The sequence below is a fragment of the Acomys russatus genome, chromosome 16 (assembly GCF_903995435.1).
Source record: "Acomys russatus chromosome 16, mAcoRus1.1, whole genome shotgun sequence".
In the NCBI taxonomy this organism is placed as follows: domain Eukaryota; kingdom Metazoa; phylum Chordata; class Mammalia; order Rodentia; family Muridae; genus Acomys; species Acomys russatus.
In genome coordinates, this window is record NC_067152.1 from 25,371,446 (window position 1) to 25,441,589 (window position 70,144).

Below are 70,144 nucleotides of genomic sequence, written 5' to 3' on the forward strand. Positions count from 1 at the left end.
CTCCAGCCACCTAGTATTTATTTTTTAAAATCATTAAAAAAAAAAAAAAAGATTATTATGTATAGTGTTGCCTGCAATGTACACCTGCAGCCAGAAGAGGACATCAGAGGACATCAGATCTCATTATAGGTCGTTGTGAGCCACCATGTGGTTGCTGGGAATTGAATTCAGGCCCTTTGGAAGAGCAGGTGGTGCTCTTAACCTCTGAGCCATCTCTCCAGCCCATAAAAATCATTATTCTTATCATGATTAAAAATCTTTAAGACAAAAACAAAATGGTTTTTTTTTTTTTTTGGGAAATTTTTTGAGACAGGGTCTCTCTGTGTAGCCTTGGCCGTCTGGACTCACTTTGTAGACCAGGTTGGCCTCAAACTCACAGCGATCCGCCTGCCTCTGCCTCCCGAGTGCTGGGATTAAAGGCGTGCGCCACCACGCCTGGCTAATGAGATGTTTTGAATTTTACTCATATTGTAAAGGTAAAGGAACTTGCCATGCAAACCTGACAACCTGAGTTTGATCCCCAAAACCCAATTAAAGATGGAAGGAGAGAACTGACTCCACAAAATGGTCCTCTAACAACCACATGTTTGCCATGGCACATGTACCCCACCCCACAATAATTAAAAAAAAAAAAATTTTACTTATTTATTTTATATTTATGAGTGCTGTTTTCATGTACCCCAGAAGAAGGAACCAAACCAAACCAAAAAAGGAAACTTAGGGGTGATACAAAGGTTTCAAATGCTGGATGTGGTGGCACAGGCTGTCATGGTCAACCTGGGCTAGATAGCAGGAACCCATCTTAAAGAGAAAGCCGCTTGTTTTCAGTTCCTAAGACACCTCCAGCTTCAGGGTGCTGTTAAAAGAAGTGTTTCTAAGCCCACAATTCTGGGTTTTCTTTCTTTCTTTTTTTAAAGATTTATTTATTATGTATACATTGCTCTGCCTGCTTGTACCCCTGGAGGCCAGAAGAGGGCGCCAGATCACATTATAGATGGCTGTGAGCCACCATGTGGTTGCTGGGAATTGAACTCAGGACCTCTGGAAGAGCAGTCAGTGCTCTTAACTGCTGAGCCATCTCTCCAGCCCCCTGGGTTTTCTTTCTTAAAAACAAACAAAATAACCCAAACTTAACAGAGTGGCCTTGAATTCCTGACCCTGTTGCTTCCTTGTGCTGGGATTACAGGCAGATGCTACCATAGCATTTTAATGTACTGGAGACAGAATTCAGGGCCTCAAGTACTCTGCCAGTGGAGGTTCATTCCTAGCATAACTGCATTTTTTGAAAGAAACTTTATTTTTCTCCCATACACTTGTGTTTTGCCTGCATGTATGTCTGTGGGTGTTGGATTTTGGAGTTTCAGACAGTTGTGAGCTGCCATGTGGGTGATGGGAATTGAACTTGGGTCCTCTGGAAGAGCAGTCAGTATTCTTAGCCAGAGCCATCTCTCCAGCCTCTGATACCTGAGTGCAGAGGACAAAGACATCTCAGTAGCCATGTATAAGATTCTAAGTAAAACTAAACCCAACTAGGTCAGGTCACATTGCTTCTCGTTTGGATACTTCACCTGTCAAAGGCAGGGTGTGTCAGTATAAGCAGGATATGGCTCTAACAGTCCTGAAAAGGAAGCAAAGGACTATATTTTGAACTATGGGGGAGGGTGTAATATGGGTTAAAATAAGAAATGAATGGCTTACAATGTTTAAAACATTTATTAAAGTACAAAATTGTTGGAATTAAGCAGAATAGAAAGACATATTAAGTATTTACAGAAGACATTGATAATAGTACTTAAGTAACATACAACAGCACAGACAGGTCTCAACCTTCATTCACAAGTTAGAATCACGGAAACTTCGTGGCTCACTTCAGGGCCAAGCGTGGAGATGGGGAGTTGAGCAGTCCTGCCCCCTCCCTGTAATCTAGAACCATCCTAGTCCTTCCTGTGTGACCGAACTCTACCTATAAAGCTGAAAACACAACGCCACGCTACCTCATTTTAGTGGAAATAGGAAAGGAGGCAGAAGTGCGTTTGACAACATTGCCGAAGTGACCATATATTATGTGGAATCCAAAAGAACTTCTAGCCAGATTTTAGAGACCAGAGAAAACATATAAAACACAGACAAATCAGAGAAGAAAACAATGTTCATGAGATGGTCATTATGGACACAGTATGTTGAGTACAAAGTTGAAGGCCAGGTGGGCCCTATTCATTTGGATAGTCTTATTTAAAAGTCTCCCCTAAACTGAATTCACAGGGGGTTAAGGAAGAACTTTGAGAAACTTTAAAACTGACCTGGCTCAGTCAAACCATTCCTAAAACAGCCTCACTTAGAAAAGGTCGTCCTCATCTCTGTCTGACTCCTCCAGGTACTTAATAGGCTTCCTTGCCCGTCCAGACTTTGCTCGAGGTGCCACTGTGTCATCCACGTCCAGATGGAAATCCTGGCTCTCTGCCTTGGGTTTCTAAAGAGAAAATGCAAGTAATTTGCATATTGCTGATATGACAGGGTCATTCCACACTGCTTCAGAGTTCTCCTTCATCTTCTACTAAGTAGTAAGAAAAAAAGGCCCAAAGCAACCATCCCACTGACTGACAGATTTAACTTTTCTACAGCTAAATTACACGTGGTACAAAGTAATAAACTCAGAAGCTTAAATTTACTTCCTTAGAAATAAATATGGAGCTGAGTGTAGTGGCACATGCCTTTAATCCCAGCACTTGGAAGGCAGAGGCAGGTGGATCACTGTGAGTTTGAGGCCAGCCTGGTCTACAAAGTGAGTCTAGGACAGCCAAGGCTACACAGAGAGAGACCCTGTCTTGAAAAACCAAAATAAATAAATAAATATGGAAAATTATGGGCAAAACCAAAGTTGGATGTTTCAAAGTATCTAGAGTGGAAGGATTGAGCAGTGATAGGCACCTTGCTTGTGGCAGCTTTAGAAATTACTTTCTCAAAATCAGAGTCGGAATCATCAGAAGACAACTGCTGCTTCCTTTTGCGGCTGTTCTTGGCTTTGGCGGGAGCAGGCTTTTCAGGGACTTGAACACTCAAGGATGATTCTGACTTGGCTCCCTTTGGCGCGGCTCTCTTTTTGGTACCAGCAGAGGAGCTTGAAGATTGGCCTGTAGGTCAGCATGGGCATCAACCATAATCAATCTTTGGTCAGTTTCCCTATGAATTCTCTCTTTTTAAAAATATTTTAAAAATTATTTATTTATTATGTATACAGTACTCTGTTTGCATGACAGAAGAGGGCATTAGATCTCATTATAGATGGTTGTGAGCTACCATGTGGTTACTGGGAATTGAACTCAGGTCCTCTGGAAGAGCAGTCAGTGCTCTTAACCTCTGAGCCATCTCTCCAGTCTCCCCCACCCCCACCAATTCTCTTAAACATCACTTTTTGAGACAAGGTCTTTCAATGGCCTAGAGGTCACCAATTAAGCTGGACTGGCCAGCAAGAAAGCCCTAGGGACTGAGCGTTTCATGTCCCAGCACTGGGATTACAGCCATACACCACTCTGTTTATGCGTGCTGGGCATGGACTCCAAGGCGTCATGTATTCTAGGGCAGCAGTCTACCAAGTAGCCACATCCCCAGCCTTGATTTCTAAGTCATCCTACATGGATCACGCCAATTGCTTATAAATTCTTTCCTTATTCATAGAAATGAGCTGGATAATATCTGGAATCTGGGTAATACATTAAATTTAAACTACTTCTTAAATCCTCTAGAACTGGAACTAGACAGTTGTGAGCCACCATGTGGTAGCTGGGAATTGAATGTGGGGCAGCACTCCTAACCCTGAGCCATCTCTCCAGCCCTCACTATTTTTTATATTTTACTTGATAATAAAGATGTAAAAGACACAACTCTCAGTTGGATAATGTATAACCTCATCATCAATAGATATTTTCAGAATGTAAAATTAAGCTTGATTTGGAAAAATCAGTTAATCGTAATAATTAAGCTTCTAACAGGTCCAGGCTTACTTTTGGCTGCTGTCTTCTTCACTGCCAAAGCCTGTTTGGAGGTCGGCTTTATCTGTTTAGTTTCAGCTGGGAAGTCAGCAGCAGGAGCACTAGGAGACGCCGGCACACTGTCTTCAGCATCACTTTCAAGGTGAACTACTTCAACAGAAATGGAGAGAGTCACATCAGCAACTGAAAACATCCTCTCTGATGCTGTGTCCCTGATGTGTATTCCCATTTTAACTAACTTTCTTGGAATAATTTAAATATTCTTAGAACTTAGTTGAATTTTGAAATTTTAGTTTTGGGGGGGACAGAGCCTTGATATATATTACAGGTTGGCCTTGAACTTGCAGTCCTGTCTCTAAGTGCTGAGAGCTAAGAGTACTATGCTTGTTTATGTGGGTGCTCTGGACTGAGCTCATCTTCATACTTGCTTAGCACACGCGTGACTGATTGAGTCGTCTCCAACAAGCATGCAGTCGTTTCACTTATACATACCAGACACGGTACTTTTCTGTGGCTTCAGTGTTCTTTTAGTATTTCTAAAAAACAAAACAAAGCCACTCAGAAGGCATCCTGACAACCAATTCTACATGTGTAAAAACAACAAAGATCAATAAATATACCAATGACTATTAAAATAGCCGTGATTAAATTTGTAAGATAAAATACTTACTTTGAGGGAATTTTGGTCTTAGGTGGACTATCAGCTAATGGGGAAAAATCTTCATCTTCATCCTTTTCATCAAAACTTGAGAAATCTTCATCCGAGTCTAAATCCACAGCAAATGTGGCTTTTGCTGTTGAACACACACACAAGGAACCAAACAGGATACAGTCACTTAAACATAAAATGACTCAGCTTTGTGTGTGTGTGAACCATAGCAATCATTTTATCTGTGTGTATAAGTATTTTGCTTGAATATATGTCTCTGTACGATGTGCATGCCTGATTCCAGAGAAGGCCAAAAGAGAGAATTAAATCCCCTCGAACTGAAAGTTAGAGTCGGTAGTGTGCTATTATGTGTGTGCTGGGAATTGAAACCAGGTCCTTTGGAAGAGCTGCCAGTGCTAGTTTTTTTTCCCCCTTCCCTCCAAAACACAGTTTCTTTGTGCAGCTCTGGCTGTCCTGAAAATCACGTTGTAGAGCAGGCTGGCCTTGAACTCAGAGATTTGCCTGCTTCTGCCTTGGCCTCCTGAGCATTGGGATTAAAGAAGTGTACCATCACTGCCCACCACAGCCAGTGCTCTTAACCATTAAGCAAACCCTCCAGTCCCTGAGTGTGTACACACACACACAATTTATTTACTTACTATGTATACAACATTCTGCCTGCTTGTACACCTACTAGCCAGAACAAGGCACCAGATCTCATTATAGATGGTTGTGAGGCACCATGTGGTAGGAATTGAACTCAGAACCCCTAGAAGGGCAGACAGTGCTCTTAAACTCTGAGCCATCTCTCCAGCCACTTGACTTTTTATTTATGAGTATGTATAAGCTTCAGCTTTACTACATTTTTTTTCTTTTCATTTTTTTGAGACAGGGTTTCTCTGTGTAGCCTTAGCTGTCCTGGACTCACTCTCTAGACCAAGCTGGACTTGAACTCAGAGATCCCTGCCTTTGTCTCCCAAGTGCTGGGATTAAAGACATGATCCACCACCACTCAGCAGTCATTCAAATCTTATGCAGCATAGCTGGAATGCACCGTAGTTTTCCTTACTTGCAGCTCTTCGTGGATCTCTTTCTCGTGGAGGAACATCAAAATTACTTTCATTACTGCTCATATCTGATTCTGAATCAGACCAGGGGTTTTTCTTTTTCCCTTTTTTGATAGGCTTAAATGGCAATACAGTTTGCTTCTTTGCTATGGTGCCTAGAAGGGAAATAGAAATTTATACTTTAAAGAGTTTTATAATATTACATTTGTGTGTGTGTGTGTGTGCGCGCATGCACTTGAGTGGAGGTCAGACATCTTATTGGAGTTGGTTCTCTCCTTCTGCTCTGTGAGTTATGGAAATCAAACTCAGGTTCATAGTCTTGGTGGTAAACTTCTGTACATGTTAAGCATCTCAATGGCCCAGAAATTAACTATACTGATACGCCCTGGCACCTTCATCATCTATATACTGTAATGATGCCTGAGGAACAAGCACGAGTGGAAACAGATCCACTTCTGTTGCTCATTTAAACCACAAGTAAACGATGTGTTTATAGTGAACAATGAGATGCAGATGTCATGTTGTTGCTGTTGGTTTCTGAGACAGGGTCTCTCTGTGTAGCTGTGCCTGTCCTGGCCTCGCTTTGTAGACCAGGCTGGCCTTGAACTCACAGAGATCCACCTGCCTCTGCCTCCGAAGTGCTGGGATTAAAGGCATGCACCACCACGCCCAGCGAGATACAAATGTCAAAACATCAAAGCTCCCTGAGAAATAGATGTCCGAGTTGAGCTTTGGAGGTCACTAGGAGATAATTCTTGTTCTTTATGTCACCCATAGTTGCTCACACAGATTGGTCAGTCTCAGTATTTAAAATTTGCTCTTACATATTCCTTTCATAGGCTGTTGAAGCCAAGAAAAGACAAGACAAACAAACAGGAATTCCTGGAAAAAAGGTGGGGACCTATTTTAGATCCCAACTAATGAAGTCAAGTCACTAAACAACTATATTACAAGAATCTCTTCTAAAACAAACCAAACATCAAGGACAATATAAGGGTCAAATATAATTCATGCACCACCTTCCTTTACAATACTTAGTTCAACTCTACAAAAACACTGACTATCTATGTAGAATAATTAACAGTTTATCCCTGAGTTTATACCATCTTGTCCAACATTGCGATACCTGGCTCTTTCTTCTGCCTCTTCTCCAATCTTTGCTTTAGTCCTAGTTCCACACCATCCTCAGTGGGTACACCCTCAGCGTTTTCACTCTGAAAGGCAGCAACATGTAAGAAACAACAAAACCCAGCAACACAAAAACATTCTACGTCTCTCTTATTATTTAGAATAATAAAGTTAAATACTCAACACACATAGACAGACACAAATACAGTGAAGGAATATGCTTTCTTTGGGTTTTGGTTAAGAGATCTAAAATAACCCAGGCAGTGGAGGCGCATGCCTTCCCAGCACTTGGGAGGTAGATGCAGGTAAATTACTGTTTCAGGCCAGTCTGGTCTACATAGTAAGCTCCAGGACAGTCAGAGCTATATAGTGAGACCCTGTCTAGAAAAAACAAAACTAACAAAAACAAAGAAATCTAAAATAAAGGGCTGGAGAGATGGCTCGGTGGTTAAGAGCGCCAGGGTTCAATTCCAAGCTCCTATATGGAGACTCATACCATCTGTAACCCCAGTTCCAGGGAATCCAATGTACTCTTCTGGTTTCTGTGGACACTGAATGTATGTGGTACAGACACACATGAAGGCAAAATACCCATATATATAAAATATTAAAAGAGATCCAAATAAAGGTATAGTTATGATCTTTAATATTTAAATACTAAAAACAAAACAAACTGGGTGCTCGAGAAAGAAAAACTAGATAGATAAAGGATAGACTCCAAATAGGCTTAGAAATTTGGATATAATTTGCTACACTTAAGGGCTATTACAGAGAAACCCTGTGTTAAAAAAAAAGCAAAAATAAAAGAAGAAAAAGTATTTCGTTTGTTTGTTTATATATTTATTTATTATTAGAGGTCAGTTCTTTTCTTCCACCAGGGATTAAACTTAGGTTAGTCAGGCTTGGGGGCAAACCTTTACCTGAGCCATCTTACTGGTACTAATTTGTCAATTTCTAAAGAAAACTTGGCTTAAACTATTACCTTAATTTTCTTTTTAATTTTCTTCTCTGCTTCTGCTTTCATCTCCACAGTCACTTGAGGAATAACTCTTTTTCCCCGAGGAGAAGGCAAGACTTCAGACATTTGTGCTTTCTTCCCCTTTCCTTTCCCCGCCTTTCCAGGAAGTCCTACTTGTTCGTCTTGCCTTTCCTTGGCTTCAACAGCCTATGGAAGGGAATTGTGAGAACAAATGTGTAGGTGAAGAAAACATAACACCTAAAAAGCAACAGTTAAGCAAACAAGCAATTTAAGATATAGCCACGCCTAAAAGTGAATTAACTCCAGCCCTTTCTTCTGTAAAAATATTAGCTTTAGTATATTTCTTGCCATCATTTACTTTATGCTATTTAATAATTTATTCCTTTCCTTCTCTCTTTAAAAATATATTATCAGCTGGATGTGGTGGTGCATGCCTTTAATCCCAGCACTCGGGAGGCAGAGGCAGGTGGATCACTGTGAGTTTGAGGACAGCCTGGTCTACAAAGTGAGTCCAGGACAGCCAAGGCTACAGAAAAACCCTGTCTCGAAAAATATATATTATCATTACCATATGGTTGTGTGCGTTCATGTACACACCAGAGGACCACTTTGTGGAATAGCTTTGCTCCTTCCACAGCACCTGGGCTCTGGAGCTTTTCTGGCTGAGCTGTCTGCTTTTGTTTCCATGTTGTACAGGATGGCCTCCAAGTTCCTGTGTGTACCACACCCTGCCTAAAACTCAAAGTGATCCTCCTGCCTCTGCTTCTCCAGTGCTGGGATTAAAGGTGTGCCACCATTACCCAGCCAGTGTTCTTTTGTTATTTTTTTGAAGTGCTAAGTATAGAGAGCAACGTCTGCACACGTATAGAGAGTGCTCTACAGCTGTATTGTATCCACAGTCCTTGGCTTTTGACAGGCTCTTACTACATATATAGCTCAGGCTAGCCTTGAATACACTATGTAGCCCAGGCTGACCTCAAACTTGTGATGCTCCTGCCTTAGTCTGAGAGTATAGGGTTATTGTCTAGGTGGCTATCACATCCGACTTTGTCATTACTTTGGAATGGATTTTTTTCTTCCTATATTTCTTCTTTTATCAAATGTGACGTCTCTCTCTCTCTCTCTCTCTCTCTCTCTCTCTCTCTCTCTCTCTCTCTCTCTGTTTTTCGAGACAAAGTTTTCCTGTATAGCCTTGGCTGTCTTATACTCTGCAGACCCTACTGCCCTCAAACTCACAGTGATCCGCCTGCCTTAGAGGGCATCAGATCACATTACAGATGGTTGTGAGTCACCATGTGGTTGCTGGGAATTGAACTCAGGACCACTGGAAGAGCAGTCAGTGCTCTTAACCCCTGAGCCATCTCTCCAGCCTCGTCATGTTTCTTTTAAAAAGGCATGTTGCACGTGCTGGTCAGAGTGCTCAGTGGTTAGGAGACCTTATTGCTCTTGCTGAGAATGAGTTCTGCTCTCAGCACTGGGTGACTCACAACTGCCTGCAACTAAAGCTCTAGGAGAGTGGCACTTTTGGCTTCTGGGCACCTGCACTTACCACACACCACACATACATAACTAAAAGCAAAATAAATAATTAAGAAATGTCATGTTGCTAGATTATAAATATTAACATAGGCTTTATAAAGTACATACCTCCAGTTCTTCAATAAAAATAGCCAGATCTTCCTTCCACAAATCCGATGGGCTCTTTTTCTTTAATGTGTTGAGCTCTTGTTCCTTTATATGATTACCAAAAATTGAGTTAGTAAATATGTACAAATAGTATTATTATTATTACTTTTGGGGACAGGTTTTCTCTGTGTAGCCCTAGACCCACTTTGTAGACCAGGCCGGCCTTGAACTCAAGAAATCTGTGCCTCTGCCTCCTGAGTGCTGGGAGGTACGCCACCACGCCTGGCACAAATAGTTTTTTTTTCTTTTTCCGAGACAGGGTCTCTCTGTGTAGCCTTGGCTGTCCTGGACTCGCTCTGTAGACCAGGCTGGCCTCAAACTCACAGCAATCCACCTGCCTCTGCCTCCCAAGTGCTGGGATTAAAGGCGTATGCCACCACCGCCCAGCTCACAAATAGTATTTTAAAACAGAACATGACTTTTTTTTCCCATAAGGATATTAAACATCAACCATCCCGTCATATCTATAACTTACCTTTTCATTTCTTTGTTTGCACAGCTCATCTTTCTTTTCCTTGGTTAGATACCAAAGGGGCATATCAAGAAGGTAGTTGAAGGTTGGTCCAGAGTCTGTTACAGAATCACTGTTTTCATTCTCATCTTCTTCTTCATCTTCTTCTTCATCTGGAACCTAAAGGATGAATCAAAATATAGAATATGAGTACAAATATACAGGTGCTTTCATTTTTGTACTTGTGACCTCTAGAAATGTTTGAAAATAGCCAGGCATGGTGGGGCACGCCTTTAATCCCAGTACAGGGGAGTCAGAAGCCTTTTTTAAAAAAAATTATTTATTAGTATATGATTGCTCTATCTGCATGTACACACACATGCCAGAAGAAGGCATCTGTTCACATTATAGATGGTTGTGAGCCACCATGTGGTTGCTGGGAATTGAACTCAGGGCCTCTGGAAGAGCAGTCAGTGCTCTTAACCTCTGAGCCATCTCTCTGCCCCCCCCCCTTTTTTTTTTTGGTTTTTCAAGACAGGGTTTTCTCTGTAACTCTGGCTGTCCTAGACTCACTCTGTAGACCAGGCTGGCCTTGAACTCACAGAGATCCACCTGCCTCTGCCTCCAAGTGCCGGGATTAAAGGCATGAGGCACCATGCCTGGCTAGTTTAAAATTTTTTAATTAAAATATTTTTTTCCATTTTGTTACTATATGTATGGGATGCTCTGCCCTGAGTGTAAGAGCCAATAGACAAATAAATAGAATGATCCAGTTGGAGCTTAGCAAGTAGGTAAAAAAAAAAAAAAAATTTAAATTACCTTTTGTTGAGCTTCTTTCCAGGCTTTCACAGGATCAGAATCATATCCTCTCTGAATGAGAACTTTAATTAATTCTTTTTTAGGTTTATTTTCTGTTAAAAAAAAAAAAAAAAAAAAAAAAGATAAGTAAGACTTTAGAATGGTAAGGTGTTTCTACTTCATTAAGTCAAAAGATCAAAACTGGAACATTTGAACCAGAAGGTGGTGGTACACACCTTTAATCCCACCCTGCACTTGGGGGGGGAGGAGGAAGAGGAGGAGGAGGCGGCAGAGGTCTCTGTGAGTTTGAGGCCAGCCTGATCTATAGGGCAAGTTCTAGGACAGCAAAGGCTACATAGAGAAACCTTGTCTCGAAAAATAAACACCCACCCCCCTTCAAATTCAACTGTTAATGTTTGCCTATGTTTCTGTCTAGATCTGTAAACCAAGACAAAGGTAAATTACCAGGGAACGTTAGACCACAGATGAGGCTGAAACCTGTATAATTCTCAAAATAGAAAAGGTTTTTACAGACAGGTCTTCTCTGTGTAGCCTGTGTTGGGATTAAAGGCATGTGTGACCACGCCCAGCCCACTCAACACTACACTGGACTAGGTTTTAGCAGTTTGCTAAGTTTGATTCTCTTAATCAGAGTACCACACAACATTTGTCCCATTTCTCTAGGACATCTGTCTTTCAGTGTATCTGCTGCAGTCCACTATGCTTTTAGAGACAGTAGAAGTCACTACAATATAGTTTTGGAGTACCACCCTCTACCCTTTATGTAACATGGGTTACATGGTATGTTTTGTTTTGAGACAGGGTTTCTCTGTGTAGCCTGGCTGTCCTGAACTCTGTAGATCAAGCTGGTCTTAAATTGAGCCTGTTTCTGTCTCCTGAGTGCTGGGACTAGCTGCCTGGTTTAGGGTTTGGTTTTTTGTGGTTGTGTGTGTGTGTGTGTGTGTGTGTGTGTGTGTGTGTGTGTGTGTGTGTGTGTGTTGAGACAGGGTTTATCTGTGTTAGCTTTGTAGACCAGGCTGGCTCCAAACTCACTTGCCTCTGCCTCCTAAACTCTGGGACTACATGCTTGTGCCGTGTCTGGCTGGCTTCAGTTTTATATGTATTTTGCCTACATTTATGTATGGGCACCATCTTGGTGCCTGAGCAGGTCAGAAGAGGCATCAGATCCCCTGGGACTGGAGTTATGGATGGCCGTGAACCACCATGGATGTGGTGCTGGGAACGGAACTTGGGTTCTTTATAAAAGCAACAAGTGCCGTAACCACGGAGCTGTCTCTCTAACCCTTTGGGTTATATATTCAGACCCTTCACATTTATTCTGCAAGAAGACTGCACCATCCTAGTATTTCCTAATTCTAGTTCGCCAAGTACACCCCCTCCTTTTTTCCATTCAAGTCATGTCCAGTATCCATTTTAGCCTTGCCTGAAACAATAGCATTTGTGAAGTTAAGGTGGGGATGTGCTAGTGCTTTAAGTAGGTATGGAAACAAACATTAAGTATTAAGATTAGTTCTCTTCTTGTGAGCAATTAGTTATGCCAAGTCTTCTTCCCAGACAAGGTCTCATGTGTTTTATGCTGGCTTAAAGCCCACCATATAGCTGAGGATGGCCTTGATCCTCCTGCTTCCCCCTAGCACTGGGGTTACAGTGTGAGCCAGCACATGAATTGATGCAGTTGTTGAGTTTGGACCCAGGACCCAGGGGATGTCAGGAAAGCATTCTACCACTTTGACCTACACCCCATCCCCACACGAGGTCTTTTATTTTCTAGTTCCTTCTTATCTAATCATTAATTCAGTCTCGATTTTTTTAGATGCTCAATCTAGGGGAATAAAGCTAATGCAGAGTACGTGCTTAGCAACTACAAGGCCATGGATTTGAGTCCTAGTACCACTGATGCCCCACAACAACAACAATAAACAATCTATCTCAAACTTTTAAGTATTTACTAGACATTTACATACCAATGATTATTTTGCCATCTATTTTCTCTAATATAAAACGAGCTTGATTATTCAGTTTAGAAGATTCTGCACCAAGCATTCCTAGAAGCCATTCTTTTCTTAATCCGTAATATTTAAGCCTGAGCTCAAAGAAGTCTCTTAGAATATCCAACACCGTGTCATATTTCTTTAAGCAGCCTACATGGTCAAAAAGTACCTGGAAAAGAAAAGCAAGATTCAAGCTATAAATCAGTAAATTGGGTAACCTTTATAAAAGTTTCCTGATATACCCTTTAAAATTGATATTAATTAAACAAAGATCTTGCCACATGTGGTGGCGCACGCCTTTAATGCCAGCTTTCAGGAGGCAGAGGCAGGTGGGTCTCTGTGAGTTCAGAGCCAACCTAGTCAGTCTACAAAGGGAGTCCATGACAGCCAAAGCTACACAGAGAAACTCTGTTTCAAAAAACAAAAAAATTAACATTCATGGATGTATGCCTGCATGTATATATGTGCAACATGTATGCTTGTAATGCTATCCCATGGAGGCTAAAAGAGGACCTGGCAATCACTGAGAACTGAGCCAGACAGTTGTGAACTGTCATGTGGTGCTGAGAACTGAAACTAGATCCAGCGTACAAATGCTAAGTGCTCTTAACTGCTGAGCCATCTCTCCAGCAGCCTTCTTACTCTGCCCTCCCAACAAGACAGGGTCTCTCTGTGTAGCCTTGGCTGTCGTGACTCCCTTTGTAGACCAGGCCAGCCTCGAACTCACAGCTGGGATTAAAGGCACATGCCACCACACTCGGCTCTCCAGCCTTTCTTTTTGTTGTTGTTTTTTGAAACAGGGTTTCTCTGTGAGGCCTTGGCTGTCCTGGACTCCCTTTGTAGACTAGGCTAGCCTCGAACAGCCTTTCTTTTTTTTGAGACAGGGTTTCTCTGTGTAGCTCTAGCTTTCCTGAAACTCACTGCAGACCATGCAAGCCTCTGCCTCCGAAGTGCTGGATTACAGGCATGCACCATTGCCCAGCTAGCCAGCCTTTCTTTTTGAAACAAGGTCTGACTATATACCCCAAGATAGCCTTGGAATTCATAGTGATCCTCCTCTCTCTGTCTCCTGAGTGCTAGGATTATTGGGGGGGGGGGGGCAATATACCCAGTAATATTAGCTCTGATATATTATCTCTTATAAGCAACACATACCATAGAGTTGCAAGTGAGAGTAGTCTGGAGTTTGAAGACTTTGTGTAGTCCCACTCTCTCTGCTTCTGCCAATTTTTCTTCAGTCATCTTTACGATGAACTTCACAGTGGTGTCTGTATGATATTCCCTGTAGTCTGTTATGAGAGGAGGTGTCTTCTCTGTGCCATTCAACATGGGTTCTAGAACCTGCTCTTTGTATGTCTATAAAACAAAACACAACACAACACAACAATCCTTTGGGTAAGGAGTCTTTTGAATAGTCAACAGCAACAATAATATCTTTCTCTTGGAAAACCATGAAACCAATGGCTATTTACCTGAGTCCACGTTCTGATGGGAAGCTCTGAGATTTCAATGGTTGTGGAATTCAGAATAGCAACTTCTCCACTAATCACATAGTGATTTGAAGCCAGTTCTTCTATAGTACCTTTAAAATTCTTGTAACTTGGGAGCTAAATTAACAACAAAAGTTTTCTAAATGTTAAATCACAAATATGTTCAACAAACAGATCTAAAGTATGAAATAAATCTTGTAACTGTATATTCTGTACTGTACAATCTATTCAACTATGCCTGAGGAAAATCAAAGTTCCTAACTCAGAGCACTTACCATGGGCAGAGGCTCCTCTTCATCCAACAGTCGCCTGATATTATTTACGACTTCACGGACATCAAAGTTGGGGATTTTGCAGGACCACCCAGTACCTATCCCCTCAGCGCCATTTATCAGCACCATGGGTATAATAGGAATGTACCATTCAGGTTCAACACGCTGGTTGTCATCATATAAAAACCTCAATGTGTGATCATCTCGTGGTGGAAATAACAATCGAGTCAAAGGGCTAAAGAAAGCAAAGAATATCATTTAGCAAAATGGCCTTGACACTTCTCCCATTCAGTTGGGCATGGGGGCACATGACTGCTCTTGGGGAGCAGAGGCAGTAACAGGCAGCTTCTAAGTTCCAGGTCAGCCGGGGAACATGAGACCTTGTTCCAAAACCAAAACCAAGCAAACCCTCTCAAGCTCATGATTTAGTACAAGTGAACAGACAATGAACATGCATTCTGCCTGGCAGAGTGCTAAGAAGGAAAATTAAGCAAAAGAATTATTACTTGTGGTGCTAAGCAGTGAGTACTGTAGTAATACATCTGTAATCCTGGTACCTGGAGAGGAGGATTTTGATTTGGAGGCTTACCTTGGACATATATTAAGACTGCTTAAAAAACAAAAACAAAAACCTAAATTAAAACCAAACCAAATGAAAAGAGTGCTGGGGCTGAGCTGATAGCTCAGTTCATATGCTCAAGGTCTTGAGTTTCAGCCCTAGAGCAGCCCACATTCAATCATAACTCTAGTGCTGGGCAGGTGAAGACAGGTAGGCTAGCTCAGCAAGTTCTAGGTCAGAAGAGGTACTATCTTAAAAAAAAAAAAAAAAAAAAAAGGAAGAAACCAGGTGTGGTGGCGCACGCCAGCACTCGGGAGGCAGAGGCAGGCGGATAGCTGTGAGTTCAAGGCCAGCCTGGTCTACAGAGCTAGTCCAGGACAGCCAAGGCTACAGAGAGAAACCCTGTCTTGAAAAACAAAAAACAAAAAATTAAAAAAAGAAAAAAAATAATAAAAAAGAAAAAAAATAAAAAAAGAAAAAAGAAAAACAAAAAACAAACAACAACAAAACAAAAGAAAGAAACAAAGAAAGGGGATGTTGGAGAGATGGCTCAGAGGTTAAGAGCACTGGCGGCTCTTCCAAAGGCCCTGAGTTCAATTCCCAGTAACCACATGGTGGCTCACAACCATCTATAATGAGATCTGGTGCCCTCTTCTGGCCTGCAGGCACAACACTTTATACATAATAAATAAATCTTTAAAAAAAAGGAGGGGGAGGGCGCGCGCAGACGGCTCCCCAGATTGCCCACATATGCATGCACACACACAAAAGAATGCTAAAGTGGATAGGGTGTTACAAACAACAGCAGAGTGTTAAGAATTAAGGTATGAGGCATGTGCCTGTGGAAGCTGATTACAAGAGGATTACTTCAGGCCAGGAGTTAGCGCAACCTGGGCAACACATGAGTTCCTGTTTCTCTTTTTTTTTAAATCTCCGTGTATACATGTTGAGTATGTGTGTATGTAACATGTATACGTATGTGTAAAGACACACATGAGGAGGTATAAGGACAACCCTGGATGTCAGTCCTTGACTTCCACCTTTTTGAGGCAGGGTCTCTTTTATTGTTTGCTATTGTGTATGTCAGGCTAACTTGTCATCGACCTCCTCACCCCCCAGCTTATAGGGATACTCCTGCCTTCACCTTCCATTATGCCACCAGAGCACCAGGATTTCATGTATGTGCTACGGCACTCAGCTTTTTATGGGTTTGGGACTCAAATTCAGAACCCCATGCTTATGTGGCAAGCACTGTACTCAATGAACCAGCTCTCTAGCCCAAGATAGAGTTTATCTGAACAGAGATAGTAAGAAAAGGGAAACCCAAGGCAGACATCATATAAGGTCTGGTTAGCTAAACTTACTCTGGGCAAGTAGAAGGCTCTGAATCAGTGAACTATTGTTAAAAACTAATTGGTAGCCAGGTAGTGAAGTGCGCACCTTTAACCCCAGGATTTAGGCAGAGGCAGGAGGATCTCTGAGTTCGAGGCTAACAGGGTCTACAGAATGAGTTCCAGGATAGTGAAGACGACAGAGAAACCCTGTCTTGAAAAACTAAAACAAAAAACCAATTGGTGAGATACTAACCGAAAAGATATAGTGAGGTGAGGACTTACTATTCTCCTAATGGAGAAATAACAGGACTTGCTAATAAACTGGATTAAGCAGTAAGAAAGAGTCAGGGGTGTCTTGATTTTAGTTTAGCCCCTACACCTGACATTTTCTTTATAATGTTAGTTCTGGGTTTGACATCAGACCTACATGTTTCTATAGCAGCACTTTACTGATTAGGCTGATCTCAGCCCAAGATTTGGTTTTTGAGGATGTCTGTGTATATTTATTTTTGGGGGGTTAGGAGTTGAGACTGGTAGCAAAACTATGATGTTCCTCCTGCTGGGGCTACAGGCTTGTACCACTGTATCTATACCCATCCTGGAATTATGTTTGGGACACTAATTGTGAGAGGGCAGTCAGACTGAGTTATCTGAGAAGTGAGTGTAAGCAGCAGAGAATCTAATGAAGGAGCCGTTGGGTAGGCTAGTGTTTAGGGTGAGAAAGAGTAGAGCACAGCAAAGACAGTGAACAAGGAGAGACCCATCATAGATGTCCAAATGTTTCCAGGACAATGGTTGATAACTGCTGAGGTGAAGAGTGGTGATGCCAAGTCACTAAAAGCAAACTCACCTAAGCATTGTAAAGATGTATCGAGGACTAGCGGAGTCCTTGCCACCATGAAGCCTGGTACCAAACTGACCAATGGGTTGCAAGAGGTTCAAATTATTGCTACCCACAAAATTCTGAGCCAAATTAATAATAGTCATCATCAGTGACATCTGTAGAGGGAAAAGAAAAATCATTAATTTGATTCAAAGATAAAAACAAATGTGTCTGTGTGTGTATTCACTATTACAACAAAGTCACATAGTCTTGTAAGGTTTTAAGGTTTAGATGCTTATAGTGATTTTTCCAATATAAATAGGTGGCAGAACATCACACAAACATGATTTCTAGGTGTCTAAATGTGACTTCATATAGTAATACTAAATCTTACTAAAAATCTATGAACATAACTTTGCAGACAAGAATCTTTAACAAGAATGTTCTTTCTAGTAATAGAACTATTGGTCACAAGGGTAATCATGTTTTATACTTTTGAAAGGTTGGACTCAACTTTTCTCTGCTACGGATGTATACAGAAGTTTGCACTTGCACCAAATGTGCTTGGAGAATAAAGCATTCTGAAAGTGTTAAAGACTGTGTTTACCTCACCATGGTGGTAAGAGGACATTTCTGCCACTGACCCGGCTAACTGGGCAACCTTTACTTCTCGCTTGTCATTCCGTTTGAAACAAGTAAATAAAACTTTTCTCTGACCTGGTTTCAAACCTTTAAAATTAAAGGACAATAATTAGGATTTTCAATTTAGCAATTTCTGGGTACAAATCACCATTTTATGATAAAACAGACTAAGACATTTGCACTTACCATCTACCATAGATGGGATCGATCTTTCATTATCAGAATTTGAGAACAGGATAAGTTCCTTGTTTATGAAATCATTATAGGTCAGGTAGGCAGTGGTTTGTCCATACAAATAATCCTAATGGATCAAAGACAGTATTACATAATTTGGTCTTAACAATGATTAATATGAAAATAAAATCAACCAGAACTACCATTTGTCTGATAATTCTTCAGTTCTTGAGAAACAATAGGTGAGCCATGAAGTGGTGGTACATGCCTTAAAGCCCAGAACTCAGGAGGCAGAGGCAAGCAGATCTCTATGAGTTCAAGGCCAGCCTGGTCTCTGAGAGCTCTAGGACAGCCAAGGTCAAACAGAGAAACCTTGTCTTTAAAAAGAAACAATCAGCCAGGTGGTGGTGACACATGCCTTTAATCCCAGCACTTGGGAGGCAGAGGCAAGAGAATCTCTGAGAGATTGAAGCCAGCCTGGTCTACATAGCCAATCCAGGACAAACAAGGCTATTACACAGAGAAACTCTATACCAAAAAACCAATCAGAAAAGAAAAATAATAGGTGCATGAAGTTGCTACTTATATAACATTGTTATGTGCAAAATATTAAACTTTTAGGGGCAAAGGATAGTACTGAGAAATAAACTCAGAGCTTCCTGTACCCTGGGCAAGCACTCAATCTCAGCGCTAGCTCTAGACCTTAAAGGTTTTTGTTTTGTGCCAGGTGTTTTGTGCCAGGAGGCAGAGGCATGTGGATCGCAGTGAGTGTGAGCTTGGTCTACAAAGCAAGTCTAGGACAGCCAAAGCTACATAGAGAAATCTGTCTTAGGGAAAAAAAACTTTTTCTTTTGTTGTTTTTCTTGAGCCACGCATGGTGTCACACACGTAATCCCAGAACTCAGGGAGATAGAGGCAGGCAGATCTCTGTGAGTTCGAGGCCAGCCTGGTTTATAAAACTAGTCCAGGACAGCCAAGCCTACACAGAGACACCCTGTATTAAAAAAGAAAGAAAAAAACCAGGCCAGCGTGGGCACATGCCTTTAATCCCAGCACATAGGAGGCAGAGGCAGGTGGATCTCTGAGTTCGAGCCCATCCTGGTCTACAAAGTGAGTCCAGGACAGCCAAGGCTACACAGAGAAACCCTGTCTTGGAAAAAAACAAACACAAACAAACAATCCCCCCCCCATTTCAGACTTATCGTGTAGTCCAACTTGGCCAATTGTCACTTACAAATACTTCATACTACACACACGGCACATATAGATGAGTGATCACATGATAATTGTTTATATCAGCATAAACATGTGCGAAATGCCTTGCCTCATAACTATAAGACTATATTGCCAGGCTGGAGAGATGGCACAGAGGTTAAGATCATTGACTGTTCCTCAAGAGGTCCTGAGTTCAATTCCCAGCAACCACGTGGTTGTTCACAGCCATCTATAATGTGATCTGATGCCCTCTTCTGGCATGCAGTTGTACGTGCAGGCAGAGCACTGTATACATAATAATAAATAAATAAATCTTAAAAAAAAAAAAAAAGGACTATATTGCCAAGCAGTGGTGGTGCATGTCTTTGGTCCCAGTTAATTCCATCCACTACTGAGGAGGCACAGGCAGGCAGCTATCTCAGTTCAAAACCAGCCTGGTCTACAAAGCAAATTCCAGGATATCCAGGGCTACACAGAGAAACACTGTCTCAAAAAATCCAAAACGAAAAAAACTATATTACTAGGTAAGAATGTTTTCAGCGCCTTCATACTCTCAGGACCACTGTTGTGTATTATAGTTATTACATCAAACGTTTACGCCCCCCCCCCCCCGCAAAAAAACTATTTAGTAATTTTAATTTGTTGTAACATCAAGTCTAATAGTCAATTAAATAGCATATTTTGTGGGATACATTTAAAATTCTTACCTCAGGAAGGCCAAGTAACTTCCGCTGTCGTCTATCTTCCATGAAATTAGTTAGCCACTCCTTTCGATCATCCACCTGCTTTTTACTAAAGGCCTATAAACAAGGTGGGAAAGATGTCACTGGGACTTAGTGGTTCCAAATATCTTCTCTATACAAAGAAACATCAAAAGTCCTGTTTTCTAAAATACCTCGTTCTATCATTGGGAAATGCTTACCAGAAATATTTTATTTCATAAAACACTCTTCTATGAAAATTTAAGTGCTGTAATTGACCAGCCCAGTAGTGACTTCTGAAAGCAAGAGTGTGTATGTGCATCGTGACTCAGACTCACCAGGCTGATTGCAGCATCATCTTCAGGCCCAGAGTATTTGAATTGAATCCGATGTTTTTTCATATCTGCAAAATACTCCTTAGCTTCCTTTGATGTGCTAGTGCCCAAACCTACAGAGGTAAACAAAACAGGTAAGTTACTTCATAAACCCTTCTGTAACATAATAAAACTGAGACTTTCTACGTGGGTTTCATCACAAACCTTTGTAATATTTGACTTTCCATTTTTTATGATTTGGAGTAGACCGCTTCCATTCTTCAAACTCAGGAAGACTGTAGAATGCCATTTCTTGCTTGTTTTTCGACACCTATGGTAAAGAACACATCTCTATGGGTCTGCACACTGTAGGCTCCCCTACATAGCATCACATATGCAGAGTTACATGTAAATCCAGTATTGAGCATGGGCCTTTGAGTCTTTTTGCATCTTTGAACATGTATACCTTTACAATGGGAGTGATAAACTCTTCTAGAAAACGATGTCGGAGAAGAGAGGGCCAGTTGTGATGGATAAAATTGATTAGCAAGCCTTTGATATGGGAACCATCTTGGTCCTACAAATATTTGAAAAGACAAAACACAAAGAATTGTTTAGAAATAAAATTACGAATAATTTGGCAATTTCTCAAAAATTCTTCTATGCAAATAAAAGAAGTATTCAAAAGTAAACTTACTTATCTTGTACATGTGATTAGTTTAAACAAGCATATCTGATTGGATGTTTATTAGCGATGAGTAAAGTTTTCAGTAATATCTTTTTATGGCAGGTAAGTAAGACCTGCTAAGTGAGGCACAGTGCTATGTGCTTGTAGTTCCAGCCACTCTGGGCTCTGGAAGGTAGATAGCCGAGCCCACACAATTGATAACAGTTAAAAAAATCTGACAAATCAGCCAGGCGTGGTAACATATGCCTGTAATCCCAGCACTCAGGAGGCAGAGGCAGGTGGATCTGAGTTCAAGGCCAGCCTGGTATACAAAGTGAGTCCAGGACAGCCAGGGCTACACAGAGAAACCCTGTCTCAAAAAACAAAACAAAACAAATAATAAGCTGGGCGTGGTGGCACATGCCTATAATCCCAGCACTCAGGAGGCAGAGGCAGGTAGTTAGAGGCCAGCCTGGTCTACAAATTGAGTCCAGAACAGCCAGGACCACAAGAGAAAACGTATCTCAAAAAACCAAAGCCAGCTAACTAACCAACCAAACAATATGACAAATCTGACCTGATCTGTCATAATCATTATCTTCCCATAGCGAAGAGTTTTCAACGAATCTTCATCTTCATAGTTTTTTTTGTACTGAAGACCCACAATCTTGATGATATTGTTAATTTCAGCATTTTCCATGATCTGAAACACATTTGAAAAGAGCAAAGAGATATAATCCTATATGTTGCTTGAGTGTTTTTGAACCTCAGTATTTTGAATTATTATTCACACTTTAGTAAATTAGGTGTGTTAGGATAATGCTCCAACCTACCCAAACTCCCCTTTCTCATTCTCTTTCTGAGTGTCTGTTGCTAGGAATTGAGCCCAGGGCTATTTATATGGCACACACTCACTCTGTTCAAATAACAGTCTAAGACATATTTTAAGATGCCCACTGAGTGAGGATTCAAGACACAAGCATGGAGTCCTGCATTACAAACTAGATTTAGATTCCATTTCTCCCTTGTAGCCTGTTTGTAGTCCTGGGGATGAAACACAGGTCTCGTGCATATCAGACAAGTACTGTACCACTGAGTTACACTTAGCCCTAGACCCAGACTCTAAATAGTGTGTTATAGCCTACCTGTTTATGAGAAGCTTCTCGCACATTGAGCATTTTTCCTCTAAGAGGGAACACCCCATACTTGTCTCTTCCAACCACACCAAGGCCTGAAACCGCCAGAGTTTTGGCTGAGTCTCCCTCAGTCAGAATAAGTGTACATTCAGTGGAGTTTCGGCTTCCTAAAATATACAAATTTTAGTACATTTAAATCAATCTCAAACATACTGACACAGACATATGGTCAACAGCCTGTAGTAATAAAGCAAACATATTTCAGGAGTAAAGTGGACCCAACAATTATAAGTAGAAATGTTTTGCCTGCATGTTATATGCGTACCATGGAGGTCAGAAGGGGGTGTTGGATCCCTAAAACTGGAGTTACAGGTGGTTATTAGCCATCGTGTAGGTGCTGGGAACCTGGACCTCTGGGTCCTCTGCAAGAACAAGTGTTCTTACTTGCTAAACCAACTCTCCAGCCCCACTCCCTCATAACACATATTTTTTTTCCAATTAAGGTTCATAGTAAATTAATACAGCAGTGCACCATATTCTATTATTTTGAGTTATGTGTCTGTGGCAGTTTGTGTGTAAGTACAAGTACCTATAGAAGTCAGAGACACTGGAAACCCCCCTGGAGCTGGAGTCACAGGCATTGTGAGCCATGTGTACACGAGCACTGGGAACCAACTTGGGTCCTCTACAAGAGCAAATAGGCTCTTTAAAGCTGAGCCATTGCGCTAAGCTCTATAATTTTACTTTCCACATTTTTCAATTAGCAATAGACTGAGAATACTAAGTGGAAAATGTGTGCCCGACTTGACAGTTATGCTTGTAAGTAAACCCAGCATTTTAGAGCATGAGACATGAGGATTGTGTGTTCAAAACAAGGTCTATAACACAATTCTGTCTCAAAATACTGAAATATGCTGGGTATGGTGGCACATGTCTTTAATCCCAGCACTCTGGGAGGTGGATTGCACTATGAGTTCGAGGCCAGCCTGGTCTACAAAGTGAGTTCAGAACAGCCCAGGCTACACAGAGAAACCCTGTCTCAAAAAAATAAAAAAATAAAAAAAAAAGAAAAACCATTTCTTCAAGTCATCCTCTGACTTCCATACATGTGCTGTAGCATAACACAATTTAAACAAAAACAAACAAACAAACGATTTATTTTATGTATGAGCGCTCCATCTGCATATACACCTACATGCCAGAAGAGGGCATCAGATTCCAGTATTAATGGTTGTGAGCCACCATGTGGTTGCTGGGAATTGAACTCAAGACATCTGGAAGAGCAGGCAGTGCTCTTATCCAATGAGCCATCTCTCCAGCCCCCGCAAAATACAAATTTTTAAAAATTTTAAAAATTTTCTTTCCTTAAAGTTCAAGAAATAAACAATTCATTAGTTTTGTCTGATGTTTCAAAACCTCATGCGATTCTACTGAGACATCAATCATTACTTTGCCCAAAGTGCTCCTACATTATTTGTGTGTTAGTCATTTAGTAGCTTTCTCAGTATTAGATTGTCTTGGCATCACAGTACTTGAATGCAAATTCAAATATAGTTATGTAGGAAATAACTTCACACTGCTTATACTATTCATTTCTCATCATGTAGCTGTGGCTGGCCTAGAACTCACTATATAGGCCAGGCTGTCCTAGAATGCAGAGATCTGCCTGCCTATGCTGGAGATAAAAGCATATAATACCATGTCTGAACTTATTCCAAGTCTTCCTTTATAGGGAGAATGTAGTAATAATAAGACATAGTTATTAGAGCGCAAATTACTATAAAGATTTTTCCCCCCAGCGGAGACAGGGTTTCACTGTGTTGCTCTGGCTGTCCTGGAACTCACTCTGTAGACCAGGCTGGCTTTGAGATCTGCCTGCCTCTGCCTCCCCAGAGCTAGGATTAAAGGTGTGTTCCAACACACACAGCAAGAAATTATGTATTTATTTATTTTATTCATTTTTTTTAAAAGAAAAGTTATTCTGCTGAACATAAAGTGTTAAAGCTTTAAATACACATGGTATGCTGCTGCTGTTGAAAAAAACATCAAATGTGTACCTGCGTCGTTGGCATCATCAAGTTTGGGGATCCCCTTGATTCTGTTATGTTTTACAGCTGAACACTTCTTGTTTAACTGGATTTGGGCCTTAAACTTTACCCAGTTTAGTATGCTTTCAACAATACCACAGCCAATTGCCTTTAAAATAGAAACATTCACATTAGGAAAGATTCAAATATAGACTATATAAATCCCTAAGAAAATCATCTCAAAAGATCTGGGTGTGGCACAACCAACCCTTTGATCCTAGCCCTTGGGAAGCAGAGGCACATGGATCTCTTTAGCTATCTAGTGAGATCCAATTTCAAACACTCAAATCAAATCAAAACAAAACTCAAAAATCTCCCATTTCTAGACCAGGTGACATGTGTGACATAGTAACTAACCCTAGATCTTTGCATGTTAGGCTCTTAGCAGTGAGGAAGCTGGTTTCTCTAGGCTCAATCACTCAGTATTTTCAACGAACTTAGGCTGGGCCTAGCACTGAGCACTTGTTAATGATACAGTGGTTAAAACAAATTAAGACTGCCGGGCTGTGGTGGCGCACGCCTTTAATCCCAGCACTCGGGAGACAGAGGCAGGCGGATTGCTGTGAGTTCGAGGCCAGCCTGGTCTACATAGTGACTCCAGGACAACCAAAGGCTACACAGAGAAACCCTGTCTCAAAAAACAAACAAACAAAAATAAGTTAAGACTAGGAAGATGGCTTGTGGCTATAGTGCTTTTTGTATCTGAGAGGTGTGGCAGTCTTCCTCTAATCCCAGCCTTGGAGGAGGAGACAGGATCTTTAGAGCACACTGGCTAGTGAGACTAGCCATACTGGCCAGCTCTAATTTTTTTTTTCTTTCTTTTTTGTTTTTAAAAAAGATTTCTTAGCCGGGCGTGGTGGCGCATGCCTTTAATCCCAGCACTTGGGAGGCAGAGGCAGGCGGATCGCTGTGAGTTCGAGGCCAGCCTGGTCTACAAAGTGAGTCCAGGATGGCCAAGGCTACAGAGAAACCCTGTCTCGAAAAACCAAAAAAAAAAAAAAAAAAAAAAAAAATCTTTATTTATATGTACAGTCCTCTGCCTACATATACACATGCTGGCCAGAAGAGGGCACTAGATCACTTTATTTATGGTTATGAGTCACCACGTGATTGCTGGGAATTGAATTCAGGACCTCTGGAAGAACAGTTAGTGCTCTTGATCTCTGAGCCATTTCTCCAGCCGTTTTTTGTTGTTGTTGTTTTTTTTTTTTTCAAGACAGGGTTTCTCTGTGTAGACCAGGCTGGCCTTGAACTCACAGTGATCCGCCTGCCTCTGGTGCGCCTCCATGTCTGGCCCAGCTCTAAGTTTTATTGAGAGACCTTCCCTCATTGAATTAGGTAGAAGAGTGATCCAGGATAACTCCCAAGGTCAACGCCAGGATTCTACATCCATGCACATCTCTCACACACATATGCCGACACAAATAAAACACGCACAGATATGCACATAAAAATAGACAAGAAAACAAACAAGTCATGTCTGTGCTCTCATGTAGTTAAAGGTGTATCATGGAAGACAGAAATAAGAAATTACAAGTGGTACATGCTTTTAATCTGAGCACTTGGGAGGCAGATCTCTGAGTTTGAGGCCAGCCTGGTCTACATAGTGCGTTTCAGGACCGCCAAGGCTACACAAAGAAACCCTGCCTCGGGGGGTGGGGGTGGGGGTGGGGAGGAAGAAATTAAGAAATTACAAGTGTGATGAGCTTTGATTGAGAAATTCGTTATGTAATAATAATGCAAGTTCAATATTATACTGGTATTATCTTAGCTGAAAGAGAAGAATATAAAAGCTTTCAATAGGCAAGGGAATTTGGATTTTCCCTAAGTGGAAGATACTATAGGATTTCAAGAGTAAAACCAGAAATCTCACTCAAGAGCATTCACTGTGGAGCATAAGACTGGAAGCAACAGATAAGTTAAGTTTCAGGAAGAACAGATAATAGTTGGAGGTTAATGAATTATCTAACAGATTTTCCTTAGTGGCAAGATGAGAGGAGAGAAAACAAAGAGGAAGTTCCTACTTTTATTTTTTGGTTTTTCAAGACAGGGTTCCTCTGTGTAAGGGCTCTGGTTGTCCTGGAACTCTATCTGTAGTCCATGCTGACCTCAAGCTCACAGAGAGCTGCCTGCTTCTGCCTCCCAAGTGCTGGGATTAAAGGTGTGCACCACCACCGTCCATTTTTTAATTTTTTTTTTTTTTTAAAGACAGGGTTTCTCTGTGTAGCCTTGGTTGTCCTAGACTCACTTTGTAGACCAGGCTGGACTCGAACTCAGTGATCTGCCTGCCTCTGCAAGTGCTGGGATTAAAGGCGTGTGCCACCACGCCTAGCCTAGCACTTTTAAACTAAATTAACAAGTTTTGTTTGACAGGGAGCAGAAGTTCTCTTAATAGGTTAAATACTGGATAACTAGTTTAATTTGCATGGTTTTGGGAAATTCAGGCAAGCTGATGGTTAAGATAGCACCTAGGTTAAGAATGGTGAAGCTAGCCGGGCGTGGTGGCGCACGCCTTCAATCCCAGCACTCGGGAGGCAGAGGCAGGCGGATTGCTGTGAGTTCGAGGCCAGCCTGGTCTACAAAGTGAGTCCAGGATGGCCAAGGCTACACAGAGAAACCCTGTCTTGAAAAACCAAAAACCAAAAAAAAAAAAAAAAAAAAAAAAAAAAAAAAAAAAAAAGAATGGTGAAGCTCTGAGATTAGGGTCAGGCATGCTGATGTAGCACTTAACTGTAGCACTCATGATAGGAAGGTCTTGATTTAGAGGCCTGTATGGGCTACAGAACCAAACCCTGTTGTAACAACAGTAAAATACAGACTGAAAAGGTATACAGGCTATTTTTGTGTGTTAACTTGACACAAGTTGGGAGTCATCAGAGAGGAAGGAGCCTCAGTTGAGAAAATGCCCCTATGAGATCCTGCCGTAAGGCATTTCTCAATTAGTGATCAACAGGGGAGATCCCAGTCCATGGTAGATGGTGCCATCCCCGGGCTGGTGGTCTGGGGTTCTATAAGGCACACTAAGCAAGCCACTGGGAAGCAAACCAGTAAGCAGCACCCTCTATGGCCTTTGGCTCAGCTCCTGCCTCCGTGTTCCAGTCCTACTTGAGTTGCTGTCCTGACTTTCTCCACTGTTTGACTATGATCTGGAAATGTAAGCCAAATAAACCCTTTCCTCCCCAACTTGCTTTGGTCATGTTGGTTTTGCCACACCAAGCTGGTAAGGGGGTGGTGGTGGTATCGCTGTGATAGGCCTGACCATGTTTGTTTGGAGGAAGAGTTGCCGTGGTCATGGTGTCTCTTTACAGCAATAAAACCCAAACTAAGAAGTTCTGAAGATGGGGCTGAAGAAATGGTTCTGTGGTTAAGAGCACCGTCTGCTCGTTCAAAGGAACCTGGTTCAATTCCCAGCACCCACATGGCAGCTCACAACTGTCTAATTCCAGTACCAAGGGATCTGACACCCCTACACCAAAGCATAAAATTAAAAAGTTCTGAGAAGGATAGTTCGGCAGGCAATTTGTTTCTGCAGATCAGAGGACAGTGAAAAACAAAGATATTTCTATTTTAATTTCCATGTAAGTACTCACAGCTTTGATGAATTTTTCACTTAATTGACATGTTGATCCAAAACTCTTGGCTTGTAAAGTCATGTTTTCTTTTGTTTGAGAGTCAAAAGTTGGGTTTTCAATTAAGGAATTTACAAAAATCCACATGTGATTTTTCACCTGTAATAAAAGTTGATATAGTCACCAGAATGCCTTCATGCCTCACCCCATCTGCATCCCAGCTCCTTTCACCTTGGGCTTTAGAGAAGGAGGCTCATCAAGTGTCGTACCTGATGTGCTTTCACGGCAACACCACCCTTGTTCTTCCTCTTCACAACATCCACAAGTTTACTCACAATCTGATCAGCCACATAATCAACATGTCTGCCACCCTAAAGAAAAAAAATACTGCTTTAAAACTCAAAATTATAACTGTAAACACAATTTAGACATTTAAGCTCATTTTATATTATACAGTAAAACAAAAATTACCTTGGAAGTAGCAATGCTATTGACGAAGCTAATTTGCTGAAAGCCCTTCTCACTCATTGTTAGGCACACTTCCCACCTGGCGTTGACTTGTTCATGTACTACCTTCAGTGCGTTACCAGTTTCATCTACCTTATCCTTCAAATACATATCCACATAACTACGGAACCCTTTTACCTGGGTAGGAATGAAAGAAAGTAGTGTTAAAATAATGAGAAATTTAAACAAAGAAACAAGTAACAATGGAAAAAAGAATCAGTAATAGACTATGAGAGGGCTGAAGAGATGGTTCTGTGATTGAAAGTACTTATTACTCTTGCGAGAACAAGCATTTAGGTCTGAGCATCCACGCAGAAGTTCTTGGGCACCAGGCATACATGGGATACACATACATACATTCACAGACATAACATACACTTAAAATAAATAAAATATGAGGGTTGAAATCTTACTTTTAAACTTTAGATTATGTGTGAGAGATGGGAGAGTAGCAGGAACATCCCTGTGAGTACAAGGCCAGCCAGAGCTATATAATGACAGCTGTCTCAGAAACAAGAGATTCTTTCACTAAGTTTAAAATGAGATTTTGTTTGTTTGTTTTTCAAGACAGGGATTCTCTTGTGTATCCTTGGCTGTCCTGGATTCGCTTTGTAGACCACACTGGCCTTGAACTCACAGAGATATACCTGCCTCTGCCTCCCTACCACTGGGATTAGAGGTGTGTGCCACATGAGATGATTTTTTAAAGTTGTACTAGTCAAGTCTCTTTTCAGGAACTTATGATTTATGAGAAGTTATAAGAAACATACATGGAAAACAAATTCTGCACTTGATAATGATCAAGAATTTCTTTGCAGCCTTAATATACAGAAAAATACTCACCGGTAGCTTATTTCCATTAAGAAAGACTTTGACATCTTTAGTGGAACCAGCAATGTCATATGCTCGTCTAACCATCAGTGCCACAATATCTTTGTCTAAGCTTTGCATTTTAAACTTAGATAAGTCAGGCTGGAAAGTGATGCATGTATAGTCTTCTCCACTAAAGGGCTTGAGCTCCATATCGCCGGCTCTCCCCATGTTATCCATCCATGTCTACAGCAGTCAAGGACAGGAAAGATGAAAAAGCCAATTCATTTCACAAACTAGAAGTAAATAATTTAAGTTCATTGGTTCTGGAAAATAATTTTTGCAGCATATAAATTATTAAATTTAGCCGAACATTAATGCCATTATAAATGACTGTACTACAATTTAAGGACATGTCACAAGATACCTATTTACTTACCTGTTTGAACATTTTCTTGTACTCTTTACTGGCTGTTTCCACAGTAAATTTGGTGCTGAATATGTTACACAGTTTGGCTCCATAGCCATTTCGACCACCTGGACAAGTAAACATATAACAATATTTTATTATTATTCAACTATATTTCTTATGTTTTACTTTTTTGAGTACTAAAATGGAACCTAGTCTTGCCCACGCCAGGCAAAAATCCACCACTGAGCCATATCTCCTGAGCTCATGCTCAGCTTTTAGTATTTTTGGGGTCTCCCCCCTCCCCAGGAAATGGGGATTTTGCCTGCATGTGCATGCAGTGCCCACATAGTCTAAAAAGAGTGTCTGATCTCCTAGAACTGGAGTTACAGACAGTTGTGAAGCACATCAGGGTACTGGGAATTGAACCTGGCAAATGCTCTAATTGTAGAAGCATTTCTCCAAGTTCTTCAGGTTTCCTAATTTCTGGTAAAGCTATTAAGTGTATAGCTTATTTTACTTATTAGTCAATTTCCTCCTGTGTCTCCTTTGTTTGGTTTTTTAAAATTTATTTTATTTATTTATTTTTTTAGGTTTCTCAAGACAGGGTTTCTCTGTGTAATAGTCCTGGCTGTCTGGGACTTGCTTTTGTAGACCAGGCTGGCCTCGAACTCAGAGCAACGCACTGTCTCTGCCTCCCGAGTGCTGGGATTAAAGGCATGCGCCACCATCCCCAGCTTCTCCTTTGGTTTTCTGAGACAGGGTTTCTCTGTGTAGCCCTCACTGTCCTAGAATTCTAGGCCACTCAGAGCTACAGTGAGAGCCTCTGCCTCCAGAGTGCTGGAATTACAGGCACAAGTACTATATCCAGCATATTCTCATACTAAAAATCTTAACTAAACTCTAAGTGTGTTGCCTGTATGTATGTCAGTGCACCATGGGCATGCCTGGCCCCACAGAGGTTAGACGCCCCGGAACTGTAGTTACAAGATGTAGGTGCTCACAACTGAACCCAGGTCCTCTGCAAGAGTAGCCAATTCTCTTAATCCCCGAGCTACCTCCCTATCCCCATATTTTTAATCCAGATATCATGGACAGTTATTTTAAAAATGTGTTCTTTTCAGCAACAAACATTATTTTCTATCGATACTGTACCTGTTACCTTCTTTTCATCATCGTCATAGTTACTAGAGGTTAAGAGCTGTCCAAATATGAGAGCTGGGACATACATTTTCTCAACTTTGTGTTCAACAACAGGAATTCCTTTTCCATTATTCCATATACTAATTAAATTATTTTCTCTGAGAAAAGATGCAAAATCTTATTATATAACAAATATTAAACTGATGCTTAATATTGAAAAATAAATGACATAAATCTACAAGTCCCAGTTTTATTGTGACTCCCTCTGAAGCTAGCACGGTCAATCTTTTCCTAATATTCCTGAAATAGCATCCAGGGTTGGGAACAGAAACCTTTTCCAACACCTGGGTAGACACTGATAGTGTTGAAAAAACATAAAATTTAAAAATATTAGGATAAACAAAAGAAAATTAATTATGCTCAACTGAAAGGAAAAAAATCAGGAAATAATACCATTTTCAAGAGGATCACCTGTATGTTCCTACTTCCTTTAGTTTTTCCACCTAATAAAGCACACTGAAAAGTGTTAAAAGGGAAAAATATTACCCATAACAAACAAGTTTCCCTGCTTGGTAACAAAATGTTAAAGTCAGGCTTTTTATAAAAAGATTTTATTTATTTACTTTAGTTTTTTGAGACAGGGTTTCTCTGTGTAGCCTTGGCTGTCCTGGACTCACTATGTAGACCAGGCTGGTAAAAAGATTGTTTTAAAGTATCCATATGTGTGTGTGTGTATATATGCAAGTAAAAACACCAAGTTCTCTAAACTGTTGATCTATCTCTCCATTCCAAGTCATTAGGACTTTTATCTTCATTATTTTGGGTTAGTTTTCAGAACACAACACACACACACATATATGGGACAAAATAATACTAGTCTAATATTATCTCTTAAAAAAAGATTGGACAGCCAGGCGTGGTGGCGCATGCCTTTAATCCCAGCACTCGGAAGGCAGAGGCAGGCGGATCGCTGTGAGTTCGAGGCCAGCCTGGTCTACAAAGTGAGTCCAGGATGGCCAAGGCTACACAGAGAAACCCTGTCTCGAAAAAAAAACAAAAAAACAAAAAACAAAAAAACAAAACAAAAAACAAAAAAAAACAAACAAAAAAACAAAACAAAACAAACCCAAAAACAAAACAAAACAAACCCCCCCCAAAAAAAGACAATTGAGATGTAATATGAATAAATTAATATATTAAAAAACAAAAACAAAAAAGGAATGAGCTGGGCGTGGTGGCGCACGCCTTTAATCCCAGCACTCGGGAGGCAGAGGCAGGCGGATCGTTGTGAGTTCGAGGTCAGCCTGGTCTACAAAGTGAGTCCAGGATGGCCAAGGCTACACAGAGAAACCCTGTCTCAAAAAACCAAAAAAAAAAAAAAAAAAAAAAAAAAAAAAGGAAATGTACCACAAAAATATGTCTTTCAAACATGACACTGCTATTATATTCATTAAGTCAAGATGATAGGGAGATTGTCTTTAAGGCCCCACCCTTTCGTGAGGGACTATTAGTATTTCAGTGTTTTGGAGGGAGATCAATGTTTTTAAGAAGTAGTGTATCCCCTAATCAGTTTCCTTTGCTCCAGTAAATAACCTCCCACTCATACTCAGCAAGAAACTCTAACTTGACTCAACACAGTAAGCCAAACATAAAAGACACAAAAGCAGACAGGCTTGTATGTTGGCTGGTTTTTGTGTCAACTTAACTCAGGTCAAGCTCATCTGGGAAGGGTAAACCTCAAGTGAAAAAGTTCCCCCAGCACACTGGCCTGTAGACAGACTGCAGTGCACCCTACTGGGACGCACTGGGTGAAGGTGTGTCTCTGTATGTTCAGGTGTCAATTCTGTACTGGTAGAGAGATGTGGCCCATCTCAGCCCTCATATTCAGTTTCTGTCTCCATGTTCTTGTCTTGTACCCCAGTCCTGACATCCCTTACTGACGGCGTGTGACCTGAGTGTTCTATGAAGAAATAAATGGTTTCCTTTATAAAAAAAAAAAGGTATCAAGTCCTGAAGTGCTTTCAAGTACATAGTCATCACTAACAATACACTCCACAATAGCCTTAAACATAGTTTATGTTAACTCTGATCAGGCTAATAAATGTGAACCAAGCATCCTGGCCACCCCACAAAGGAACACTAGCATTTAAAACCAGAAATGTAGGGGCTGGAGAGATGGCTCAGAGGTTAAGAGCACTGACTGCTCTTCCAGAGGTCCTGAGTTCAATTCCCAGCACCCACATGGTGGCTCACAACCTTCTGTAATGTGCTCTGATCTAACATTCTCTTCTGGCCTGCAGGTGTACATGCAGACAGAGCATTGTATACATAATAAAACAAAAAACAAAACCAACCAGAAACGAAAACCCAAATTATTCTCTACTACCACCTACTGGTTTGCTGTTTCAATAGCATCATCAAAGAAACAAAACCCCAGAAACCTTCTAGACTTTTAGATGGATCTATTATTGCAAAAGCTAGCTGAACTGCTTCCCTATATCAAACATGACTGTAAGATTAAGCACCATATTTATAAATTATTTTTAAATAGCTCAGAACAAATATGGAAATTTGTTTTGAGACAGGGCCTCATCATGCAATTCTAATTGGCCTGGAACTTGCAAAACCCCGTCTGCCTCTTCTGTGCTAGGTGCATGCCACCCACCACATCTGGGAAAAGGCTTTTTCCTGTAGCGCTGTGGTTCAAACCATGGACTGCACACATGCTACCACCAAGATACACTCTCAGTCCCTTTAAAACTGTTATTTTGGGATGTGGTCTCAGCTCATTGCTCAGGCTTGTCATCTTCCTGTCTTAGTCTCCCAAATAATTGGAATTATAGGCCTGCCACTCCCAGGCCCTCTAGAAAACTGTTGGTGACACAGGCCTGGTGGTGCACACCTTCAATGCCAACACTTGGAAGGCAGAGGCAGGGAGATCTCTAAGTTTGGCCAGCATATTGAGGTGAGATACCAAGTTCCGCATTACCCAGAGCTACACAGTGAGACTCTGTCTACAAATAAACAAACAAGAAAAAACAAACAAAACCATTGATAAATGTTTGTTTTAATTGTTAGCCACTCACAGGCTGTTCATTTTAGAATCCTTTCTGTAGTTCTGTAAACTTTATTGTATTTTTTTGTTCGTTTTTTTTTTTTTTTTAAAAAACAGGGTTTCTCCATAGCCCTGGTTTTCCTGGAATTAGCTTTGGAAGCCAGGTTGGCCTTGAACTCAGAGATTTACCTGTCTCTGGGTAAATCTCTTGGGCTGTCCTGGACAGCCAAGGCTACACAGAAAAACCTTGTCTGGAAAAACCGGGGTGTGGGTGTGTATCTTCACTAGTAATCAAAGCAAAGTACAACAAATAACATGAGCTTTACCAAACAAAAATCTGCCACTTACGGATCAATTGTGACTCTAATACAAGACATTTTTGGATCTCTTTGTTTGTTATCTGCAGCATTAACTGTAAAAAAAATAAAATATACACTCAGAAGACTTTAAAGCACTTTACAACACATTAGCTATATAAAAAAATATTCACTAGAAACAAAGGAATACCATTACCATTACCAAGGTGTTTATAGCAATTTTTCTTGAGACAGAAGTACACGTATTTCATGCTGACTTTGAACTTGCTACATGGTCAAGAATAACTATGAACTTTTTTTTAAGTGCTATATTTTTTTAAAAAAAGATTTATTTATTTATTATGAATACAGTGTTTTGCCTGCATGTAGACTTGAACCCCAGAAGAGGGCACCAGATCTCATTATAGATGTTTGTGAGCCACCATGTGGTTGCTGGGAATTGAACTCAGGACCTTTGGAAGAGCAGCCAGTAAGTGTTCTTAATCTCTGTGCCTCTACAGCCCAATCCTGAACTTTTGATTTTACTGTATCTACTGCCATAGGGCTAGAATTAGCACTTCACTATTATAGAAAGTTTTGTTCATAGTACTGTTTCCAGAGAAAAGCTTAATTTTCTGGACTTTATAAAACTGCTTCACTTTTTTTTTTGAGGCAGGGTCTAACTAGCCTGGAACTCACTATGTAGATGGAGATCGTCTGCCTCTCCTTCTAAGTGCTGGGATTAAAGGCATGAGCTGCCACATCCCCACATCCAGCCTGACTGCCTCACTTTTGACCACTAATTACAAAATGGCAGAAGCAGGAACTATGTCTACCGAGGGTTTGGTATGAACCATATTTAGGAACTTGACCAGTAGATCTTTATATAAAAATATTTACTTACCTAGAATCTCATCAAAGATTTTATACAAACCAGGAACAAAAGTGACTTCCCTATAGTTAATGCCAACCTCTTCATCGTAAACCCACATTTGCTAGAAAAAGCGAAGAAAGTTATTTTTATTTATTTATTGTCTTGTCATTAATACTTAGTCCTTTCTTTTTTCAGATAGTCTCATTACACACACACACACACACACACACACACACACACACACACACAGAAACTGACTGCATAGACCAGTCTAGCCTCATACTCAGAGATCCACCTGCCTCTGCTGCCTGAGTGCTGAGATTAAAGGCGTGGGTCAACACATCCTGAAGTAAAGTCATCTTGAATAAATGTTGAAACACACACACATCTGTGCTGACTCAGTAATGAAGTAAGAACCATTAATCTGAAAAAATAGGCCCTCCAACAATAAAGTAACTGCACTTAACTAGTTTGGTTTTTACCTGGGTCACTAACTCCACAGAGCCAATGTAGGTATCTGGGCGGAGCAATATATGTTCCAATTGTGTTTTTTTCTGGTAGATCCTTTCAATAGACAGTCTTTTCTTGGCATCTTCATTTTTCTTCTTGTTTATTTGCATATTTTCATTTACAGGCTAGTCATGAGAGGAAGAAAAAGACACCTGACTTTTAACTGTTTATCAGAGATGATCAACAAAAATAGCTACAACAATAAACTCAGTACACTATATCAACAATCTGTTGTCTGTTTGTAGGTAAGTGTAGAGTTTACATAGAAACAATTCAATTAAAATCCTTGTGTCTGTGTGGTGCTGGGAATGGAACCCAAGGCCTTGCACATACATGCTAGGTAAATGCTCTCACTAGTGAACAAAATCCCCAGACCGTTTTTTAAAAAAATTATTATTTTTTTCCCTGTTGCTGTCTTTGCGACAGGATTCCATGAAGTAGCTTAAGCCGTCCTCCTGGCTCTCTGGAGCAGCTGCCCATTACAGCCTTACCCCACTAGGTCTGGTCACAGGTGTCCATTGAAATAGGTATTTTTATTTCAGCAAGTAGAGCAATATTTTGACGTCATCGACAAACTATACTTAGCTTCTCTCACCTAACGGGAAAATATTTACTGAGTGGCCCACAGAGTCTCCAAACGGTTAACAGATGGTGTGTATTCAGCCGCGGCAGCTGGGATGCCAGCGACGCGTGCAAACCCTCGGCCACACACTCACATGCTGAAACAAGACATTTTCTGAGCTCCTCGGTGGGAACTGTGTCATGCACACCAACCAGGGGACAAAAAAAAAGGGGGGGGGAGGGAGGCATCGGATTCAATCGCATGCCACTTGGAGGTCACGCAAGGTCCATTAGAACACAGGGTTGACCACAGGGACAGGGACGGGTTGACGCTGCCCCCACTATCTATCACACAACACGCAGGGAGCCAGTTTACACGGTAGCTGTCACCTCGCAAGCCGCTTCGCCCCGTCTGTCCACGACCCCTCAAGGCCCTGGCGATGGGGACGACTGTGTCCCAGCCAGTCGCGCCTGCCCGCCCGCCCGCCCAGTCCTCGGCCCCCGGAGCCTCAACCCTCGCCGCCAGCCACGAACGCAGAGGCCGCGTAAAGGCTCAAACCACCCGGGCCCGGCCGCGAGCTGTACCTGCAGCGGTGACAACTCCATGGTGGCGGTTCTGAAGGGGCTCGAGAAGCCCCAAGGCGACAAAAACCAGTGGGAAACACGAGGTGACCCGGGGACCAGAACGCTCCTTCTACCGGCGCACGGCGGTTAGGGTAGCTTCCCTTGTTTCTTGTGAACCTTCGTCTAGCCCGCTCAAATCAGAGGAACCAATCACGGGCTCTCTCTCACCGGCTCTGTTTAGAGCAACCAATCGTAGACGGTCTTTTATTCGCTTGGCGCGCTTGACGAGGCGGCCTTTTCGAACGAACCAATTAGGTAAGGGAGGCGGACTCTCCAAAATGGACCAATAGCAGCGGTAGCGGGGATTGACTGAAAATTTGACCAATGAGGAAGATCCATGTGCTCAGCGCGGAATACTCGGGAAAGAGAAGGCATTTTGGAAGTATAACGCGGTTGCCTCAGCTGTCTGCCTGAATAAAATGAAGAAATGGACGCTCATTCTTTATTTTAGATTCGTTAAAATTACAAATTCAGAGTTCGAGGCCAGCCTGGTCTTCAAAGCGAGTCCAGGACAGCCAAGGCTACACAGAAAAACCCTGTCTCGAAAAAACAAAGACAGAAACCAAAAAAATTTACAGACATTCTCTCTTGAGCCTATTGTAGGTAGCGAGAAGAATGGGAATTCCCCGCCCCTCCTTTTTTTTTTTTTTCCGAGATAGGGTTTCTCTGCGTAGCTCCAACGGTCTTTGTTTGTTTCCTTTTTTTTTTTTTTTTTTTGGTTTGTTCGTTTTTTCGAGACAGGGTTCTTTGTGTAGCCGTGGCTGTCCTGGACTCGCTTTGTCTCCACCTCTCCTGTCCAGCTGTCCAGTGTTAGGAGCTTTAAAGTCTCCCAACAAGTTCAGTTTGATCATGAGAGTCTATTCTAAAACCCCCCAAACAAGCCGGCATGGTGACACATGCCTTTAATCCTAGCACGAGATGGGTCGGGGAGCAGGCAGAGGCATGTGGATCCCGGGGCCAGCCTAGTCTACAAAGATAGTCCTGGACAACCAGGACTGTTACACAGAGGAATTCTGTCTCAAATAAATAAATTAATTAAAATTTCCCCCTGAGACAGGGTCTGTGTTAGCCTTGGCTGTCCTGGACTCACTTTGTAGACCAGGCTGGCCTCGAACTCACAGTGATCCGCCTGCCTCTGCCTCCCGAGTGCTGGGATTAAAGACGTGGGTCACCATACCCAACTGGAACTCACTTTATAGACCAGGCTGGCCTTGAACTCAGAGACCCACCTGTCTCTGCCACCGTGCCCAGTTGTTTTAGTGGCTTTCTTTCTTTTTTATTTGTATTTTTATTAATTAATTTATTTATTCAGCCAGGCGTGGTGGTGCATGCCTTTAATCCCAGCACTCAGGAGGCAGAGGCAGGTGGATCACTGTGAGTTCGAGGCCAGCCTGGTCTACAAAGCCAGTCCAGGATAGCCAAGGCTAACACAGAGAGACCCTGTCTTGAAAAACAAAAACAAACAAATAAACAAAGACAATATAACAACATCAATGTGGGGGGCTGGAGAGATGGCTCAGAGACTGAGAGCACTGGCTGCTCTTCCAAAGGTCCTGAGTTCAATTCCCAGTAACCACATGGTGGCTCACAGCCATCTATAATGAGATCTGGCGCCCTCTGTTGGTGTACAGGGGAACAGGCTGGCAGAACACTATATACATAATAAAAACATCAGTGTCAGTGTGAGAATAATGAGACAGTGATCCAAGGTGCTAGGTCGGGTGGGTGGGGTAGGGCAGGGAGCAGTATGGGAGGGAACCGGAAGGAATTTTTGTTCAGACCCTCTTGGCTCCGATTCCTTAACAATTTTACTATATTAGGGATTTATTAAAGGCATGCACCTCCTTTACAACCCGACTACCCTAAATAGGAGGGAAAGGAGATTAAAGAGAAGAAGAATGAAATCTTCTGGGTATCAGTTCCGTGGGGCAATTCCCCTGCCGTAATTCTCAGGAGTCTAGCAGATCATCTATCCAACAGGAGAAGCCGCACTGTCCCTGGACCGAACCTGGAGGTCTCCACCAAGCTCACCGCTGCTGCCAAAACCTCCAACTCCCCGCACTGTGGGCCAAAAGCTCTGATTTCTCTCTCCGGTTCCCCAATGTCCTTCTCCTCTGTCTCTGTCTGTGTCTCTGTGTCTCTGTTTCTGTCTCTCTCTCTTTGTCTCTCTTTTTCTCTCTTCCTCTCTCTCCCCACCCCCCACCACTCTCTCTCCCTCCCTCCTCAGAGCTTCCTCCTCCTAATCCATGATCCTTTTGGCAATACAATCCCCCACCCCTGTTTTCTGTCTTGAGGCTGATGCTTCCTCTTTCTCTGAGTCTATCTAAGATCCTTTTCAATTTGTAGAGATGGGGGCGGGGGCTGGGGGAGGCGCAGGCAGGCATCCCAAGATGGTTTTCACCTTGGGCCCAGACTAAGGCAAGGTTATATTCTCTTCACAGGACCCTGTCTGTGTCTTTAGGCCCCATTTCAAGCCAGTTAGGATCTGTTGGCAAGCAAGCAGTATGGTTTGTGGAGGAAGGCACACATCCCAGCCTTAGCAGCAGTCAGAGCTAGTCCTTTTTCACTGTGGAGCACTACCGCAGTCAAGGGGTCCAGCTGGTCCTGATGACCGTTACCCTGATCTTGCCTGATCTGAGCTGCTGAGACTGAGATGTTAATTGATGCAATGAAGATTTTGGTACAGCTGTTTTAGCTCAGAGACCTGAAAACATCACCCAGAGTGGCCAAGAAGAGGAATGAATTGCATAGCCCATTAGTCTCCCTTTTAGAGGTAACCTGACGGGGACTGGAGGGATGGCTCAGAGGTTAAGAGCACTGCCTGCTCTTCCAGAGGTCCTGAGTTCAATTCCCGACAACCACATGGTGGCTCACAATCAGCTATAACGTGGTCTAATGCCCTCTTCTGCCTTGCAGGTGCACATGCAGGCAGTACATAATAAATAAATAAAACCTTAAAGAAAAAAATCACCTCAGAAGAGGGTCCACCCAATGGGCCATAATAAAACTTAACAGTTGGCAAAATCCAAAATATAAGCCAGGAGGTAATAACTGTACAGCTTTGTGGGGGACATTAGGAGACAAAGCTGCACAAGGAAAACTTTCACCCCAGGATTAACATCATTAGCCTTAATCTTAAGCTATATATAAAGTTAACAAGATTAAAGGCAATTGTACAATTGGCTGGACCGTGTGCCAGAGTTCTATGGAAGGATAAGGTGAGTGTAATTAGATATTTGTTTACATCAGATACCTTCATGAAGAACAAGCACCTAGGAGCTTTGTATGAGGCAGTTAAAGGCGCTGGGTGTGGTGGCGCACACCTTTAATCCCAGCACTTAGGAGGCAGAGGCAGGCAGATCTCAGTGAGTTCAAGGCCAGCCTGGTCTACAAAGTGAGCTCAGGACAGCCAAAGCGACACAGAGAAACTCTGTCTTGAAAAAACAAAAACAAACAAACAAACAACAACAAAAAGTCGAGTCAGTTAAAGGCAGCATCTAAGGGGTGACTTTGACTAGAAAGAGCCTAAGTGACATGACTTGCTTCCGAGCATCATGAGCTTTGTATATATGTCTCAAATATTAACAAGACCAGCAACTATTTAATAAAGAAAAACAGTATTTTAAACAAAACACCATTTCTAGTTAGAAATAATTTGACAAGGTGAAATTTAAAAAATGGCCACTATCCTAGCACTCAGAAGGCAGAGAGGCACGCGGATCTCTGACAGCAGGACTCAGGGTTGTCACTCTCACAGCCTGTGCAGACAAATCTGGGAGCAGAGATGTCTCTGTCTTTGGGCCTCTGGGTCCCCTCTAGTGTAGGGCACCCAGTGATTGGGGAGGATGAGGATCTGACTGCACAGATTTTGAAATTTGCTAACTCCAAACCTCAAGTCCCTGACGGAACAAGGCCAGGCTTTGGGAGCGAAGAGAGGGGCTACACGATTAGGGGGTTTGGGTACAAAAGGCCCTGTTTCTGGGGCCACATAGTCCTGTCCTTCTGCCCTTAACCTGCCAGTCCCCACCAGTCAGTCAGATTTCAGAGTACGCCTTCTTCTCTTAGGCCAAGACTGCAGCCAAAGAGATTCCTGGTGTGGAAGGTGGGAAAGGTGCGGGGGCTTCTCTCACTGAGATCCTGCCTTCCCACAGCTGGAGTTGCCTCTTGGTCCCTGGGCTGTGTCTTCAGCACCCGGACTGAGAATATCAGAACTGTCAGGTTGGCTCTACAGCTGCTCCTGGGGATGGCACATCAACCTTGAACACAGGAGTCTATGCCAATGCACCCAGAGGGGTGGGGGCTTAGCACTAGCAGCATTGCCCAATGGGGAAGAGACTGCTAGGTTTGAGGAAACCTAAGGCTGTGGGTACCTCTGTTTGTGTATGTGTGTGTGCACATGTATGTATGTATGTGTGTCCATGTGCGTGCAAGTGCATGTGTGTGTCCATGTGCATGCATATGTATGTGTGTATGTATGTATGTATGTATGTATATGGGTCAAAGTCTGGGTGTGGATGGAGTTTAAGTTCCCTTGTCTCACGAATAGGTTTAAATCATTTAATTGCATGTGGCCTTAGGCCAATCTTTTTACTGCCTGGAGCTCTATCTATATCAGGGTTTATAGGTTACCATGGTAACTAACGATCACAATGGCTAATGTGCTGACACCACCCCTGCCAGACATAGTGTTAAGTGAGTACTGTCCCTACAGCTTTGCCCAGTCCTCTCAGGCTGGGCTGACGCTATCCGTTAACTACAGCTGAGGGCATTTGAGGACAGAGGGAAGATGGTACTTTGCCAAATCTCAGAGCTAGTTAATAGCAAATCCAGGAACCACTTTAGGCATTTTGGCTTCTAGCTCACTTGGCCAGTCATGGTTAATAATATTCACTGGAGGGGCTGGAGAGATGGCTCAGCGTTTAAGAGCACTGTCTGCTCTTCCAGAGGTCCTGAGTTCAATTCCCAGCAGCCACATGGTGGCTGATGACCATCTACAATGTGATCTGATGCCCCCTTCTGGCCTGCAAAGGTACAAGCAGGCAGAGTACACATGGTGGCGCACGCCTTTAATCCCAGCACTCGGGGAGGCAGAGGCAGGTTGATCTCTGTGAGTTCGAGGCCAGCATGGTCTACAGTGTGGGTCTAAGACAGCCAAGGCTAACACAGAGTGATGGAGGAAAGAAGACACCTGGTGTCAGCCTCTGCTTTGCATGCACTTAAACAACAACCACCTCTCTAGCAGAGTGCTGTGTGCACACGCAATTGCAACCACAAACACACATATACTATACCCATATATACACCAAAACTCCAAGGGATAGCACTGTCAACTTTTGTTGATTTGTGCAGATCTGTGGACCTTAAAGAATGTTTCAGACTACAGTCTAATGTTGTACGCAACTTTACTTGCATTTCAGTGTACAATTTTTTGGGGGGAGGTTTCAAAACAGGGTTTCTCTGTGTTAGCCTTGGCTGTCCCGGACTCGTTTTGTAGACCAGGTTGGCCTCGAACTCACAGTGATCAACCTGCCTCTGCCTCCCGAGTGCTGGGATTAAAGGCGTGCGCCACCACCACCCGAGTGTTTCAGTGTACATTTAAACACGAACGTAACAAAGAAAGCAGTGACCCAAGGAAGGCTGAGTTCAGAAAAACCTGTAAATAAACACCAGTAAGCCCATACTAAATATTAACAGAGCAGCTTTTTCCCAAAACTTTCTCCTGACAGACCAATTTAAACATCATTGCCTGGCACGCACTATAGATTACTTCTGGGAAAGCAGGAAAGCAAGGCAGAGGGACATTTGGAGTGCACTGAGGACAGCACTCAGCATGTCCTTTCACCAGATTGGGTTTTATACCTACATCCTGACGTCTAACAAAAATAAACATGTCTTGCCACAAGAAGCAGAAAATCACATCCAAGAATAGTCCAGGGAACAAAATGCACTTGAGGTAAAGGCACTCCTCCTCCTCCTCCTCCTCCTCCTCCTCCTCCTCCTCCTCCTCCTCCTTCTGGTTTTTTGAGACAGCTTTGGTTGTCTTGGAACTCACTCTGTAGACCAGGCTGGCCTTGAACCCACAGAGATCCTTCTGCCTCCTGAGTGCTGGGATTAAAGGTGTATGCCACCACCACCCAGCTACAGCCAGTGGTTTTTTTTTTTTTTTTTTTTTTTTTTTTTTTTAATGACCTGTTTCCTTATTTCATGTATTAGTGTTCTATCTGCATGTACACCTGCAGGCCAGAAGAGGCATCACAGATGGTTGTGAGCCACCACGTGGTTGCTGAGAATTGACCTCGGGACCTCTGGAAGAGCAACCAGTGCTCTTAACCACTGAGCCATCTCTCCAGCCCTCGCAGCCAGTGCTCTTAGTGCTGAGCCATCTCTTTAGCCAGATCCTCATTTTTTTAAATGGAGAAGTGCAGAAATGAAAACATCTTTAGCTCAGTGGATGCTCGTATCATGAGTGTATGTGGCAGGTAAATAAGCGATTATTGTTACTCATCTCCTGTTTGTCTTCTTACTTCTTCCTAAACGTAATTTCGATCCTCATTAAAACCTTTTTAAGATTTTAACTTAATTTTATGCGTATGGGTGCTTCGCCTGCCCATGTGTCTGTGGAAGTCAGAGAACCACTTTTGGAAGTTCAACCTCTCCCTCCGCTGTGGGCTCTAGGAGTCCCATCGAGGTTACCAGGCTTGCACGGCAGATGCCCCTACCTGAGAGGCATCTCATCAACTCACTAGTGACTGTATTTTTAGTTTTCTATGGATGGGCATTATGCATTTCTGTGCACCACATTTGTGTCTGGTGCCCTGAGGGCCAGGACAGGGTCTTAGATCCCCTGGAACTGGGGTTACTGACAATTTTGATCTACTACATGGATGCTAGGAACTGAACACAGGTCTTCGGGAAGAGCAGCCAGTGCTCTGAACTACTGCTGTACCAGCAATGGCTGTTTGAAATGGTGCCTCATGAATGTACTTGAACACTTTGTAGAACACACACACAGACACACACACACACACACACACTTGTCTGAGGAGTGTACATCTATAGGTGGAATTGTGGGTTGCTTCCAGATAGTTGTACATAGTTGTTTTCTTAGTAGCAACGTGAGAGGCGATTTACTCTACAACCTGGTTATTGTCTGTATTTAAGGTTTAAAAAAAATTATTTTATTAAAGCCAGGTGTGGTGGCACACGCCTTTAATCCCAGCACTCAGGAGACAGAGGCAGGCAGATCACTGTGAGTTCGAGGCCAGCCTGGTCTACAAAGTGAGTCTAGGACAGCCAAGGCTGCACAGAGAAACCCTGTCTCGAAAAACCTAAAAAAAAAAAAAAAAGATTTACCTTTATGTTTTGACTCTATGTATGTGTGTGTGAGGGTGTCAGATCCTCTGGAACTGGAATCACAGGCGGTAGTGAACTGCCATGTGAGTGCTGGGATTTGAACCTGGGACCTTTGGAAGAGCAACCAGTGCTCTCAACCATTGGGCCATCTCTCCAGCCCCTGTATTTAAAGTTTTTACCACTTCGGTGGATATGTAGTTCTTGACATGGGTTTATGGCTCCATAGAAGAGGTCTGGAAGTAAGCAGAAGGTGATGTGCAAACTCTTAGTGCTGGCGGGGAAAGAGAAAGCATACAGCTGTGCAATAAAGGACCTATCGGTGTGTAAAGGTAGGTGTTGGGGTCTCTGCACCTTAGTGTACTCTCTGGGGTTTGCTCAGTCCAAAGACCCTCGCTCTAAGCTTGGAGCGCTTTTGTGGTTCTCTCTTGGCTCAGAGGTCTTTAGTTTCTACAGTGGCTAGGTAGCCCTTGTTCCCTGGAGCCTGGAGGCCTGGAAGTTGTACCTGGGAGCCCTCTAGTGTATGGGAGAGAAAGGGCATGGTTTTCTCTTTCATTCTGGGTTTCTGACCTTCCAGGCAAGTGAATGCCCTTCTCTCTGACACAACAGGTATGGGGGAGGGTGGGGTGGGGGTGGGGGGACAAGGCAAGAACTTTCTAGCCACTGTAGTGCCTGGCTCTGCCTGCCTGGAGTGTCTGTGTGGCATCTTCCATGATGCACTTTCTTCTCTTCCTCTCACCCTACCTTGAGTCCTGAACCTGTGGTGACAGCTCTGGCATAGAGGCAAGAGTGTGCACAGGACATTGATATGCTGTGCACACGCTTTCCTGGATCATTTGCTACCTGAGTGCTCTTGGGTGAGCCTCATCATGTCTCTGGGTGGTGACAGAGCTCTCCTGGAGTCCAACTTTGTGCACTTGGCTCGTCTTCTGTGTAGGCTTCCGTCAACGAGAAAGCACGTTGACCTGGAGACAGTCCAGACCCCAGAGGGTTGGGAGCTATGTCAGAAGGGTGCTTTGTACTTTGGGAAAGAACTCCAGAATTCTGCTGGCAGTGGTGGCACATGCCTTTAATCCCAGCACTCCAGAGAGAGAGGCAATTGAATCTCTGAGTTCAAGGCCAATCTGGTCTACAAAGCAAGTTTCAGGATAGCCAGGGCTACACAGAGAAACCCTGTCTCAAAAACAAAACAAAACAATCCCCCCCCTCCAAAACCAAAGCCAACCAACCAACCAAAATCCCTCCAGAATTCTAATATTCCAAGATTGCCAGAGATGGACAGGGCTTCGGAATTCAATGGGTTCTCCCAACTCGCTGTACAAATGGGAAAACCAAAGTGAGGAAAGGAAGGTGGCCCTGAGGTTGACAAGCAACTGAACTGGTTGATCTGAAAATAGAAAACAGATGCCCACCAGCCTAAGTGGGGATGGACTACCCTCTCCCCACTTCCTCCACTGCCCAGAGCCTTGCCCTGTCCAGAGGGAAGAGCCTGGAGTCTGGACATAGGCTGGGCCAAGAGTTCTCTCTGTATTGTGGGGGCATCTCTGAAGATCCTGGCTCTCCTCATTAGATCTCTGCAAGTATGGAGCCCTGGTGGCAGGAAGAAGGCTGCCTTTATTATATTCAAAACACAAGAACATTTGACCTCAGGTCACCTCTTCAATGAATATTTCTCATGCCCTGGGAGGTAGATCTGCCTGCTTGTGCCTCTGGGTCCCCCTGTGTCCCGTATAAATATCTCCCAGGGCAGAGGCTGCAGAGATGGCTCAGCAGTTAAAAGCACTGACTACTCAGTTCCCAGCATCCATGTGGCAGCTCACAACTGTTTGTAACTCCAAGATCTGACACCCTCACACAAACATGCAGGCAGGCAGGGCACCAATCCATATAAAATTTAGTTAATTAATTAAAGACTTTCCCAGGTCTTAGAAAACCTATTTCCAGGGCTGGAGAGATGGCTCAGAGGTTAAGAGCACTGGCTGTTCTTCCAAAGGTCCTGAGTTCAATTCACAGCAACCACGTGGTGGCTCACAACCATCTATGATGTGATCTGGTGCCTTCTTCCGGAGTGCAGGCATGCATTCAGGCAGAATACTGTATACATAATAAATAAATATTTTTTTAAAAAAGAAAACCTATTTCCATTATACACTTGTCTTCTCTTTCCTTGAGGCAGAGTGGTTGTGGCAATCTCTCTTTGTTCTCAAGGTGAAACACAAAGCCCTGGGATAGTAAGTGCCTAATGAACAAGCCATAAGCAGGGAGTGGGGTGTGGTCTCTGGCTTCCTGAGAATGAGTCTAGTCAGTGACAGCCAGGGCACCAGAGGATGGGGTGGGGGTGGGGACCAGAGGAGGGGCTGGGATTGTGGAATGGGGGCGTAAGTCTCATCTAGGAAACCTGTGCAGAAAGCCCACCTTTACCAGGACCCACCTTTCACCCGTGCCTGGCTTCATCCCAGCACTTCTGTCTATGCTGGGTTTGCTGCCTGGCAGGCAAGTTGGGCACTGGGCTTCAGAACTGTTCTTATTCCCACGGGAGCTCCAAGAGGTGGAACAGGTTGTGAGGATCAGCCTTCCTTTTGGCTAGAGATAGATAAACTTCAAGTTCATGCGTTAAGCAGGAGGCCGGCTGGGTTTAAGGAAAAGAATGGGGCAGAGGCTGGTTTCTAAATCAGAAAAACGCCGGCTTCTCCTGGGGGGGCTTAAAGAACCTGCTTTGTTTACCTTTGTCCAAGACAAGAGGGACAGGAAGGACCGAACTTTTACCACTGAGATGGGACTGAGAGAAGGGATCCTTTGTCTCTGGCCCTACTGCTTTATCCCTCTTGCAGTATTAAGGGTTGCCAGCAGGTGCCGTCAGTTCGCAACTTTTTGGTCTGTTCTCCAGGTCCCGCTCTTGGCGCCTTTCTTCCTCCAACTGCGCCAACGTTCTGCTTTTGCAGACAGCGGGAGGTTGGCGGCCTAATTTCCCCGGAGCTTGAAAGACCCCTGCCCATGGACAAAGAACGGGAAGAGAGGTCTAGGAAGTGCTCTTTAATTTGGTTGCTCCTCGGATGTTTAGGCTAAACCTTACGGACTCCATCCACTCCCCTTCTCCCCCCCCCCAAAAAAAAACCAAAAAACCAAAAATCAAAACAAAAGAAGCGTGAGGCGTAAGGTGGGTCTCTGCTTCAAAGGCTACTCTAGATTTATATCCGTTTCCAACAGGATTGGTGCGTGAGGGTAAGGGATATGTTTGTTTATCAATAGAATCTCACCCAGGGGCAAAGTGGCGTCGGGAAAATTAAGAAAATGCTTCTCTTTCTGGAAAAATTTTGACTGCTATCTACTGGAAGACTGTCACAATAACTATGCAAATACCCAATGAATACAAGGAGTAGTGCCCCCTGGAGTTGTTCAAGTCACATATTGTACATGGCTAATGGCAGAATCTAAGCGAGGCAGTAGAGGAAAGGAAAAAAAAACATCTAGGAAGGAGGAAGAGGCTTGGCACTTTGTCCTGCAATTCTGGAAGCTGAGTGCAGCAAGGGCCCAACTGAAACCTCGGGCTGGGAGATGAAATGGCAGGGGTTCAGGGAGCAAGTGAAAGACTGCCTATCAGCGCCTTAAGGTCGAAGCCCTCCTGGACCCCTCAGAGAGTGCTTGACCACCTTTCTCCACCTCACTCAGCAGGCTCCCTAGCGCTTGAGGCTAGACCTACCGGGGTGGAGGGTGGGGGTGAGGGTGGCCGGAGTACTCTGGCCAGGGAGGGGTACTGAACGCTAGGATCTTGAGTCCGCTATGAGGTCAGGTTCTCAGTTGCAGAACGAGGGTTGCCTAGGTGTCTGGGAAGCACTCCTTCGAGGTCGAGGAAGGGGGCCTAGCAGCATCCCCTTCGCCTCCTTTCGTCCTGCTTCCTCTCCAGGGCTCTGGCTCAGAAGCTCAGAGGCGCTCAGTGCGCGGGCCACCGCTTCCAAACCGCGCCGCTCTTCTCTGCGGAGCAAAGGACTTTCAGATGTTGTAGCAGTGGCGGCGACTCAAGCCAGCGCCCCTTCCCTCTAACGGCCTCCTCTCCCGCTCCAGTTCCCCCTCGCCCGCCCCTGCTCTCCCACCTCCCGAACGGCGCTGGGGGTGTGGCCAGGGGGCCGGTATAAAGTCCCGGGAGCCGGTCCTGGCCAGCCGCTCAGCCCCTTGCCCCCCGCCGCCTGCTGGGCCGGGCCGAGGATGCAGCGCAGCGCCTCGGTGGCCAGGCTCGCTCCGCTCCAGCGTGCTTGCTAACTTCCCCGGCTCCGTCACTGCCTGCTGGGGCCGCCTCGTGTCCCCGCGCCCTCCGGGTCTGGTTCTCTAAGCGCTCTGCGCGCTGCCTCCGGGTCCCTTGCAGTCCGCTCGCGAGCCCGCGCTCTCCTCCTGTGTCCCATCCTCGTCCTCACCATGCTGCCCTTCGGCCTCGTGGCCGTCCTGCTGCTGGTCGGAGGGCCTCAGCGGAACCTGGGCGACGAAGCCATCCAGTGCCCCCCTTGCTCCGAGGAGAAGCTGGCACGCTGCCGGCCCCCCGTGGGTTGCCAGGAGCTGGTGCGGGAGTCTGGCTGCGGTTGTTGCGCTACTTGCGCCCTGGGCTTGGGGATGCCCTGCGGGGTGTACACCCCACGCTGTGGCTCAGGCATGCGCTGCTACCCTCCCCGGGGGGTGGAGAAGCCCCTGCGCACATTGATGCATGGGCAAGGCGTGTGCACAGAGCTGTCCGAGATCGAAGCCATCCAGGAAAGCCTGCAGCCCGCTGGTAAGATACACCTACCCTCCCTCTGACACCTTCCCTAAGCACTTCCCCCTCCCCCGCCACTTGGTTTCCATTCTGGCTGGCCTAGAAGGCCCGGGAAGCCCCCTGTGAGTTGAGGAGAAAGGAGGTACGTGGCAAAGCCTGACAGAAACAGGGAAGAAAACCGGCACTTAGTCCTAGCACCAGTTGCCACTGGTCAAGGGGGGAAACTATCCCGTTTTGGGAAGAGAGGGCTTGGTCTCAGTGGTAAGCCTGGCTCCTGAGGTAATTAAGGTAAGTTAAGCAACCGATTCAGTTACATTTGTCATCTAGAGCCGGGAAAGGCGCGCGGGTGTGTGTGTGTGTGTGTGTGTGTGTGTGTGTGTGTGTGTGTGTGTGTGTGTTTTAGGACAGTTCATTTCTGTTCCTGATCCAGAGCCTGGTCCACACCCAGTTTCAGGTGAAACCCAAAGGTGCGAGGAGCCAGGGTCTGGGCTTTTTCACTTAACCACCCTATGGTGAAGTGGGGCATACAAACCAGAGGGACGTCCACGGTAAACAAAACAAAAACAAACAAACAAACAAAATGAGACTTCTACTTCTCCACAAAGCAGGGGAAGGCAAGAGCTCTCTCTGCCAGGGGGCCACAGCCAGGCTTCCTGCTTCTTCCTGCTAAGTGTCCTCTGGAGGGAAGTAGCAGCTACCAGGCCAGAGTTGCAGACACCTTGGGTATGTTGGGACTGAGAGGAGCAGAAGGACACACAGACATGTAGAGAGACTTGCAGAAGGCCCCTTGCTCTGATCTTATAATGACTCTTTCCCCCTTTTTCCATTTCTGGGCGTTGGGCCTTTCTCAGTTATCTTCCCAGGGCGTCTTTTTTGTTGTCGCTTGTCCTTTTGTTATTTCCTGCTGTGTCTTTCAGCTTCCAGTTTCCCCCAGACAGCTCTCTTTTTCTCTAACCGGTTCTCTTTTTCTCCCTGGTCTCCTGAGCTTTATCAGTTTCCTTCTCTTGCTCTGTCGTGGTTTGTTTTTCTGCTGTCCTCTCGCTTTTATCTCAGACTCTGTTGCTCCTTTGATGTCTCTGACAGTGACTCTTTCTGTGTGTCTCCAGTTTTTGTTTTGTTTTTGGGTTTTTGGTTTTTTTTTTTTTGGTTTTTCGAGACAGGGTTTCTCTGTGTACCCTTGGCCATCCTGGACTCACTTTGTAGACCAGGCTGGCCTCGAACTCACAGCGATCCGCCTGCCTCTGCCTCCCGAGTGCTGGAATTAAAGGTGTGCGCCACCACGCCTGGCTTGGTTTTTTTTTTTTTTTTTTTTTTTAAATGTTTTGCCTATCTGTAGCCCTGACTCTGGTTATTGTCCCTTCTCTGACAGCTTTGCGCTCGGAACACCCGTCTGTGCCTCTCTCTTTCCTGATGCTTGCTTGAGTCTTTCCATTGTTGTAGTCTGGATTCCGGATGCTGGGACTTCAGCCCCAAGCTTCCTGCTCTGGGTCCCCAACCAATCGATCCACTTCCTCAATCCTCAGCAGTCTGTTAGTCTGAGGAAAGCAGGATGCAGGGAAAACAGGAAGGAGGTGGACCCCAAGGGTGCCTCTCTGCCCTTCCTGCCCTCCCCGCTGCCCCCACCCCCCCGCCGGGAAGGAGAGATGGGTCAGCAGAAAATATTCTGGGAGCAATGGCAGACCGGCACCCAGCATTGCTGGAGGGGGGGGGTAGGGTGTGGGGTCCTGAGGGGAGTAATGCCTTGATCTTGGGGCAGTGAGACCCGGAGAGAAGACTCCATTTTTTAGGATGCCCACTTTGAGTCTTTGCCCTGTGCCAGCTGGTGGGCATCTAGCAGCAGGTGGAGATAGACTCCCCTCTCCCCACAAGCATGGAAGCATCCTTACTGTGTGCAGGAGAACAGGATCCCCTGGACTGGGAAGGCACGGCCCAGTTTCTGATTGCTCTGTGGAGGCCACGGAAGTCGGCATCAAGAGGAATCTAGGAAGGGGGTGCCATTAGGTCTGTCTTGGAATTCTTGGAATTCACGGCTCAAGTGGCTAATTGCTAATTCCCCTCGTGCTCTCTGCTCTTGTCTTTCTACCCACACCATGGATCCAGGTATCTGAAGAGGGAACTCTGAAACCAGGAGGAGCTTGGAGACATTAGACACTTGGTTGGCAAGCCATATGGCCAGCGCTTTCTAGTCATCACAGAAGTACTTCCTTGCCATGGCCTGGCACCTTTGCATCATGGGAGGAGTACCTAGAGAGCTGTACAACAGCTTTGCAGGGCATCTGGTGAAATGCTGAGCAAGTCTCAGGCCCTGTCTCACACCTTACACTGTTAGTGAGCCAGTTGTCCTTGTTAGAGCTCCAGGTCTGGGACTTGTGTCCCGGGAATAATCTGGGAAAAGGCGTTAGCCTCTTCTTCCTGTTCTTTGCTCTTGGGGCCCGAGCTTTAGTTAATTTAGGTGAGCGGCCTTTTGGCACAAGCTCTCCTTCTTATTTTGTTTTTTTTCCCCCTTCTGTGTCCAGTCTGCCCTGGTCTCCTTTCTGACAGGTTGGCAGTCAACACTGCTGAGGCCACCAGAGGTGGGGACTGGCGTATGCGTCATAAGTCTACAGTTTCACATGGTGGTACTGACCCTTAACTCTTGAAGTCCAAGTGTTTCATGAGAAGGTCAAGTGTGGGACAGGGAGTTCCCAAACCAGGCTCTAGGTCCCTCTGGGACAGGGTTAAGGGACAGACAGGCTGGGTTAATTTTTAGTCAACACAGCAAATATTGTCCCTACTTCGGTACCGGGGAAGTAGGGGCATGCCATGAGAACTGGGCCTTCCCAGACACTCTGTCCTTTAGGAGAGAGTTTTTCTTTAATACTGACAAAGTCCAGATTATTGGTGCTTAAAGTGGCCAAAGACACGTCTCCCTCTTCTTCACCCCGGGCAATTTCAGTTTCCTTCTCTGTCAAGTGCCTTGCAGTTTTGGGGTGTTTGGCATAGAGTTTAAGGTCCATAGATTGGAGCGGTGATGATGGTGGAGATGAAGATGCTTAAATTTTGGAGACAATAGGATAAGGGGGCAAAGTTGGGGAGCGCCACATGAGTGGAGAGAGAGAGAATGGTTTGGTTTTGCAGAATAAATTGTCTCATTAGGGGACAGTAGTGGGGACCAACAGTGAGGGACACCCCGGCATCTGTGATGGGTGATCTTGGGTTCCCCAGCAAGGGTGTAGGGCAGGAAGGAAGAGAGAGGCATCTTTGGTGGGCAGGTGAGTGACGCCCCAGAGCATGGCTGAATCTTCCGAGGCTGGGCGACAGGACTCATTCGGTTCTTAGCCTGGGTGTCTTGGAGGGGTCAAGGGGCTGGTCTTGAAGAGAATCATGGGAGTGAAATTAGGCAGCGGGGGAACTTTGCCTCTCCTGGAGCTGGAGCTGGACACAGCTGCTCCCTGGGGCCTCCTCGCCCTGCTCTGCTGTAGAGCGAAGAGCAAGACTCCTTGCCATGGCTGGATGGCAGTCTGCCTGGCTCCAAGTAGGAGCCAGAGGAGAAGACCCACTTCGCCTTGGCAGCTCCACTTTCTAGATGTGCCTCTTGGAGGCCTACCAAGAGGAGGGGTCTGCCTCCAGCTCTTGCTCAGGGCCATGGAGCTTTGGGTAGAGGCCATTAGAAGCTAAACAGTGCTAGGAAGTTAATGCTTTTGAGAGGCTCAGCATCATACCCCGCCCCCGCCCATCCCCAGAGCTGGACTCCAGGGTGAGTCCTCAGCCTGCCAGGTAAGCACGGATAGACAAAGAAAAGTTACAGATTAAATGGAGAGTCAACAAACCATGGTCAGAGAGACTGGGGTGTTTAGTGTGTCCTGGCTTGGTCTGCGTCTCTGACCAGGGCAGGGTCAGAGTACTTGAGTGGGTGTAGATGTATACATCTGGACGAGCGTGTGTCTGGACACGTGATTGTTCGTAAACACTTGTGAGTCTGTGTCGGTGGGTGGATATGGACTTAATCTGTGTTATGGCCCCCCGGGCGAATAACAGGCTACTCTCCCCAAGATGGTGGTTCTTACTATCCAAGTGTAGATTCGAACCAGGGGTCGCTGACTAGGCCACAAAGACACCCACATTCAGAGGCTGGCAGGCTGCTGACTCAGCTGTGCCCAGTTAAGGCCCTCTGAGACATGGTGCCATTTAATTCTGACGTCAGCATAAGCTATGCTTCTGGACTTGCTCATGTCTTATTCCGTTCTACATTTTAACACGCTATTTAATTGCTCTTGTTCATGGTGAACATCTCAACTACCCATGGATAAGCCCTCAAGGACTCTTACTGTTGACTTCTATTCACAGAAATGCCGCACTGGAAGGCTGTATTGTGGCTGAGTCTCTCAGCCATTTTTTTCTGGGCTCTTGGGCTGTGGTGTGGGCGTGCTCTCTCTCTCTCTCTCTCTCTCTCTCTCTCTCTCTCTCTCTCTCTGTCCTTTCTTTAAAAAGTCCTAAAACAAAACTGAAATAGTAATTTGAGGGCTAGGAACCAGATTCAGTGGCAGCTGCCTGTAATCCAGTACTTGGGTGGTGAAGCTCGGAGGAGGGGGAGTTCAAGGCCAGCTTCAGCTATACCTAGCAAGTTTGAGGCTTGACTGGGCTACAGGAGACCCTGTCTCAGAACAAACAAACAAACAAACAAAAAGAAAAGAAAAGAAAAGAAAAGAAAAGAAAAGAAAAAGATATTAGGGCTGTGAGTGTAGCCAAGGGTCGAATGCTTGCCTAGCCTCAAACCAAAGTCTCCTTTACTCTCCGAACCCTGGGGCTAAAAACATTTCATGTTTACCAAAAAGAACCAGACCCAGTGCAGAACCAGAGAGAATGAACTAATGGGGATGGTGTGCCTGGAGCCAGCCCTGAGTTGTGTCATGTGAGTCCCAGGGATGTCCTCCATCCCCTTTAGCTGACTCCCCCAAGCTTGATGCTGGCCTGGGGCCCCCTGGGGTCTCTCCTTTCTGTCAGATACGCAGAAGGGTCTTTGTGTCTATCTGTTCCTTCTATCTGTACACTAGCACTTCCCTCAAGACAAAATGTATCCCTGGTGACTCAGTTTTATTTTGGTATGGAATCTCAACACATTTTTTTTTTTTTAATGGCTTAGATCTCTCCTTGCCTGGTGTCCCTTCATCTACATGTTTCCCTTCCTTCGTCCTCCAAACTAGAAGAATAGAACAAAAACCAACTCCCCGCCTTTGGCTAGGCAGAAAAATACCATTTGACCCAGAGGCAGTGCTGGGACTGTTGCCATGTATGGAGGAACCTGCTAACTCCTCAGGAAAAAAAAAAAGTCCTGACGCAAACCAGATGTAACCTCCTGTCTGCCTGCCAACATCTGGAATGCTGGCAGGGGCTCTGCACTTGGGCCCGCATTGAGCTGCCAAGTCTGAGTGTTTCAGAGGTGGCTCTGATGTGCTGAGACATCTTCCAGCCTCCTTCTCCAGCTCGGCCTTGCATTCTGGCCCCAGCAGCCAGGAGGGAACCACGCGGTCACAATGCGAGGCTTTCTGGATGGGGCAGCTCACACAGAGCCTTCAGGAGGGGCCACAGAGACAGGGTCGGCCCTTATAATTGGCATCTCCAGATAGCCCTTTGCCTGCTTCCGATCAATTCACATGGACATTGAATGGGTGCTCAAGTTTAAGGATGTGAGACTAAAATTAAAGGTAGAGGGGGGAGGAACAAAAATGTGTGTGGCTGGCTGTTTTCTTTGTTCTGGGGCCACAGAGGGTCTCTATCTCTCTCCTCTCTCCTCTTTCTTTCTCTCTGCCTCTGTCTCTCTCTGTGTCTCTGTGTCTCTGTCTCTTTGTCTGTCTGTCTGTCTGTCTGTCTCTCTCTCTCTCTCTCTCTCTCCCTCTCTCTCTCTCAAGCACACACACTGACAGACCCAGACAGTGGGAGAACCTTTGGGGCCAGACTCTTCGCTCATGGAAAATATGATTTTGGCCCTAGGGATCGCCGGCAGGCAGGCTCAGCCAGATGCTGAAAGAGCAGGGAAGGAGACAGGAAGAGTGAGCAGATGGCGAGGGGAATTGTGGGAGGAGCTGAACAGAGTGGGGAGAAGGTCCAGTAGTTCCCCCTTTCCCTGCCTGCCTCAGACCTCCCTGCAGGACCCCGGGGGGACCCCCTTGCCATCTGGGCAGCTGTAGCTGGTGACTCATCTGAATCCTGAGCCGGGTGGGGAAAGGAACAAGTCAAGGACTTCAAGAAGAATATTCTTCCAAGGAGATCCAGAGGAGTGGGGTGGAGATGGGGGCTGCTCAGATTTCTTCCTGCCATGCCGGTGGAGACTCCTGATGGAGGAAGAAGCAGGTGGGGGGGGGCGGGTAGGAGGAGGTGTAAACCTCTGTTCCGATGCTGACCTCTGCCTTTCTCTGATGGCCCTACAGACAAGGATGAGAGCGAGCATCCCAACAGCAGCTTCAACCCCTGCGGTGCCCACGATCATAGGTGCCTGCAGAAGCATATGGCCAAAATGCGAGATCGGAGCAAGATGAAGGTTATGGGGACACCCCGGGAGGAACCCCGACCAGTGGTGAGCACCTCTGACCCACAGATATGCGCGCTTATAGATATTACTAGATCCGCCCTGTATTCACCCAGCAAAACACTGGGGCTTCCTGTGTATGCGGGATGTACCTCATCAGGACCCGAGAGAATCCTTATTTCTCTCTTTGTGATTCCTTTTTCCGCTCCGCACATAAATATTGGCATAGCTAAGGGGACTGGTAAAAGCAGGGCCCAAGCTCCCTAGTGTTTTGTTACTGTTGTTCTGTTTTGTTTTGTTTTCTTCTTAAGACAGGGTTTCTCTGTAGTCCTGGCTGTCCTGGAACTCTCTCTGTTAAGTCCAGGTTGGACTCAAAACTCAGAGATCGGTCTGCCTCTGCCTCTGCTGGGGTGTAGGCCACCACTGCCAGCTCTTGGCCTTTGTTCTTGGATTCTTTGTCCAAGTCTTAGGAATGAAAGAGTTGAATCAGCTGGCCCTAGCAAGAGGGTTAGAGAACCTACTCCAGGGCTGGCTAGTTGTTCCACTGGGTCAAACCTGGGTGTTACTTTGTTTATCCTGCTTGCTTAGACTTCTCTAAGTTCCCAAGACCTCTTTCCTGACCACTCTCTCCTTTAAAATGTCTTTGTTTGTCTGTTTTTGGTTTTTTTGAGACAGGGTTTCTCTGTGTAACAGTGTGACTGGCCTGGACTCACTTTATAGACCAGGCTGGTCTTGAACTCACAGAGTTCTGCCTCTGCCTCCTGAATGCTAGGATTAAAGGTGTGCACCACCACACCCGTCGTGTTTGTGTGTGTGTGTGTGTGTGTGTGTGTGTGTGTGTGTGTGTGTGTTTTTTAAACTGATTATTGTGAGACAGGGTCCCACTTTTCACCCAGGTTGTCTAGAACTTACTATGTCCATCAGGCTAGCCTTGAACTTGCAGCAATCCTCCTGCTTCTGCTTCCAGAGTGCTGGCAGCACAGATTTGTGTTGCCACCGCCTTTTCCTTTCACTCTTTGGGCCTCTGCCCAGCACCCAGGCCTTGACTCTTTGTGCAGTGCCTTTAGCTTAGAGCCCCGGCTTGATCTTTCTGCATTTCTCATCTGCTGAGCAGTTGTACTCTGCTCTCCCCAGCCCCAGGGTTCCTGCCAGAGTGAGCTGCACCGGGCCCTGGAGAGGCTGGCCGCCTCGCAGAGCCGGACCCATGAAGACCTCTTCATCATCCCTATTCCCAACTGTGACCGCAACGGCAACTTCCACCCCAAACAGGTGGGTCTCCCAAGCCGCCTGTTCCCGGCCTCCGCCTGAGGAACTCCTGGCTCTCCACAGGGTGCTCCCAAAGGGGGAGATCTTAGGAAGGGAGGCTCCCCAAATCCAGCCCAACCATTTGGATCTCCCTAACCCCACTGCGTGTTCTGTCCACCTTGTTCCTTCTAGAGATAAGAGGCAGACTCAAAGGAGTAGAAGGAGCCCCCACCTTTACCCCACTCCCCACCCTCACCCCTACCCCCCAGGCCACAGAGTAAGTTCATGGCAGAACTTGATCTCCTTCCAGGAACATTTGCTGATCCTTAGGATTCTCCCTCTGTGGTGTAGACTCTGCTCCCAATGCTGCCCCCCCCCGGAATGCTGCCTCTCCCCCCCACCCAACGCCATCCCTCCCCAGCAACGCTGCCCCTCCCCCTCCTGTTTTCCTCAAAGTAGTGCTCCCTGCCTCAAAATGTCTCAAGGTTTCATCTGGGCTTAGGGATCCCAACTTAAAAGGGGTCCAGGAGGAAACAGCTCCTGCTTCTGCAGCTGAGCTCAGACTCCCAGGTGCAGTAAAGACGTAGAAGGTAGAGTCAGGTCTGGTGACCTAAGATAGTCACGTGGAAAGAGGGGGGTCAGGAGAGAAGGCAGTGGGTACCAGCATCACATGAACTCACTCCTTCAGAACGCCTGCCATGCTGGCGTGTACAGCAGGAGCAGCCCGCTCCGTCTCGTCTCTGGCCTGTCAGGAGGTGGCATATCCAGGCAGGGTACTGGAGTGCCTTGTGTTGAACGTGGCCTGGGAACCTTGGCCTGCTTCCGGTCTGTTGTGTGAGCACTGATGCATATGTTGTCCTCCACTACGGACACATCCCCATAGTGAGCTTCAACTCCACCAGCTGAGGCCCCATTAGGAGGATGGCACTACCTTCCTCAGTCTGTACATTCCAGAGTGACAAGAGGAGGGTGTGGGGTTGTGTTTGGTGAGTAAAGGGCCTGAGAGGGTTCCTCAGAACTGGTTCCTGGCTTGTCTTTAGCCTTCATCCCAACACAAACTCTATGTCTCAATTATTTTTTTCATCTATTTTTTTAAAGATTTATTTATTATTTATTGTATATGAGTGCTTTATCTGCAGAAGAGGGCATCAGATCACCTTATAGATGGTTGTGAGCCACCATGTGGTTGCTGGGAATTGAACTCAGGACCTCTGGAAGAGCAGGTGGAGCTCTTAACCACTGAGCCATCTCTCCAGCCCCTTCATCTATATTTTTAAAAAGATTTTATTTTATTTATTATGTATACAATGTTCCATCTACATGTACACCTGCAGGCCAGAAGAGGGCGTCAGATCACATTATAGATGGTTGTGAGCCACCATGTGGTTGCTGGGAATTGAACTCAGGCCCTCTGGAAGAGCAGTCAGTGCTCTTAACCTCTGAGCCATCTCTCTACAGCCCCCCCCCCCCTTTTTAAAAAAGATTTTATTTAAGCCGGGCGTGGTGGTGCACACCTATAATCTCAGCACTCAGGAGGCAGAGGCAGGCGGATCACTGTAAATTCAAGGCCAGCCTGGTCTACAAAGTAGGTCCAGGACAGCCAAGGCTACACAGAGAAACCCTGTCTCGAAAAACAAGAACAAAACCAAAACAAAAAACTAAAAACAAAAAAGATTTTATTTATTATTATGTATACAGTGCTCTATCTGCATGCATGCACCCTGCATGCCAGAAGAGGACATCAGATCTCATTATAGAAAGTTGTGAGCCACCATGTGGTTGCTGGGAATTGAACTCAGGATCCCTGGAAGAGCAGACAGTGCTCTTAACCTCTGAGCCATCTCTCCAGCCCCCATGTTTCAATTCTTAATACCTCTCCCCCTTAATTAAACAAAAGCAAACAAACAAAAAAACCCCAACCATTTTTAGAACAGTTTTTGGGGTTGTTGGAAAATGAGGAGAAAGTGAAGAAATCAACCGTGTCTTCATCAAAGCCTTATTTTATTACGCATACCATACAGAGGTGGGGCATATTTGATGCAGTTAGTGAATTACCAACTAAAGTCCAGCATTTATGCCAGGATTCATTTTTCCTGCTATAATGCTACATGTAGTTTTACTGTAATGAAAACCTATGACATGTGACCCTTTACCTCCACACAAATTCTGAGTCTTGAGCCAACGTTCATTCTAACTTTGGGTTTGGCTTTGAAAGATACTTTTGGGTACCAATCTTCACGCCGAATTTGATTCTGAACTAATTGTAGCCCGTTTTTAGTTCTCCTGAGCTTGATTTCTGACTTTATTCTGAATTAAGTTTCCTAAGTATTGGGGTTATAGGCATTGTGCCACCCCATCCAGCCCAACTGCTTCTGATTCGGCCTCTTGACTTCACCTGGCTCGTGCCTTAGCTGTAACCCCTAACCCATCTTCAGCTGTGGTCCTGATGCTGCCTTTGCCCAAGCTTGGATCCCACACTCAGCTATAATCCCATGCTTCAACTCCCAGCTCAATCACAACACACCCAAAGCATCTCCAATGAACCCAGCCTTTACAATCCATCCATGCCTTTAAGTGTAAGGGCCTCTCTCCTCAAGTCCTCCCTGCCTCTGGAAGCTCCCTTGAGCTCTCCTTGGGCAGGCCTCCCCGCTGCAGTGAGCTCTGGGGGGGGGGGGCGAGGGTGCCTAAAAAGAACTCTTGCCTTCAGATCTCATCTTGGGGGAGCAACTGTCTGACCTGGGGGCTGGGCTGGAGGTGCTTATACACTTCCGGGGCCCTTTTGGCCAGCCTGGGAGCTGACCTCTTCTGTTCTTGTCTTGCCAGTGTCACCCTGCCCTGGATGGACAACGTGGCAAGTGCTGGTGCGTGGATCGGAAGACAGGGGTGAAGCTTCCAGGGGGCTTGGAACCCAAGGGGGAGCTGGACTGCCACCAACTGGCTGACAGCTTCCAAGAGTGAGGCCCACCAGCAGCAAGCGGGGGGACCCAGTGCCCCTACTAGGCCCCTATGATCTGGGGGCTGTAGAGTTGACCTGGCAGGGAGTCTTGGTCTGTGTTCTGGCTCCCTGCCTCTGGCCCTGCCCAAAGTTTCCCTTGGTGTGTGTGTGCGTGCATGCATGGTGTGTGTGTGTGTGTGTGTGTGTGTGTGGTGTGTTTATGGGGTATGGCCCACAGGGTAAGCCTGAGCCTGGAGTGCCCACTATGGGCTTAGAGATCCCAAGAGGTCTGAGTGTGTAACATCAGGAAGCCCCCAGTGTGTTTTCAGATCAATCTTGAATTCGCTCATTCATTCATCCTGCCATCCGAAAACACATGTACTGACAACATATTGTGTGCCAGTTTTAGTTCTCAGCCCCAGGAGGCATCTTTCTGATTTCCTCTGTTTGTGGCATGTAAAATGCTCCTTTAAGGGTAACTAGAGACCTGTGGGAGAAGAGAAACCTCATTCTTGGAGCCAGAGAAAAAGAAAGTTGTGAACGTTGAGCACTCTCCCTGCCAATCGGGTCAGAGTGTGGGATGGTAATGGGATAGAGGTTCCAAGGGTCACGAGACACCGCCCCCCCAAACTAAGATGTATTGTTCTCTTCTGTTGTCATTCCTCAGGTCCCCCAGGGGAAGAGCTTGAGAGCCAGGGCCCATCTTTGGGTCTGGGTATTAATTAGGTCATCTGATTAATCGCTTTGCAGATGGATCTCTGCTGTAGGAGAGGGATGGATGGGGGTCAGAGGAAGGCCTGGAGGACAGGGGGCAGGGAGTCTGGCTTGTTGAGTGGACGAGAGAGAGGAAAGAATGCAAGAGTGGACTGCGTGTGTCTGATAGAAAGGATGAGAAGCTGGTGCTGCGGAGGTCCTGTTCTGGTCCCTAACTGTGGTTACTGGTCATGAAGTCACCAGGATGACCCTATGTTTCCCGTTGCCCGCTGCCTGTGGCTCTGCCTCCTTCTCTTTACTTCCCTTATACCTCCCGCCCCACCCTCTCTATCCGCCTGGGCATTTTCTGGCTTGCCTGGATAGACTTAGAGACCTGCTTGTTGGCTGTGATGTCCTTTCATTCTTTTTCTTTCTTTCTTTCTTTCTTTTTTTTCTTTCTTTCTTTTCTTTTCTTTTTTTTTTTAAACAAAACAGAACAAAACCAAAAAAGTGTCCAGATAATTGTGTTTGGTTCATTTATTTACAATTAGCGACTGGGTGAGTCAGGGGTGGAGGGTGTAGGTCCTGTGTGGTCCCCAGACCTGTCTGCTTTGTAAAGGAGGGCTGCAAACCAAAATCCCTCTTCTGGAGGAGGTTTCTCCCAAGGCACACCCTGCCTGCAGTTCCATCGTCACCCTGGAGGTGGGTCCTGTGGCTTGGGAAGCAATGCCAAGGAATCCATATCCAGCCACAGTGAGCTCCTGAGTCAGGCACTCAGTGGAGCTGGGACTTTTCCTAGGGTTTTCACAGCATGGGTTCACGGCTCAATTTAGTTTATTAACATGTATGGGGATGGAGAGTCACTGCGCTTGGGATGGGATGGTGGTGGTTAATTGCAGTGCGTTCCATGGGTCCAGTGTCCATGTTTTTTGTTTGTTTGTTTGTTTGTTTGTTTGTTTGTTTTTTTAGACAGAGTTTCTCTGTGTAACAAGAGCTCTGGCTGTCCTGGACTTACTTTGTAGACCAGGCTGGCCTTGAGCTCACCGAGATCCTCCTGCCTCTGCCTCCCGAGTGCTGGGGTTAAAGGCCTGCGCCATCACGCCTGGCTATGCCCATGGTCTTGACTGGGAGATAGGCATGCTCCAACATTCAATTCTGAAAGACTGGGAGAGTGGGAACCTTGACTTTAAACTCTGTGTCAGCCTAGACTTTAGAGCTTGTTCCCTCATGGGTTCATAGTCATGGCTTCTCCTGCTTTCACAGTTTTGTGTGTGTGTGTGTGTGTGTGTGTGTGTGTGTGTGTGTGTGTGTGTGTACACGGACGGGCTGATTTCTGATGGAGGCCCTTTCCCTGGAGGTCAGAAGCAGTCTGGGGACTCTGTGTTGAGTCTCTTGCCTTTTGGGGAATAGTGTGCTATCTGTGTCCTTGTCCCTCCCCCGAGTCCCCTCCCAGAGACTCCTTGGCTTCTAACACCATTGGCTCCAAACTTCTTTATTACCTGAACTTTGCACTGAGGCTGTAGCAGCCTCCCTAGGTCTCTAGCTTGGCCTCAGCAGGACAGCCTACAGCTATCTGGTTTCCCTGAAGTACCAAGCTGCAGCCAGCAGCAGGAGATAATAAAGTTGAGGCTTGTTCCTTCAGTCCCTGGCCGCCTTTTGGGGCCCAAGCCAAGGCCTGTTGAGGTAGTGGGGTGGTGGTAGACTGAAGATTAAGGTTTGGGTTCCTCAGCCAAGTATCCCTTCCCATCCCAAGACTCTCGCTGGGCTCCAGCCTTGCAGTCTTGATGCTGGTTTAGAGGAGAGCTTCCTCTCCAAAACCTCCGAAAAAAGCCAAGCCTAGCTTATTAACACACACAGTGGCTCTTGTCTGTGTGCACTGTGTGTGCGTGTGTGAATGTGGCTTAGTGGTTCCTGAACTGTGAGAGCATCACAGGGGTGGGCATACTTGTGATGAGTGTAGACAAGACACACACCTGTGCAGTTGGTGTGTTGGCTCTATGAATCTGAGTGTGTTCCTCTGGTGTGTGTGTATGAGAGAGAAAGACAGACATACACAGAGAGAGCATGTGGCATCCACAGAGTAAGTGTTTCTTTCCTGTTAATTCATGAGTGGATCTTTGTTTTTCTTGAAACAGGGTTTCTCTGTGTAGCCTTGGCTGTCCTGGACTCGCTTTGTAGACCAGGCTGGCCTCGAACTCACAGAGATCTGCCTGCCTCTGCCTCCCAAGTGCTGGGATTAAAGGTGTGTGCTACCACACCTGACCTCATGAGTGGATTTTTAGGGGGTAAATTGTAGACCTTGAGGAGAAGTGTGTAGAACCAGGGACCAGAGGCTATGTGCTTTGGAGGGGTTCCACAATACACACACACACACACACACACACACACACACTCCTCCTCTCCTGGTTAGGTTGTCCCATGTCAAAGAAAATAAAAGCAACTCTGTTTGCATTGCATGCCAAAGTCAGAGACGCCCTCCTGACCTGGCCTCCATACATCCTTAAATGGTACCTCAAGTCCCAGGACTGGCAGCTTAGGAGGGAGAAAGCAAAAACTAAACTTTTATGTCATTGTGGGGGACACTGCACCTTGAGATCTGAGGTTCTGTCTGCTCAGCTTTGCCTCCACAAGAAACTGTTCTTTCTGGACTAGCAAGGTGGCTCAGTGGGTAAAGGCACTTGCCACTGAGCCTGGAGACCTGAGTTCTATTCCTAGGATTCACATGGTGGAAGTAGAGAATTCAACCCCTGCAACGGTCTTCTGATCTCCATAGGTGTACATGCCCACACATTGCATTCTCTGTGTCTCTCACAAATACACACATAAAATATATGCAAAAAAAAATTTTTTTTTCCTTCTGGCTTGGCACGGAGGTCAGGGAGGGGGGGTCCCTTAGCTCATCCATGCCCTGGCATTTAGTGTCCATTTCTCATCTCTTAGTGGAGATCAACCCCTGGTCTGCTGAGGGTGGGTCAACTCCCTGTTCTATCATCTAGAAAGGTCCTGAGGTTCGGCCTCGGCCATTGCCTAGCTCCCTCCAGGAAAAGCCTATCATCCTCTGTCATCAAGCTGCTCTAGGAATGTCATAAAGTATGCAAGGACGTGGGCAGCACCAAGGCTCCCCTTCCTGGAAGGCACGTGGTTGTTTGGCAGATGACCCCAAAACATTCCTAGCTTAAAAAAAAATTCCCACTGTCTTTCAGACCCTTATGCTAGCTAGCATCACCTCTGAACCAGGAGAGAGTAGCGATAGCATGGGTTGAAAGAGACAGGAAGCCTGTGGCAGCTAAGAGCTTATGTCTTCACCTGGAGGATGGAGGGGAGGGACAAGAAGAGGGGAGACAAAGGAGGCAGCCTTTGGACAAACAAACTCACTGTGGGGGACAGATAGCACCTCAGTCCTCTGCCATGGCCTAATCAGATCCTGCCCGGCTCTCTGTTTCTGAGGCCCCAGGGATTGGGGAGGGTTGAGGTCAGAGGGTAGAAGTGGGGGGTATGCAGATAATTAGAAACAGACTCCCCTGAGTGGCAGGCGCCAGGAAGACCACCACTCCCTGCTCCTCCTTTCCTCGGGTCACCTCCCAACCCCCCATGTAGACAATCTCAGTCAGGCTGATGGAGCCTGTGAATCAAAACTCCAAGGGACTGGCTTCCCAGGCCCTTGCACAGTCTCTGAAGTGCAAACAACATATTTTCACCATGCAATGGTATTTAATTACACATAAAAACAGAGCCATTAAACTGAAATTAAACCCTTGTTGGAATCACTTAATTCAGGGCATGACAAATTGCTTTCAGCGGAGGCGGCAGTATAGTCCCTTGGGGTGGAGTTGGGGGGGAAAAACAGAGATTAGCAGCTTCCATGGCTGGCTCAGTCCCCTCACTCTCTTGGTCCCCTTCCCAAGTCTAATTTCTGAACCTGGAGCCAGAACCCTCTTCCTGAAGACCACCCAAGCCAAGGGGGAAGGCTCTAGATACACTGGGATGACAGGAACAGGAAGTTGGGATGTCACTGTACCACTGTTCAACCCAGTTCTAGACAGCCTGGCCAAATGCATGGGGAAGCTGAGGGGCAGATGGGACAGGAATCCAGAGCCAGGATTAGGACCTTGGCCCTGTCCATGCCCACAGAGGCTGGTTTAGCCCTCCCCCCCCCCCCCCCCCTCCTCCCAAGCTGATATCATTGGCTTTGGGGCTGTCCAGTGAGGGTTGGAGACCAGAATTGAGCTTGGGTGACTTTCTGGGGGACAGCTTGGGAGTCAAACTCAGATGGAATCAGGCAGACCAGGTTACACACTGGAGCTATGCGAGGCCAGGTGAGGTCGTTTATAACAGGCCTAGCAGAAATAAGTTGGTTTTAGTTTTCCTTTTGGTTTTTTCAGAGACAAAGTTTCTCTGTGTAACAGAACCCTTTCGCTCCTGGACTCAATGTGTGGACCAGGTTGGCCTGGAACTCACAGAGCTCTTCCTGCCTTTGCCTCCCCAGTGCTGGGATTAAAACCTTACCCGACCATGCCCCTAACAAAGTGAAGATATCCTAAAAAAGACACTTTTGTCTCCCAATTGGACTATTGCTTGGTACAATGGATTCCAGAGAATTGGGAGATTCTTTGGGAATAGTGTGCTGGGAGAGGGAAAAGGCGTCAATCTATCTTTCAGATAGAGGCTTCCCACAGCTCTGACGACTTGTCAGACCACGTTAGGGGATGAGATTAAAGCCCAGACAAGGATGGCGTCCTGGTTGGCAGAACCACACCATGGCTGGAGCCACTTACATGTGTCCATCTTTGACTCTCTCTTTGAACTGTGATCCTATTTAAGGCCCCCGGAAGACAGACTTGGGGGGTGTTCTTAGGATCTCTTTGTCCTCATTCCTGGCTCTTGTAATTGGCTTATTGAGGCATGTGGCTATAGCACAAGTTGTGACCCCAAGTTTGGCAACCACAGAGGGACAGAGACATATTTTTGGGTTCCTGCCACTCGAAGTGGGCTGGACCCTAGGCGGAGAGCTAAGATGGCCGTTCTTACCAGCTGCTGGAGTCTTCTTACTCCGGGGACATTTTTTCCTCTTTTCACTTTGGTGGCATCAGCTGTTTTTTTTTTTTAAAACCTGTTTACTCTGGCAAAACTAGCATTTCGCTGCTGTGTATAAAAGGCATACTTGCACACAATCTATTTATAATAACTAGCAGTGTTCCCTATGGTTGTTCAGAGTTTGATTGTTGGTGCTTTTCCCGGCTCGTTTTATGTCAGCCTGAACCAAGCTAGAGACATCAGAAAGGATGGAGCCTCAATTGAGAAAAACGCCTCTATAAGATCAGGCTGTAGGCAAGCCTGTGGGGCATGTTCTTAAATAGTGACCGATCCGGGAGGGCCCAGGTCATCATGCGTGGGACCATTCTTTAGCTGGTAGTTCTGGGTTCTATAAGAAAGCAGACTGATGCGGGGGCGGGGAGGAGGGGCGGGGATGTCGGTGGCGGCTCATGCCTTTAATCCCAGCACTCGGGAGGCAGAGGCGGATGGCAGAGGCTGTGAGTTCGAGGCCAGCCTGGTCTACAAAGTGAGTCTAGAACAGCCAAGACTACACAGAGAAACCCTGTCTTAAAAAAACCAAAAAAAAAAAGCCGGGCGTGGTGGCGCACGCCTTTAATCCCAGCACTCGGGAGGCAGAGGCAGGCGGATCGCTGTGAGTTCGAGGCCAGTCTGGTCTACAAAGCGAGTCCATGATGGCCAAGGCTACACAGAGTAACCCTGTCTCGAAAAACCAAAAAAAAAAAAAAAAAGGAAGCAAGCCAATAAACAGCACTTTTCCATGGTCGCTGCATCAGCTCCTGTCTCTACGTTCCTGCTCTGCTTGAGTTCCTGTCCTGACTTCCCTCAATGATGGACTGTGATCTGGAAATGTAAGCCAAATAAACCCTTTCCTCCCCAACTTGCTTTGGTCATGGTGTCTCACCACAACAATATTAATAATAATAACCCTAACTAAGAGCTATAGACTTATTCTTCTATGTCAAAGATTCTAAAGTCTGCTTTAGAAATTGCTTCTGGCTGGGTGTGGTGGTACATACCTTTAAACCCAGCACTCCAGAGGCAAAAGCAGGCAGATGTCTGAGTTCAAGGCCAGCCTAGTTTCCATGATGAGTTGCAGGAGAGCCAGGACTGCATAATGATACCCTATTCCTGCCCCCAAAAGAAGTAACATCTGTATATTTTTTCTACATAACCATGAAGCCAATTGCTGCTGGCATTGCCTCTATGTGTAGATGCCTATTAAACTATGTAAGCCATCTAAGGAGTAATAGCTAGTAGATATTTGTAAATTGGACAGTTACTTAATTTTCAAAATAGTTTTGATCATTTTTGAAATCTTATTTATTTTATATATACACGAGTGTCTTGCCTGCATGTATATCTGAGTGCCTCTCGAGCGCCTGGTACTTACAGAGGGCTGAAATTGGGGTTACAAGCAGTTGTGAGCTATCTTAGGGGTGCTGGGAATTCAACCCAGTCACCTTGTGGGTGCTGAGAAGTAAATCTGCCTCCTCTGGAAGACTAGCCAGTGCTCTCTGCTGAGCCATCTCTCCAGCCCCTTGTTGGTTGCATTCTTGGAAAGACTTGGAGCTAACTATCCTCATCAGTTGGGTAGTTGCACTGTTATAAAAACACACAACTAGGCTGGAGAGATGGCTCAGAGGTTAAGAGCACTGACTGCTCTTCCAGAGGTCCTGAGTTCAATTCCCAGCAACCACATGGTGGCTCACAACCATCTATAATGTGATCTGATGCCCTCTTCTGGCATGCAGGTGTACATGCAGTCAGAGCTCTGTATATATAATAAATAAATAAATAAATCTTAAAACACACACACACACACACACACACACACAACTGCCTGGCGTTGTAGCTCATGCTTTTAATCCCAGCACTCAGAAGGCAGAGGCAGGCAGATCGCTGTAAGTTCGAGGACAGCCTGGTCTACAAAGTGAGTCCAGGACAGCCAAGGGTACACAGAGAGACCCTGTCTCAAAAAACCAAAACCAAAACCAAAACAAACAAGAACCCCACACAACTTAGGTCCGACATGGTGGCGCACGCCTTTGATCCCAGCACTCAGGAGGCAGAGGCAGGCAGATCACTGTGAGTTCCAGGCCAGCCAGGTCTACAAAATGAGTCTAGGACAGGCAAGGCTGTTACACAGAGAAACCCTGTCTAAAAAAACAAAAACCCAACAAAACAACCCCCAAAACCAAACACATAACTAAACCGTCTGTGGCGTTCTACAGAAGAACCAGCTTCTGGCAAAGAAACATGAACACTTGTGAGATGCTTCGGCAGTACTGCCAGTGTACTGTCTGACCGCAGTTGCTTAAAGCGACCCTAAAGGGTTCACTGGCCCTAATGCATCTCCCAAGCCAGCATCAAATCAAACTAATCAGGAAGAACCCTTGTTCGGAGACAAGGGAGGAAGTTGTCTGAACTGAAATAACTCACATAGGCTATGGTAGACCTATCCTGTAATCCCAGGGGAGCGAAAACAGGAGGATCAGAAGTTTGACGCTGGCCAGGGCTCACGAGCCCATTTAAGGCCAACAAGGGGCAGAATAATTAGTCCTTTAATGAGCTACGTGATAATGCATGCTTCCTTCCCCGCCCCAGCGCAGTAACTCTCCGAGCTGCAGCCATGTTTTCTCGAAAGTTGGCCTGCTTTTTGGAGTAACTCCTTTTTCCTTTCTAAGCTTCCTTTCCTTAACACTTTTGGCTTCTGCCACAAGTTTTGGTTTTCTTTACTCTTTCTCTGACGTCTCTGTTCTCACCACGTGTCTGCGTGTCTGCTGTGTGTCTGACCTCCATGCCAGCTTCAATGGCATGGCTTTTTTCTTTCCTCCATTCTTGGGGCAGCCGGCTGGGGTTCACAACTTATCTACCCTGGACATTTTTCAAAATGCTAATTAAATTGTCCTTGAGCTTCTGCTTGAGTCCATTTCTAAATTCCTTTATCAGTGAGACTAAGACTCCCAAGAAAGGGAGCTGGAGAGATGGCTCAGAGGTTAAGAGCACTTCCAAAGGTCCTGAGTTCAATTCCCAGCTGAGTGGTGGTGGTGCACCTTTAATCCCAGCACTGAGGAGGCAGAGGTGGGCGGATGGCTGTGAGTTCCAGGCCAACCTGATCTACAAAGCGAGTCCAGGACAGCCAAGGCTACACAGAGAAACCCTGTCTCAAAACACAACCAAACCAAACCAAACCCCAAAAATCAATTCCCAGCAACCACATGGTGGCTCATGACCATCTGTAATGAGATCTGGTGCCTACCCTCTTCTGGCCTGCTGGCACACATGCAAGCAGAACACTGTATAAATAAATAATAAATAAATATTAAAAAAAAAAAAAAGCCGGGCGGTGGTGGTGCACGCCTTTAATCCCAGCACTTGGGAGGCAGAGGTAGGCGGGTCGCTGTGAGTTCGAGGCCAGCCTGGTCTACAAAGTGAGTCCAGGACAGCCAAGGCTACACAGAGAAACCCTGTCTCGAAAAACCAAAAAAAAAAAAAAAAAAAAAAAAAAGAAGAGAAGAAAAGAAGAAAAGAAGAAGAAGAAGAAGAAGAAGAAAGAACCCTAAGAAAGGATCCCCTTAGGGCTTCCCAGTTCCACTCTCCCTACCTGTGTTTCTCTGAGACCTGAGAACTTGATTTCCCTATTGGAATCAGAGATCACTTGGCACTGTGGTTGGAGACCTGTCTGAAAAGTCAGTATTCTCAACCCAAGAAAGGCAGGGGACACACCTAAGGGAAGCAGGGGCAAAGAGGTAGAAGAGGCCGGTCCTTCCCTTTCCACGTGGCCTGGAGATGTTTCTGTTAACTGGTGGGCAGCAGTAATGGTTGTGTGTGTGTGCGCGCGCGCGCGAGCGCGCGTACACACACGGGCGCACACGTACACACATGCGCGCAGCTGTGAACATTTTCTCTTGAGGGTTGGGCGAGCAGTCTTTACCTTATGGGAGCAACACCCCTTGTCCCATCCCAGAGGCACCGCTCAGTTGCAGGCTGTGAAGTGGGGACTGACCACTGCTGTCCCCTGGTTTCCCTGGTGTGATGTCAGGGTCAGACTCCTCACCCTTGGCCTCCTTGGCTTTGGCAGAGAGTTGGCAGGGCGCTGGGAGATGTGTAGCTTCCCCAGCTACAGAGGGCTGTCTCAGAAGCCCGTCAGCTACACCAATGCTTTAGAGTGGGGGGTGGGGGGTGGGCTCCATCTGTCTGCTTGTCCGTGGGCCTTGAGACTGAGGTGACCTTGCTGGGTGTGAACAGGCTAAGGCAAGCTGCTCTGACACACTCAGAATGCTGAGAGTGAAATGAAGCTGCAGAACAGCAGCCCCTGGCCTACACCAGCTGCAGCGGGCTGCCCAAGGCAGGCGTGGGTGCTGCCAGGCAGGGCGGGGAGGGGGATTGGAAGTGGGTGGAGGGGGTTGCTTCCTCCTCCTGGTATTTGAGCCAGAGATTCCAAATTGGAGGAGCTGGGAGGGAGGGGAGCAGAGGCCTTTCTCCACCCAGGGGAAATTAGACCAGACTGCTCAGGAAATCAATGCAATTTTCCAGCATCGTGGAAGCTTAGTTGGACAATAGGGTGGTTTTTTAGCCCCCACTTCAGGACTTTTTTTTTTTTTAAATAAAGAGAGAGAAGTCCAGTTGCTTTTGGCTGAGTTGTTTTCCGACTTCATTTCTCAGCTATAGCTGAAGGCTTCTCATTCAATGTGACATGTGACTGCTTGGTGACCCTGGCCTGGTCTGCGGCTGTGCCAGGGGTTAGGCCAGGCCAGCTGGAACCCATGCTCCCTGGGTCTGTGACCATCTCTTTCTCAAGAGTCCTACAGTGGGGTCTGTAGGAACCTCTGTAGGCTGCCCCAGCTGCTTGTCCCCCCAAAAGAGAATGACTTTAGGGGCTGGTGGGTCTCAAATACTAGGCCTAGATGGGCTTATATGGTGGCACATGCCTTTGGCCCCAGCTAAAGAAGACAGAGGTAGGTGGATGTCTGTGAGCTTGAGGCCAGCCTGGTCTACATAGCAAATTCTGGGACAACCACAGCTACATAGAGGGACTCTATCTGGAGAAACAAAAACCAACAAATAAAATGCATATAAATTGGGGCCT

General features: G+C 45.4%; 2 protein-coding genes across 3 annotated transcripts; one reads left to right on the top strand and one right to left on the bottom strand.

Annotated features, from left to right (window-relative positions):
- Positions 1-2,012: 2,012 nt before the first annotated feature.
- Top2a (DNA topoisomerase II alpha) lies at positions 2,013-36,640 on the bottom strand. 2 transcript variants are annotated; one of them, XM_051158512.1, is made up of 35 exons: positions 36,493-36,640; positions 35,319-35,471; positions 34,867-34,957; positions 34,015-34,078; positions 30,624-30,769; positions 29,499-29,596; positions 29,093-29,305; positions 28,214-28,387; positions 28,012-28,113; positions 27,764-27,901; positions 24,144-24,282; positions 22,096-22,253; positions 21,528-21,653; positions 20,750-20,860; positions 20,509-20,614; positions 20,308-20,417; positions 19,976-20,068; positions 18,066-18,180; positions 17,845-17,966; positions 17,265-17,413; positions 14,525-14,756; positions 14,232-14,366; positions 13,915-14,115; positions 12,733-12,928; positions 10,769-10,860; positions 9,974-10,129; positions 9,460-9,543; positions 7,816-7,998; positions 6,832-6,919; positions 5,708-5,860; positions 4,660-4,783; positions 4,482-4,525; positions 4,002-4,136; positions 2,929-3,131; positions 2,013-2,470 (listed from the first exon to the last, which is right to left on the bottom strand). In XM_051158512.1, exons 1-35 carry the CDS (start codon positions 36,511-36,513, stop codon positions 2,336-2,338), a joined length of 4,590 nt encoding a protein of 1,529 aa, XP_051014469.1. In that variant the 5' UTR covers positions 36,514-36,640; the 3' UTR covers positions 2,013-2,335. The 2 variants fall into 2 exon arrangements, with proteins under 2 accessions (XP_051014469.1, XP_051014468.1); XM_051158511.1 differs by having other exon boundaries at positions 4,002-4,139.
- An 11,392-nt stretch (positions 36,641-48,032) lies between these two features.
- Igfbp4 (insulin like growth factor binding protein 4) lies at positions 48,033-59,699 on the top strand. Its single transcript, XM_051158518.1, has 4 exons — positions 48,033-48,640; positions 55,030-55,175; positions 56,262-56,396; positions 59,196-59,699. Exons 1-4 carry the CDS (start codon positions 48,292-48,294, stop codon positions 59,328-59,330), a joined length of 765 nt encoding a protein of 254 aa, XP_051014475.1. The 5' UTR covers positions 48,033-48,291; the 3' UTR covers positions 59,331-59,699.
- The last annotated feature ends 10,445 nt before the right edge of the window (positions 59,700-70,144 follow it).

Coding starts and splice junctions, on each gene's coding strand:
- Top2a (XM_051158511.1), bottom strand. CDS start 36,513: ATGGAGTTGTCACCGCTGCAG. Junction 35,472..36,492: donor TGGAGTTGTCACCGCTGCAG/GTACAGCTCGCG, acceptor TCTCATGACTAG/CCTGTAAATGAAAATATGCA. Junction 24,283..27,763: donor GTGAAAAATTCATCAAAGCT/GTGAGTACTTAC, acceptor TCTATTTTAAAG/GCAATTGGCTGTGGTATTGT.
- Igfbp4 (XM_051158518.1), top strand. CDS start 48,292: ATGCTGCCCTTCGGCCTCGTGGCCGTCCTGCTGCTGGTCGGAGGGCCT. Junction 48,641..55,029: donor GGAAAGCCTGCAGCCCGCTG/GTAAGATACACC, acceptor ATGGCCCTACAG/ACAAGGATGAGAGCGAGCAT. Junction 56,397..59,195: donor GCAACTTCCACCCCAAACAG/GTGGGTCTCCCA, acceptor TTGTCTTGCCAG/TGTCACCCTGCCCTGGATGG.